Source organism: Polyodon spathula, chromosome 5 (genome assembly GCF_017654505.1).
Source record: "Polyodon spathula isolate WHYD16114869_AA chromosome 5, ASM1765450v1, whole genome shotgun sequence".
In the NCBI taxonomy this organism is placed as follows: domain Eukaryota; kingdom Metazoa; phylum Chordata; class Actinopteri; order Acipenseriformes; family Polyodontidae; genus Polyodon; species Polyodon spathula.
Window position 1 is genome coordinate 16,792,286 of NC_054538.1, and position 72,089 is coordinate 16,864,374.

The 72,089-nt window shown below is 38.1% G+C and overlaps 2 protein-coding genes across 2 annotated transcripts; both read left to right on the forward strand.

The window, feature by feature from the left end:
* Positions 1–17,096: 17,096 nt before the first annotated feature.
* LOC121315632 (transcription factor Sox-7-like) lies at positions 17,097–22,780 on the forward strand. The gene is made up of 2 exons (XM_041249895.1): positions 17,097–17,640; positions 21,305–22,780. The coding sequence occupies exons 1-2, from the start codon at positions 17,409–17,411 to the stop codon at positions 22,174–22,176; spliced, it is 1,104 nt and encodes a 367-aa protein (XP_041105829.1). The 5' UTR covers positions 17,097–17,408; the 3' UTR covers positions 22,177–22,780.
* Positions 22,781–43,732: 20,952 nt separating this feature from the next.
* LOC121315427 (retinitis pigmentosa 1-like 1 protein) lies at positions 43,733–56,843 on the forward strand. Its single transcript, XM_041249513.1, has 3 exons — positions 43,733–44,359; positions 49,693–49,870; positions 50,596–56,843. The coding sequence occupies exons 1-3, from the start codon at positions 43,733–43,735 to the stop codon at positions 56,223–56,225; spliced, it is 6,435 nt and encodes a 2,144-aa protein (XP_041105447.1). The 3' UTR covers positions 56,226–56,843.
* The last annotated feature ends 15,246 nt before the right edge of the window (positions 56,844–72,089 follow it).

Below are 72,089 nucleotides of genomic sequence, written 5' to 3' on the forward strand. Positions count from 1 at the left end.
TTATTGTGTATTTTTGTATGCAGAGATGGTTCATGGTTGTAAGGTTATGTCTGAGTATTGGGTGGATTCTGCTAGTTTTCACACATTGTTTCTATGAAAATTTTAGTAGATAAGTACAGAAATGTGATTTCACTTTATGCAGACCACAAAGTTTATTGTGTCCTTTAGCCTAGCTGATACCCTTTTAGCAATATCTCTAGTTCTCTGTTTGTAGAAATGGCGTGTCAGTAGAATTCCAGGGTGATCGCTGATGTCTTAACCCTGTAGCAGCGCCTCTTCCTAGACACACGCAGCTGCAGTGTTGGGGTAATGGGAGCACTTTCAGGCTATCCTCAGGCAGAATTGGAATCTGTGGCTTTCCAACCCAGAGCCAAAACCATCCACACTGCTTGGATACCACAACGTTATTCTAGATACAAAACAAAATTCACCACAGTTACCAATAGATAAAAAAAATTATAAATCACTGATTTGCGTTACCACTGCATGTTGTCAAGTCTTTATAATTTCAGGGTTGTACTGTAACTTACCTTTTATTCATGTACCATGTTTGTTAGATAAAGATGGCATTTAACTGCTAAGGTCTACTTATTGCATTGTACTGTGTTATACTACATAGCAGTTTTCCGTTTCTTGAAACTTGTTATGATATTTGGAACAGGAAGAGTTGTGTTGCAGCCTGTTTTCTATTTAAATATTCTTCATAAAATGCAATTTATTCCTTGTTGTAAAATTAATAAAAGGCCACATGTGCATTTCCTAAAAATGTTTACAGGAATTAAACCCACTGGACTGCCACTCCACCAGTAAGGTTGGGAGACAGGTTCATATATATAAAATTATCATTGTTATTATATTTTGTTGATATCGCTTTACAATACTACATGCTAGATATTTGTGAAAACTCTGCAGTTATAGTCTAAAGACACCCTTCACTTTGACTGGTGACCTAAGATGACCACCCTATTGGGGTCAAGTGACCCATTGGTTTCCCTAACGATAAAGACAGAACGCTTTATTCTCAGTAAAGTTTTATTCTGCGATTCTCTAGTCCAAGTTCGATCGGGTTTTCTTTCTTGAGTTCCATTACCAGTGTTGTTCAGTAAACAAATAACTGGGGATGCAGCGGTTAGGATTTCCCTAAAACTGACACTTTCAGAAAATTCTACACCAAACAATACCAACATTGTTGAACAATGAAAATCTATTGAGAGTCTCAGCATGAAGCCAGCAGCAGCTCATCACACGCTTTTCTGCATGTACACGGTTCATATTAGCATCCCTCAGGAATTTTAATATAGTAACATAAATCAAAAGTTATAACAAGACATGCCAAGACTTAGTCTGGGTGTTCAGATGTCTAGGGATGCATTCTTTTTAGAAACTGTTTGTTGATGAAAGTTGCTGTGCTTGTACTACCAGGCGTATGCAAAAACTAAGCTGGCATACTGTAACTTAAACCTTTGTTTTTTTTAAAAAAAAACATCCTAGGAGTGAAGAAAAAAAAATCTGTTGTGTCTGTTAAATTACTCTCTAGACCTAATGTAGACCTAATGTAAAATGTAATAATGATGCTAAACTGACTAAAACAGCCAAATACAAAGGTGCCAGTCTACTGTGAAACTAGAACGCGCAGTAAACTGGGCAAAGCTGCAAAACAAGAGAAAGGGATAATTTTATGGAAGAACTTGCTGACTCAGCTCCTGGATTCGCAGTGGTGTTGTAACTTACCGATTGGTCTTGGTGTAAATATCTGGAAGCTGCTTTAAACTAGATGCTTCTGTGAGGAGGCCAGTTTATTTTTATTAAGGTAGCTTCATTTACTGTGCCTGTGTTGAAATGAGTTCAGTTTGATAACTTTGTTGCTGCATTCTATCCGCATACTGATTGAATTTGAGTGTATGTATAAAAACCAAGATACTAAACATTAACTTTGCGTACGTTTTTTGAGGGGCCAGTGGTGGGCCTGATTTCTAGCTTTAGTTTTTTTGCTGACATAAATCTAGATTACATTTTAAATTTAGAAGTGTTTCCTCATCAGAAGCTATTTTAAAATGCTGCCAAGTAATTTCAATTTCGAAACCCCTGATCTGCTGTTCTACTCGGATTTGCCACCGATCCAACTGATCGCAGCAACAAGAGGAAGGATGTCAGGAAAGTAATATATAAAAAGGTTTGGTGCCTTGACAGGGATGTCCTGTAGTCTGCAGCAGATTCCTTACAGAAGAGTGCCGGTGAAAGATTTGTGTTAACCCACTATGTCATATAACCTCACTTGGTGTTTTCATTTGTAACACATGCATTTTTTTTTGCTTCGCTAAGTATTGCAAAATATTTTATAACAAAGTCTGGAAGGCAGTGAATTCCCATATGAATTATTAGGGGTGTGCTGATGCTTGTATTTTCCGAGTAATTAACTTTAAGAGTTATTTGTTGGCAGGTATTAAATAATTCAAAACACACCTATTGATTAATGTTTTGATTTCAAAACAAGAAAATACAAGACAAAAAAGCAATTGCTTATAAAATATATATTAATTTTAGTTTAGTTAGATCACAATTTAAGTAATACTTTCAGATTATTATTAATCTATATTCTATAATTGTGTAGACAAGGGAAACTGAGGGGCGGCATTGTTTTCTGTTGAGTAATTAAAATGTTTTACTCCATTGTATTAATACCTAACAACTTCACGTTTCATTAAAGTAACTATTTCGGGGGAGCATAAGAGATTCTGCACACCACTATTCATTACTAGATTATCTTACATTTGATTTAGGTGTAGCAGAACAAGTGTCTAATGACTGGAGGGTGGGGAATAACCCCCTTGAAATGTCTCATGTGTCCTCTTTACTAGCACCACAGGGCTGTAGCTTCCAGGAGAGCAAGGCAGGAAGAGTTGAAAACCATGAGGCCTTCTCTCTGAAAGAGCCTTATCTCTTCGACGTCGTATATATAGGGGGAGGGGAAGGGGGACCCCCCCCCCACAGACCGAGAACAGCCGTCCCTGAAGTTTTCCGTCGGCCTCAAAGACACACAAACACTGTTGACGACCTTAAGTGGTGTCTCGGTCGTTACCACCCCACAGGGTCATAAGCGAACCACACGCAACCCCGGTTGGGGGCCACCATCTTGAGAAAGCACCTCATACTCTTCAATCAAAAAAAAAAAAAAAAAGTTAAGAAGCAGTTCTAAAATAGAATATTATTGTTTATATTTAGATGATAAGATTTACTTTGTTTCTAAAATGGAAACTATGGAAACTACACAGATCTCAATAAAAATGCAAGATCTCATAGAATGATTCATTAATAAAAGTTAGCGTTACTTCAGAAGTAGTACTTCACGTGTAATGACCTGTAAACTTTCCCAATGCAGGTGAACGAGCTGGTGTGGAGGGAAGTATTTCTCTGCCACCAACAAAGATGTTTTCCTGCTCTACTCTTCTCAGCAATTTCAAACATGTCTTTACAGACACGCCTTAAGCTACTCAATGCCTTTCACATTATATCTTATTCTCATCTCTTGTAGGAGTTGTATGGTAGATCATAGTTGCTAGTAAAGGTAGGGCTGTGCCTGTACCTTTCTTTGATTCATAGAAAAGTTTTTAGTTTTATTTTTATTTTTTTTAAAATATAGAACTTTCAACCCCCAAGCAAGTGGTTGTGTTTCTTATCTGAAGACCACTTAAGATTTAGATAGATGGTATCCATAAAAGTAATGCTGGTCACCTCTCTACCTGTGTGTACTTTTTAAAACCAGGGTGTTGGATAACATAAAAAAAAATATGGTAGAAAATGCAATATAGCAGTAATAATCAACAATGAATGCTTGAACAACTTTTAAACCATCCCCTGCAGTGGCTTTAAAGAGGGCTGGCTTATAAAGTTTAAGGACGTTCTTTTACCAGTGTTCTTATAAAAAGTGCTTTGGAAATGGAAAATAATAATAACTGGAACCAGTGAGAACATTTTTTAAAAATCCCTAGTGTATAATATTTGCAATTTGTGGTTTTGTTATATATTATGTGACCCGCTAAACCTATACAAGCTATGTGAAAGTTGTGTGCAACTATTCAGCAACAATAATGGTTACACAACAGGCATCAAAGTCGTTCCTCAACCCAGTTTGAATTGATCGAATGTGTCCATGGAGACAGGGTGTTTCTATAATGATGTCATCCAACACCACCACTATTGATTGAGTGTGCAGACCTGTGCAACAAATCACAAGGTTTCATCAAACATATCTCCTGAATGTGACAGTATACCCAGAACAAGGATTCATGGACAAAAAAACGCCCGTTTACACCCTGGTGCTATGGGCATTGTGGGCTTTCAAGGCAGTTCTGAAAAAGTCGGTGTTTGTACGGCACCGGTGTACTTGTGGAATGTATTGTTCATAAAAAAATGAGCATTTATACAAAGAAGATTTGCAATAGGCTTCTGAAAGTAAGCATGGTTTTAGATAGATTTCAGCACCTGGCCAATGCACATTAAAGGTTTACTCAACAATCATATTTGTTTCTAGCAATGCAGAGAGCTGAATTATTTTAGCTATGGGTGATAAGGAGGTTTTGTTTAAAATACAAGATTTGTCATTGTGTGATCGCAACTGCAGAGCACTTCAACGTCTTATGCTTCTGATCTCCCAGCTGTTAATTATAATGAGTATAAACAGGACACAACTGGAAAGGAGATATGACGACTTGTTTGGTCTATTGAGGAGTAAATACACAGATGAACTCCAAGCTGACCCTATTGCTGCTCCTAAACATATATCAAGGCTTGTGTGAGTTCAATGTTGTCTGGCTCCTGCCCATACTGTCATTCATCTCAGGCATTTTATTTCATTGGATGATGAGATAACCTTAAAGACTAAGGAAGCGGAGTTCTGAAAAATAAAGCATGACACGTCCCCACGTGTTGCTACAGCTGTTTAAATAACCTACCTGTCATTTTTTCTTTTCATTAACATCCTGACAGATTTTTTTCACATAACTTTAAAGTCTGTTTCGAAGCTCTTTTTAAAATTTTTAATTCCACTGAGACCTGTGGAAAGTTTGAGTTTATTGAAAGAGCATATTACTGCTTGACACTGTAAGGCGTTCTTCCCCACTCCTGTTTTGATTTTTGGAACAGGTAAGTATTCCATGCTACTAGTTTCTCTCTGTGCTACTAGTAATTTGCCAGTTTTTCATGTAAATCCCTCTAGATGTTGACATGAAATGTCAAGTAATGGATTTTGACAAAATACTGATACTGATTCCTAAAACAGGGAAGCAGATCCCTTTAGATATTGTTTTTCGAGCTGTGTTTTTAATACCTTTTTTTTCTATTTCAGGACAGCAGCAGTGCAGATTCCCAGGGAGAGGGGAAGGTGAAGGAAAGGAAACCCAATGTTACCACAGATTTTGGGAACAGCACAAACACTATGACCAGCACACTGACCATGCAGAAGTACTTTGCCCAGAGAATGGCACGGCGAAAACAGAACCAGGGAGAAACACAACCAGAATCAGCCAGCAGCGGCTCCTGAGCTCACCTGCCTTCTGAAGTTATAAAAGTGAAATCCAAGAATAGTAAAAGAGAATACTCGAAATTGGAGCAGCAGGACTGTGGGGATATAGCAGTGACAGAGAATGGTGTAGAGCAGGATTGGAACAGTGCAGACAATGACAGCAATGCAGCCAAAAATAAAAATAAATCAAAACTCAGAGAGATCCCTGTAGAAGCAGAAGAGTTAAATGGACACGAAGAGAAAGAATATGTCATGGAGAAGAAAAAAGGGGGGAAGAGGCGGTGGCAGCACAGGAAGAGAGTCTCATACCACCAGCCGAAAAAAGAAAAAGCAGAAGTTTTACCCTCCTGGACCCCTCGGATTTGTAGTCAGAGTTGACCCAGAGCACAACTAAAGATGAACTATGGAAAAAGTGAATCGGCTATTAAATATGTTACCCCAATTACACTTGCAGGTGTGTTCTGGGTAAAATAAAGTTGTTATTTTCTGTTGAAGATGTACCTTATTATTAGAGATTAACTTTTCCAAAGCCATTAAAATTATTTATTTATTTATTTATTTTGTTAGTGGGTTCAGTGCCAGAAATACTCCAGAAATTGCTTTTTTGATTATAAACAGAAGGTTAAGACACTTGTTAAGTACTGTATTGCTAAGCAAAGTATAGAAAAACAAGAGCCTGTCTTCCATTTATGCCATTCTCACTTTAACAGGTCCAGGTAATTATATTAAATGACAGCCTCTTAGAAGCACATGACCAAGATTATATGTGAGTTGCTATGGAGAGCAAATAGAATTACCAGATTTTGCTTCTCAAAGGCTTTCTATTGTGGATTTGGTTTCCGTTAGCACTGATACTTTTTGAAAGGAATTATTAATTTAATCAGTGTATTTAATTGCATATGAAATACTTTTTACAAGTTAGGTGTGTATAAAATGTGTAACATTATCAATAGCAGACATGAACACAATAACCTGAAAACGCTGCAATAATTATTTACCTTAAAATTGAATTATTTTTTGTTTGTTTGTTTGTTTGTTTTTAATTAATTTATCTATTGGAATATGTCAGGCAGCTAATATTTAGTATTTTGTAGAATTTTAAGTTTTTTGTAATGGAAATGTTTTCAACCGACGGTATCCACATATAATATAATAATAATCTTTATTTTTATATAACGCCTTTCATAGCGGACCACCATCACAAAGCACTTTACAGAGGTAGGCTGTGAACTGTGCATTATATGCAGAGTCACTTACAATGGGACATTGATTTAACATCTTATCTGCAGGATGGACCACATGGAGGTTAAGTGGCTTGCTCAGGGTCACACAGTGAGTCAGTCAGTGGCAAAGGTAGGATTTGAATCGGTGACCTTCTGGTTACAAGCCCTGCACTTTAACCACACTTCCTCCTTTTATATACCCACTATAAAAACTCTCATTGGAAAGATTTGAGCAGGAATTTTAAATATGTACAGAAACGTCATGCCAGAATGCATTGGGCCTCTATTTTTATTATTACTTGAAAACTTGTGACTTAATTTTCTGTCCAAAAAATGAATGCCTTGGAAACCACTTGGTGGCTCTGATTGATAGTATGTTTATTCTTACCTGTAGATTGTTTGCAGGTCCATCAGCAAGATTCATAGTTTCATTTGTCTAGAAAAATCCAGTGTTCATTTGTTCAACTCCATAACCCACAACAGCCAAATGGGAAAAGGTGGAAGAGACTCCTATAAACATAGTTTCCTTGAAACAACTGTACAGATTGCCAGATTGTTGTAGGTATTGGGAAATCATTATTGTAATAAACGCATGTTTTGTTGTTTCTCTTAAATTGGTCAAAGTTTATGTAAAGTCTATTCCAAGCACCAGTTAACAATTCCATGTTAAGGGTTAATCTTGAATAACAATAGTTAATACCTTTCTCCTGTTCACAGATCTCTTTACAAAATTCTGTATGTTGTTGTTATGCTGCATGTGCTGTGAATTCCATATCTGGTTGCTAGGCTCTGTACTGTAGGTACAAAAAGATCAAAAATAGGGGTGTAACAATCATCAAGGTATATGGTCTTTTTTTCCAAGTGATTATACTTGGTACACTGGTAATTCGCTGCAGTTGATGCTTCTACAAGGGACTGTTGGTTCATCAATTCAGTTGTTCCATCATTGCAGCCTGTATCTTATTTTATGTACCTTCCTCTTTTTTTTTTTTTTTTTTTGGATGGTAAAAAATATATTATATTTGATACATATGTACAGTGCCTAAAGAAAGTCTACACCCCCTTTCAAAATGTTCACCTCTCAAAAAGTTTTGTGGTCTGACAAAACTAAAATGGAAGTTTTTGGCCTAAATGCAAAGTGTTTTGTTTGGCGCAAAGCCAACACAGCGTATCACTCAAAGAACACCATCCCTACTGTGAAGTATGGTGGTGGCAGCATCACGTTATGGGGATGCTTCTCATCGGCAGGGACTGGGGCACTTGTCAGGATAGAAGAGAAAATGAATGGAGCAAAGTACAGAGAAGTCTTTGAGGAAAACCTGATGCCCTCTGCAAGAAAGCTGAAATTAGGATGGAAGTTCACCTTTCAGCATGACAACAACCCAAAGCACACAGACAAAGCTACACCAGAGTGGCTAAGGAACAAAAAGGTAAATGTCCTTGAGTGGCCCAGTCAGAGCCCCGACCTAAATCTAATCAAAAATGTGTGGCATGACTTAAAGATTGCTGTCCATCAATGGTCCCCAAGGAACTTGACAGAGCTTGAACAGTTTTGTAAAGAAGAATGGTCAAATATTGTCAAATCTAGATGTGCAAAGTTGGTAGAGACCTATCCCAACAGACTTACAGCTGTAATTGCTGCCAAAGGTGCTTCCACCAATTATTAACTCAGGGGGGTGGAGACATATCCAATTATGATCTTTCAGTTTTGTATTTTTAATATATAATTTTTTTTCTCAATAGTAACTTTTTTCTAACTGTGTGGAGTATGGTGTGTAGACCAAAATGTGAAAAAAGTTCAAGGGGTTGTAGATTTTCTATAGGCACTGTATAAGAATACAGTAAGCATGCACTTAACGAATACACACTCTTGACTTTGTAGCCTTTTTTTTTCAATCATGAATTATATAGCTGCTGTGAATAACCACCTGCTCCCCTGTCTTTGAAATAAACAAAATTAGCTGCCAACTGTAAGGTTCCTTTTCTGAACAATAAAATAGTCTGGACAAAGACTGTCAAAACAATCAACATATGTATTGTGAAAATAGCAGAGAACCGATTAATATTGGATACAGCAACGGAGAGTCATTCAGACTTCAGCAGCCATGGCTTGAGAGTAGATGTTTCTCTGCACTGGCTGAAGATGGTATTTTTGCCTGCATCAGTCTACGAGCTTGCTTGATGGTGTTCTGAGCCCTCATGGCATGTATTGCAATCAGTGTAGATGTTTCATGCCAGCTTTAAAACCACATTTCAAACCTACGTGCAGAAAATCACATAAAACCATACCAACTAAAAAAAAAAAAGTTCTTCTGTGGCAGCTCTATCAAAAAGACACATTTAAATTACTTTTACTCTGCTCCCCTCCTCCACTGTCTCCTCCTCTTCACTATCTTCTTTACAAGGTGAGTGTCACATAATTCAACCAGTCAACTACCCCCTTTTACACACACAACCCAATGTTATGACCTGTAATGCATTCCAGGGCATGTGCTGAATGCATGTCGATTAGAACTAGCTATGTGCAAGCCTTGTCTGAGAGTTCATTCAAAACTTACACAACCTATCGTGATGGCAAAATGGTATTGAAAAGTCACCAGCAATACTCTGTTTTCACATATTGATATGCATTTAATTTAGCAAGCACCTGGTGTACACTGCATGGTACGACTAGCGCAGAAATGGTAATAACATTTTAGCTTACCGTGGGTTTCATTTTTTCTGGATGTAATCATTTATAGTATTGCTTGAGGTCCATGGAGTTCTGGTTTTGAGATCATTTATTTTGAAGAGATTTTTGTTTTAATGTGTACTGTATAACAAAAACTGCTCTGGTGGACCCTGAAGTAAATCAGAAGATAGTAGGATTTGGTGTGTACATGTTTTGTTTCTTTACCCCAAATATTTGACTGTATACAAAGTTATTTGCGGAGTACTCATGCCACAAATATGTTATGCAACAGGCTCAACGAGTATGCAATATTTTGAGTTGAATCATACCATGAATTCAAGAGCAAAATCCAACTTAACTATTTTGTTGTGTTGTTCTGGTAAGCACATTTGTTAAACTTTTAATCTTCAGCTCCATATCTTGGCAATCATCCTTATCTAAATGTAAAATCTACAGTGGTTTTGCTACTGTAGCCATCACTTCCTCCATAGAAATTAATGGCCCTATTCAAAAAGCTTCAATTCATGAGTTATTGAGGTTTTTATGAATTGTAATTTAATTTTTAAAAAAACCCTCCATGACTAGGACCCTGCATCTCATTGTTGTACCCTTTGAAAGCTACTGTATCTTAGCAGGCAGGCAGGCAGGCAGGCAGGCAGCCAGCGTTGCAGATCTGCCAGAAATCCATTCTACAGGTGTTTAAACTACAGCATTTGCAAAGGGCAAAGTTTGTTTAGTTTTCTTTTTTTTTACTTTCAGGGTACTGATTTAATACCAGACAAGTTCAATAATGAAGAGAAGCAATTGACAGTTGTTAACTGTAAATGGGTAAGTCTGTGGTAGTTCAAAGTGGAAAGGTGAACGTAACTAAAAAAATAAAAAAAAACATTACAAATGTCTCTGGGACTCCAGAGTCAAACAAAAAATGGAGGCATGGTGTGAAAGTATACACAATGCACTTGACTGTTTTAAGGAGGGTCAGCTCCTATCAAGAGGCCTTCCATTATAAACTACAAGGTCCAATCACCTTCCAGTGTGCAGTGCTGTACAATAGTACAATAGTCTCATAGTCTTTCTTGTTTTTCAGGTAAGGAGACGTCAACAGTTTTATCCATAGTCTCCAAACAGGAATTGCAAGTTTGTCTCCTCATTTACTGGGTTTCATGAAGGAAATGCAAACATCTCCATATGCCCTGACTAAAACCTGAACCTCAACTACTCATGAAAACCTCAACCATTCACTACCACACAGTTTCTAAACAATCCAACTCATCTGAAAGAAACAACTTCTGTGTAAACTCTGTAGTTTAGCAGGGGAACCAAACCAATGAAAGCTAATGCCACTGTACAGTGTCAGTTTTTCTCTTACATAACAGCTGCAGGCTGTCGGGAGGAGAGACGTGAACGTGGGAAAAGGAATCTGAGAGATTAGTAGCCTTACAGGGCAGGCCAACACACATCATTAAAACCTGGAGAGATTGTCTGGGTGTGGATCAAACATAAGACCTCTCATAACACTGCAGTTAAATGCATGACGTCTGTTCAACTAAAATTTGGATTTTTCTGTGATTTTTTATTTTTTCTTTTTTTTGTCTATTAGACAGTTATATAACAAGATAATTTCACTCGGAATCGATAGCATAGGATTACAATCTGAAGTATCCAGGTGGTATCATTACTTTCAGGAGCACGGTATACACTACCAGCTGGCTTGTCAATTGCTATGCAGACTTCATTTTAAATATATTTGATAATACATGCCAATAAAGATAACTATTGTTGATAAGACAATTTACCTTTTGTACTAAAACATGCAACCAGAAGAAACATAATAGAGCTTTGTGTTACAAGAACAAGAACAGTAATAATATATAGTTCAGTGCAGTATTAATGTTACTTGCCACAATTGTCATCAGTTATGAACCAGTGTAAGATTTTTTTATTATTATTTTTGTCTTGGCTATTACTAAGTTGACAAACTTGGTGGCTAAAATTGTGTAGTGCTGTGTTTAATGTATATAGTGTGTTTTACCATATTTTTGTGTATAATTAGAAAAGGTGGTAACTGGTTCATTCCCAGTTAATGATTGCTTCTCAGCCAATCAGAGACATGGTTGCATTTCCAATACAGATTATCAGCTGTTTTTTGGCCAACCGAATTTCACTTTTTCAGACGACTGACAATAGGTCTGACCTCGTTTTCCTTGTGACATGGATATTGCGTTTAACATAAACTTAGCAAAAGCAAAAAAGTAACCAGGAAATCTCAACACATGTTTCATTCGCCCCTTTTGACAACCTGAGACAAGAGATAGTGTTTCCTGTTACTAAGATATAAGTCATGGAAATGGCTGACAATACTCCAAAATATGAAAAGAGCAGTAATTGGTCTGGTTACAGTCCTGTGTTCTTGCACAATTCTTGGAAGGTTTTTTTTGTAATGTCTTGTACATGGGAATAAAGCCTCTTGACTTCTTTGTGTCTCAGCCACACTTAGGAGTAACCTGGGTAGAAGCAAGATCCCTCACTGAGTTACTGATATAAAGACACCTGTGTATCTTCACAATGACTCCTGCAATGTGACGGGACTGCACAAGATCCTTTGTTAAAAGGTATTATTGTGCTGCACATGTTTTGGTCATGGGTGATGACCTAGTTTAACATACTGAGACCTGTACTTATTTATTATTTGGTATCCTTGACTTGGGGTATGTTAAGTGGACAGCAATTTACATTCAAGATTGAACCCTTTTGTACAGCCCTACCTTTTTGCTATGACTTGTTAAAGAGCAATGGTTTAATTAAGCAATGAAAGCTCCCACTCATTCTGGCTTAGCCCGTCCCGAACAGGCTTTGTTCATTAGTATGGAGGTTGTTTTTTAAGGGTGACATTGAAAGAAAGTTTTTTTGTATGTCAACTGTTTTGTCAACACCTGCTCTATACCACTGTGTAAACTAGGTTGGGAATGTTAGGGCATCAGTAGACCATATTTGCAGGTTAAAGCTTGCCATATTTCTAATTATTTGATGAATAAGGCATGATCTGTTGATTTGAAAACTTGAATCTGTACTAAAATGAATTCCATGTTAACGGTGTTTACCATTAGCGCAGTTTGAGAAATAACCTCTTTAAAAATAGACTGATTGATTTTGACAAGACAAGTCCACTGAGACTGACTAACCACACCCTGTTCATCTGGCTCTGCATTTTAAAGAAATGTATACTTTAAATAGTAATTAACACCATTTCCTTTCTGTAAACGTATCGTCCTGGAATTAAACACTTCTTTTAAACATGCAATGAACTAATTCAAAGAATACTGCAGTATTAATCCTTGTAAATCTAAAATCACAAAGCAGCAATTCTAAGTGTTGCTTGAAAACAATATATTAATGAAGTGCTGAAATTGAAAATAAAATCCAACATTTAATAGGTTTTGTTCTTGCATTTTTTCCATTGTTTGTAATGAAAGTTATTTTATCTTGCACATCATTCAGTAAAAATGCGAGGTTGTTTTATAGTCCATTACCTTTTCTTTAGTTTTGGTTAAATGCTGCAGTTCAGAGTTTGTTTGAAAGATAATGAAATGAACGTGCCCGTGAGCGAGAGTCTGTGTTTGTGTAGCGAGTGTTTTGGCTGAGCTTAAATATGGATTGGTCCAAGATATTTGAGAAAAGCTAAAATATAGCATTTTTAGTTTGTTTGTTTATTAGTTTGATTTGTGTTTGCACTATGTTTCAGTAGATTTTGGTACGTTCACTTCAGTGACAATTTTTGTTTGCATGGCCTTATATGTGCTGGAGACCGGGGCTGGTTGTCACACTTTTTACTCATTCTTATATTTCTCTGGTCCCATATATCATATACCGTTGTTTTCAATTCCACATGAAAGAATAATATCTCATGTACAAATGGAAATTGTTTAGATCCTCACTTCTCACTTCAATATGAATTTATATATGGTTAAATAGATTTGTGACATCCAGCCCCGTCACAGGGTTGTTTGTCACATGATTGGTAATGTCACATGATATGGGATTGGATGCCACAATTTTATCCATTGCCTTTTTAACAAACAATAACACAACAAATATATTCTGAACACAATATTAATATTTATTTCATTGAACATTTATTGAACATCCATGCATTCATTTTTGTACCCGCTTTATTCTTTTACAGGGTCACAGTGAGCCGGAGCTAAACCCGGCAGATACTGGGCGTAAGGCGGGATAACACTCTGCACAGGATGCCTGTCTATCGCAGGGTACCACACATACACACAAACACACACACACACACAGAGGGAAATTTAGAGTGAGCAATTAACCAGTCTTTGGACTGAGGGAGGAAACTTGAGTACCAGGAGAAAACCGATGCGAACACGGGGAGAACATGAAAACTCCACAAAGAGCCCTAGGCCGGATTTAAACCTATGACCCTGGCACTGTGAGTGCTAACCACCACACCACTGTGCCACCCATTTATTGACCATGTTTATTTAATTTAACATTTAAAGGTAAAATTTGTAACTTTGGTGGTTCAACCCACACCAGAACATAAACAATGCCTTGCTGCAGGCAGGTTACACATTGTTTTGGTTTGATAATGTAAGAAAGATAAATAAATCAAGAAATTAGTAGTAAATATATGTAAATTTACCTTTTTCAATTGTGTTTTTTGTAAAGAAAAGTAACCCTATCATTAACCCCATCCCTTCATGTAAAAAAAAATTACAAATTAAAAAGGACTGTATCTTTAACCCTTTGCAATTGTTAGGCCTACAGCTGAAATGGGAGGGTGATCGGCCAAAAAAAAAAAAATCAGGTGCACAACTTAATCTGTGTCAGAATCACGAGTCACAGTTTTGGCAAAGATAAACAGGAAATCCTGGGGTACAAGCTTCGTGAGTCCATTTTTGGCAGCAGGAACACTGTACCCATACTTCCTAAGAGCAACTGTTGGAAAACGGCTCTATGCATTCAAGGCAAAAGCATTCCTCATCATCTGAAGAAGTATTTTTTCTTTTCTTAAATGCAGTCTTCTTTGTCTTCAAAGGGCCAGTTTTTTCACCTGGGAACAACCTCTTCCTTCCAGTTTTCACAGTTTTTGCCTTTTGTTGTTCTAATTGTTCCTTGACCGGTGTGTTCGACAATATCGACGTTTTTCTCTTCCTTCTGACTTTCTTCACAGCTTTTCTTGGACCACCTTTTGGAAATGGTCTCAGATCCTCTGAGGTAGGAAAAGCAAGCACAGCGCTGTCTTCACTGGTGGACAGAGGCCTGCTGCTGCTCGGCACGGTGCTGTGTTCATTGATGGACAGAGGCCTGATGGTGCTAGGAACGGTGCTGTGTTCATTGATGGACAGAGGCCTGCTGGTACTTGGTGCGGTGTTGTCTTCACTGTTGTCTGGGTTGGAACGATTTGTTACAAATGAAGGAGCAAATTCTGTCTCCAAGAAGATATCCTGGTTATAGGGCTGAATTCCAGATACTCTAAAACCAGCCTGATGTTTAGAGGGGTTGTAGCCATTGGATATGATGAGGCAATGATCCCAGGCATGTTGTAAACGGTCATGGTTTTCTCTGGGTTGTTGCGCATCCAGGAGTTGCAGGCTGTATTAATGTGCTTTTTCAGCATCCGATAAACGGTCCTGTCCAGGGGCTGAAGCCAATGTGAGCAGTGTGGAGGGAATGATAACATGACTAGCCATGTTCTTTAGGATAATTAAGGCCATCAATGGATAAATGAGACTCGTCCAAAAGCAGTAAAGAAGGCTGCAGCTTGGATTTCCTTGTGTGCTCCACAAAATGCTTCAGGAAGTCTGTAAAGTAGATCTCTTTCATCCATCCAGATGGATTCACTGCTCCTTTGCACTCCGGTGGTCCACTGGCAAGAAAATGGTCGCAGAAATGTACCCGAGGGAACACAAAGTAAGGTGGGATACTGTTTCCTGTGGCAGAGACAGCACAAGCAAGTGTGACAAGTGTCCCCCTTTCTGCTGAGGTCAGAGAGCCAATTTATTTAAAGCCTCGTCTAGCCACCACCTTATCTGGTTTATGAACAGTCGTCACACCAGTTTCATCCATGTTCCAGATGTCCCCTGGTCCAAACTTGTGTCTCTGAATAACCTCTGCCAAGTTGTCAAAAAAAGCACCCACATTCTCTCTGTTAAAACTACTGGCACAAGCAAGGCTAATTGCCTCTGGTTTCCTTATTGACAGTGTTGGGTGGTGTTTAAGGTGCCTGTAAACCAACCTGAGTTGGCTTGCTCCTTATCTGTCCAGTTTCCATACTTCTTTTGGAGAAAGACCAAAATAAATATCAGATGCCTTGGATATGTATTCCACAAGGTGCATCTCCAACTCAAAAGGAAAGATCTGTCTGTTCTTAATGTATCCAACTGATGCTGTTGGCACTGTCTTTCTTCCCTGTATGTCCTCTATACTGATCTTCTTGCAATATCGACTTAAAGTGCAATAGTTTATCGCAAAATCCCTAGCTGTGCTTCTTCTGGTTTTGTTTTGAAGCTTCACCTGCCTCACTGCACTGAGCATTACATCTGGTGGTGTATTCCCTCTATCTGTCTTTGGTTCATACTTTCATACCATCTTCCTGCCTACAAAGATGTAAAAAAAAATACATCTGTAATACCTGTGTAATTACCAGCTTATACTGTCGTTAGTTGTCACATGTGACAACCATCCTCAAATTCCATGGGACAACCTGCCCCAACCAGACTGTTATGCTAACTTTACACTGACTACTTGACATGATGAACCATAGCTTTCCAGATAAAGTATCAAAACCTAAATGAGTCCTTTCTTTATTCAATACAATTTATATTTTTGGAATACCCCAATGTAACAAAGTTTTATCACAAAAGTATTAGGGCACCATTTTTTTTTTTTTCGTGGTAAAAAATATGAAAATTGTGCTCACCTCAATGTTTTGTGACTTTCAGATGAATTAACAAAATGGTTGATCTCAGGTGAAGACGACGCACATTTTGATGTTACATTTTTGTGTCAGCTCCCTCTAGAGTGGTGGATATGAGCTGTGTGACAACCACCCATGTGACAACGAGCCCCAGCCTCCATCCATATCCAAAACATATAAGTATTGTAAATAATTTACAGCACAGTAGCTATTTATAACTTATTTGACCAAATAAAAACACTATTCGAACTAAATCTAAAATACATTATATATTTAATTAATTGTTCCTATATAACTGACAGGAAAAAGTAAGTGACAGTTGAATAGTGCGATATGTTTTAGCCAGCAACGCAGTGTCTTGACATTGTTATAAATGAACGATTATACCAGTGTTAAAATTACATGTTTGTTATATATATATATATATATATATATATATAATATATATATATATATTATATATATATATATATATATATATAACATATATATATATATATAAAACAACATACATACAAATAGAAGGTTAACTTTTACAAGTAAGGAAACGCATCGTGTATAGAGATAAAAACAAATTAACGTATTGACTAATAACAGGTTTGTTCAGGTGGCTTATGTATTTTTGTTTTGTGGCTCAGGTTGAGTTACAGACTGTAGGAGGAGCTGTAAGTCCCATGGGTACTGGAAAAACCCGTACCATAAATAGAGGAGAGGCTTCTCAAACTCAGAGCCGGGCTTTAAGGAGCGCACAACTGCACACAATCATCGAGCCTGCTGATGAATCATCTTAATATCACCTGCAAAGCAGTAAGCATAAGAGAGACGAATTCGGGATTGCTTGAGAACGTAAGAGGCAGGAAAGAAGACAACACACTATTTAAAATTCACTTTTTAAAGTGCAATATTCTATTAAGAACACGTTTTTCATCTTTAAAAAGTAATTGATGAAAAAATAAGTTTAAAAAAAATGATAGTGGTCAACTTAAAACAGAGCAAATAAACCAAAGCAAATTCCTAAGTCCCGGAAAGCATAAAGTACAAATCAAAACGTAAATGTCTGCTCTAATCAGTGCATGCTCCTTGTGGCCGGAGAGCTTTGAGCGCTCGCCCGGAGAAGAGGACCCTTCAGATGGACTCACCTCTCAAAGATCCACGGCGGATAAGGGTTCGGAACCCCGCATCAGGAGACCCATGAACGCGTTTATGGTTTGGGCTAAAGATGAGAGGAAAAGACTGGCAATCCAGAATCCAGACCTCCATAATGCTGAACTCAGCAAAATGTTGGGTAAGTTTATCATCTATAATAGTTCCGCGATCTTTGTCGGACATGCAATTTTACGAAAGAGACTTAAATAAGGTATATTTTAAAATACAAGGAAAGCCCATTTGTATGAGTTATTTAATCATTTATACGCGTGTACTTAAACTTACCCATACAGTATAAGAACTAAATTACCAATAAACTTACAAAAACAAAAAAACATGTTTGAATTTTTGTAATTTGGTAGCTTATATAATACTAGAATTTGATTTTTGAATAGAAATTACAAAGAAATTAGATTTGAGAACTATTTCACCATCCTTAACTGGAGTTATGAGTAGAGGGGGGCAATAGAAAAGGACAGAGAACTTTATCACATCATCCTAAGTAGACTTGACAGTTAAAATCAATGATGTAAATAATTAGAGAAATCAGCTTAAATTAATTATTTAGATGTGTTACAGTAGCCTATTTGAACGATTACCAAAGAAGGGGGTGACAAGTATCAGTACAAATGTACTTTTTTTTTTTCTACTTTCATCTGAAGAAGAGACCTTTGAGGTCTTGAAAGCTTGTGATTATATTTTGCTTAGTTAGCCCAGTAAACGGTGTCACCTCTCCTCTTTGTTTATCATCTATGGACTGATAGTGATACGGCTACAATTCCATCCATCAGAACATGGAAACTTAACGTGTAAATCTCTGCACTACTTGCAAAACTATTAATTTGATGTTAGCCTGTCTTACCTCATGCTGCGTAAAAGTCTAACTTGGTGGTTAGTTATGTTCATTTTAATAGAAGGTGGGTATATCAAAATAAGGAACATGCTATGTTGACATGAAGCGTGTAAAACAGAGGATATGTTCTTAAGGTTACGTTTTTAAACTTATAGGGCTTTTGACCATGTTAAAATGTTAAAGGAAGCTCAACTAATTTGTTTCACAGCACCTGCTGATCAGTTTTGCAGGACCAGCAAAAAAAATATTATGATTTGATTGTTTTTATTGTGGCTTTGCGCAATACATAGCTTACTGCTGCGCCCGCAAGCTACTAGCCCAGCACAGGCATGTCTAGTCGTCTGATCATATTATTATTATTATTATTATTATTATTATTATTATTATTATTATTATTATTATTATTATTGATAATAAGTGTTATTATTGATAATAAGTGGATTATTTTTTGTTAGCTACATATTTCTCGTTTTGGTATAGGATTTTTTCTCAAAAGAGCATATGGAAATGCGTGCTGTTTACTCAAATTACACACAGATCGCAAAATGTGTAGCCATTCAATAACAATAAAAGTAGCAAAAAAATGGCAAAACAATACATTTGTATTGCTTGTTTTGAAAGTCATGTATGATTCCTTAAAACCTTGTACGCATAAATCCTATTTCACATGTGTGAATGTAGGCCTATATGTTTTGTAAAGCTTAATTAAACAAATTGAAGGATACCATTTTAAAATATATGTTTTCAACTAAATATATTTATTGATCCATGTGATAATGATAAAAATGTATATTTATATAGGAAAGACCGGGAGATTGTAACATTTGTTACCTTTTTCTCCCTTATATGCACAGGTGATTTGAGCTAGTTTGACCAGCCTTTGAAACAAACAGTTTACGTCTTTGACTCTACCAATCCCTACAAGGTGTCCGATGTTACAATTGACCCCGGGGTCAGTTGTAACGGGGGTGGGGTCGGGTGTAACATTCTGTGAAGAATAATTAAATAAACAACACATTTAATTTAGCTCAAGAACTGAATGTTTTATTAAGTACGATCAATTTTCACATGAAGCAAATATGTTTGTTTTTATTAACTCAAAAACGGAATATCTGTATTGAAAAATAAAAATGTTCACATAAGGCCATTTTTTTTTTTGTTGCCCTACTTTTAAAACGTTTTACCATCCCTAAAATTATAGGCCTTATCAACCAAGAATATGTCATTCTGAGTAACAATTGTGATATATGCACATTTAGTTTCCTTCAGTACAAGATTAATGTGCCCAAATGTAGTTCAATTAATGCTGTATGGGGTCAGTTGTAACACGTGTTACAATTGGCACCAACCCAGGGAGCCATTACTAAATCTCATGTTCCAGCAAGAAACAACAAAACTAAGAGCAATCAATTGTGTCAATTATAAGATGCTAAAAGCCTGGATCCATAAAATGGATAAAACAGGTTTATATCAAAAAAGAACATTGGGGGAACAATGTACTCTACTAGGTCAAACATCGATTTTTGTAGATAAAATCTCAGGGCAATAGCACAGACAGCTCCTCTTCCACAGGCAGACAGAGACTTGAACTGAGCATGTGCCAAGTGAGTGATGGCACTCTAGCTTGCTTCTGATTGGAGAAATTCAAGGTGTTACAACCCTCTCCTGTTACAACTATCCCCGGTCTCCCCTACACTTGTAGAGCTGTTTTTTTATACATTTTAAAATGTATAAAAATAAGAACTGTTTATTAAATACTTGACATGTTTGTAGACAGATAATTCAAAATAATAATAATAATAATAATAATAATAATAATAATAATAATAATAATAATAATAATAATACACAAGTAATCTTAATGTTCACTATTTGATCTCCCAACAAGTCTATTACATCTGTGATGGTCGTGTTAAACTACACAGGCCCTGAGCATGGGGACATTCCATCAGCTGTTGTTGCTAAGGGAAGCTTCTTTCTGTTGTAGGAGTTTTGTTAGGTAATAAGGCTGGGCTTATTCATTGACAAAAGGAAATTGATACTTACAGTACATGAATGGCAGGTGGTTTTTAAGGAGCTAATACTTTCAGTTGTAATTGGGAGTTTTGCCAGTCGGCCCTGTTAATCGTGATCCAGCAGGCAGACAGCTTGTACCATTTAAGGGCTAATTGAAACTAAATCAGCATTATCCTGCCAACTGCCCTCAATACAAATGGCGGTTTGAGTAGCCCCTTTTGTTTTTAATTCAGCAGTGCACTCCCCTTCTACAATAACTGATTGTCTACAATGCAATGAAGTTGAATGTAATTACATTTTATTTAAACACACATCTGAAAACACCAGTTATTATGTGATAACCAATGTGTTGGCAAAGACACACAAACCTTGAGAAACTGTATGTGAGCTACACAACACAATTATGCTGACCTTGCACAATTTGAATGGGTCTTTACTGCGCATGTTTTTTTCCCAATGTAAAAAGTTAATGCAAAGAATGTAAGATTAACAGTTTAGTTTTAACTTTTAATTGTCACTAGTCCACCTGTTACAGTAAATTCAGGTGGTGAAGAATTGTGTAGCTTATTGAACAGTTGTGTCTATTCTTAATTTGTTTTTTGCTGATCCAAGCATATTTACAAGACTAGTTAGCTTACATATTTTGTCAAACTTGTAATCAAATGCAAGTATCTTATCTGAAGCCATGCCTGCCTGATCTGGTTTTATGTGTATACATTTGTATGCAAAAAAAAAAGGTTAATTTATTTCTTAATATATATATTTACATTTTTGGGAGGAACATTTAAACTTAAGTGCTTAACAAACATAAATAACACCTAAACAATATTCTTTTAAAATTTTGTATAAGGGTAAATCAGATCGGTGAAAGAGACTTTAATTTTTATTTACTGCCAGAGATTGACATTGCTGATCATCTTTTGTTTTGTTTTAGGCAAGTCTTGGAAAGCCCTGAACCCTTCCCAAAAGAGACCATATGTGGAGGAAGCTGAAAGGCTGAGGGTGCAGCACATGCAGGACTACCCCAACTACAAGTACAGGCCACGGAGGAAGAAGCAGCTTAAGGGTATCTGCAAGCGAGCCGATCCCAGTTTCCTACTTAACAACCTTTCTCCGGATCAGAACTCCATCCCGGACAACCGTAGACCAGGCCTGGACAAGAAGGAGGAAAGTGGCTACTCCTCCAGTCCAGGTCTCCCCATCATCAGAAGTTTTAGGGAGCCTCCAAGCTCTAATGCCAGCTCTGGTACTTACCCGTATGGGCTGCCCACCCCACCTGAGATGTCACCGTTGGACCATATAGACCATGATCTGTCCTTCTACTCCTCTTCCTGCCCTGAAGAAGCTCGTCCCCATGGGAACAGACATACCTACCATCCCGAATACACCCAAAGCAACAACCAGTGTGATGGCCACCTGGGTCAAATGCCCATGTCTCAAGCAGGGTCTACTATGATTGTCTCTGCTTCCAGCTGCCCACCCCCGCTCTTTTACTACACCCCACCTTATAACTCCATGCAGCACCACATCCTAACCCACCGGGGTCAACTGTCCCCACCTCCAGAGCAACAAAATCTGGAGACCTTAAATCAGATCAGCCAAGCAGAACTCTTAGGAGAGATGGACAGGAATGAGTTTGACCAGTATTTAAACTCCACAGGCCACCCAGATCACAATGGGGTGACCATCACTGGGCACATCCAGGTCACTCCAGCAGCTTGTACCAACAGTTCTTCAGAAACCAGTCTCATCTCCGTGCTGGCTGATGCTACAGCAGCTTACTACAACAACTACGGCATTTCCTAAACCATAAAAGGACTACTAAGACATAAACATTTTGATCCATCTGAACGGTTCAGTATTTCTACCACAGGCAGAGAATGAGAGCTATGAGAGACCTACAGTAGTGAATTGACATCTCAGGGTTGCACGGACAAAAAACAATAAAATGTATAATTTATTTTATATTCATGTTGTTGATAAACTCTCCACTGTACTAAACAAGTTTATGGAACTGGCTGGTGTTGACTGTCATTGTTTCCTGTATAGATGCTGTTAACCCTATTTAATGTGTTTACATAACAATTGCATTTTGGTTGTCTTGAATTTACTTTTTTTGCTATTGCTGTTGTTGCTTTCCTTGGAGTTTGGGCTTATGTCTGTATTACGTAACTGACTTCCTCTCTTTTTTTTTGAATGACATGTCTTATGTAAATCTTCCTACTACATGTAAGAATATGTCCATGCTGCATTCATTTTGGTGTAATATGAAGAAAACACTTACTGTCGTTCTGATAGCCTGTTGTTACTGGGCTTCTAAATATTTACTCGTTAAAAAAAAAAAAAAAGGTTGTTAATTTAGGCTTGAGAAATTGATTACCTTTAAATAAAATATAAACTTTTATTCACACCCAACTGTCATTTTTCATTTTTTTAAAGCTTATTTACAAACCCAAATTTCAAACCCAGGATTTCATGTTCGATAAAAAATGTTGTCAGTTTTTTGTTAAGTAAATGGAAAACTACAAAGCGGTATATAATTCAGTATGTTAACGTAACATTATTTAGCATGTTTCATTTGACTTCATCAAGCACAAAACTTAATTCTATAGGGAGATGCAAAACTTCTGGCCATAGCTGTAGGTATTTGAAGGGCTGAAAAACAGACAAGTCGAATAACAAGCTATAAATGTTGCCCTCTGACACACACAGATTTAAAGGAATATTAATATCTGAGGCTAACATCAGCCCAGTATTTTGCAACTGCAATGCCTTCATAGTTTAATAAATACATGCAATTAAATAAATAAACTATGCATGTGTATCAAGACAAAGGCTTTTTTCACAATCCCATGAATTATGTATACCAATCATTTACCTAGCAGTATAGCCCAAACAAAAGGCAACAACTCTTTTTTTATTCCTAATGGTTCCTGTTGCTACCAACACAATATAGCTGAAAGGAATTACAAAGAGGTTTTAGGTGTCCACCAGCTCACAGTGAGTTAATGGCTGAGCTGGCATTCAAACCGAGGATTTCAAAGCTCATAGTCATATTGTCTTGCACCTGAATTAGAAACACTGATTTGGCCCCAGTTATTTTCGGGTCGATTTTATTAACTCTCTCCATGTGGATAACCTCAGATCCTACAAAATTGTAATACAGCCCAACACTCAGAGTCACATTGTAATACAGCCCAAGACTCTGAGTCACATTGTAATACAGCCCAAGACTCTTGAGTCACATTGTAATGCAGTCCAACACTCTGAGTCACATTGTAATACAGCCCAACACTCGGGTCGCATTGTAATACAGCCCAAGACTCTGAGTCACATTGTAATACAGCCCAACACTCGGGTTCAACCTGTTTTTTCTTTGTTTGTTTTAGCAAATCAAAACCATTATGCCAATCAAGCTACTACAGCCTTGTGTAATATGAGAAATCCTGTATGTTGACTGGTTTACGTGCCACACACATAACCTCACACACACACACACACACATATATATATATATATATAATATATATATATATATATATATATATATATATATATATATATATAATAGTTTTTTTTACAAAATATAAAAGAAATTCTGGTGCTCTGACAAATCCTGGTGTCTGGTTGGTTTTCCTGCATTTTTGGGAAATAGTTGAGTCGTGTTTCTTGTAGAGGATGTGCCCAGAGTGCAGTGTTTCCTGCCTGATAAGACCAACTACTTCATCAGGATGTTTGGGGCCTACTCACCATTTACAAAGCCAGGGCTGAGGAAAGGAACTTGCTGTTCATTATGAGAGGAAAAATAGCTTCACTAATGAACATCTCACAGACCTGTTCTCTCTGACTGGGGGTCTCATTTACATTCTTACTTTATTTTCTGTCTATAAAGACAGGGATTTTTTTTTTGTTTACACAAAAAAGTCTTGATGGTATTGAATAATTGTAAAAGTTAGCATGTGTGTGTGTCTAGATTCCCTTGTAATTCATATGAGAAATGCTCATGGAATACTATAGTTAATCTAGTAAATAAACACAAAATGAAATTAAACACAATACTCCATGTACACTTGTATAAAACTGATTAAAAAATCATATTTTATTATGTACAAATCTGTCTGAATTCCATTTTATGCTGCTTGTTTAGTACTTATGAATAGGCTTGTACCTTTTCAACATTTATTTTTCAGGGGCTAACAAAATACAATAATAAATCACTCACTATTTTGAGTAATATATTAATTTATTTTATTTCGTTTTGTGTCGACTCATGTTCTTTATTGAAACATCATGAAACCTGTTAATTTGTGCAACGGGTTGCAGGGGCTGTGAAATGTGATCATTTTCAATGTATTCTATACTTAAAACTGACATCTGACCAAATGTAGCCAGGGCAGAGATATCCAAGAGAAGGAAAATCCCAGCAAATGAAACAGGTGTTAATCATACTTGACTTTTTCACAGACTTCCCTCACATGCCTTCATGCTAAAAAGTTAAGAATAATATAATGTGACAGGAACTCTAGCGATTTAAAAATATGTAGCTATCAACTGCTGCAGAATAGTTTAGGAAATTAAGCCACTAGGAGCAAATCATTTGTGTTATAGCCATAAGTTAAAGAGAGGATTCATACAAATACAAAATCAATTGTTTGGGTGCAGAGGAGGTTCTGGAAGAGGAGTTGGCGGTTGTCTTTGTTTTGGTTGAGGTAAGGGGGTTTATTAGGGTAAGGGGGTGTGTTTGGACTTGGTAAAGTCTTCTGTTGCAATTCCAGTTCCAGGATCTCCAGGGACAATTGTACTTCCTTGAGGAGAATTTCCTCCGACCTCAACCTGAGACCTCACTGCATCTCGCCCCACTTTTTCCAATACCTGGTAACAAAACACACTCAAAATATTAAGAAACCTGGCTGTCAGAATCTAGTATGACTCATAAAGGCTAGCTAGATCAATGAGAGGGTATGTAAAGTGGTCAAAGTTAGCGAATGGCTTGTATTCCTTTAATCTTAAATGTGTTACCCTTACCACTGTTGGAAGAGACTTTGTTTATCTTAATATGTCGTGAGTAGGGAGTCTCATTGTTATAAGATGTCATCTTAATTCTCTAACTAATCATTGTGGGACACAGATTATTCAACAGCACATATCTGCCTGATGCAGTTTTCCTGTTGTACCAAACTATGTTTATACACATAAAGCACTGCCATATTAAATACATAGAATATGTTTCCAAAATAACAGCAGCCCAATAAGCAAAGACTAGCAAAAAATAGGAGCCAAAGAATGGACCAGATTCTGAGTAGGGATTTTTGCCACATGGCATAAGATACCCACAGATGCAGACAGAGCTGCAGTATGGGACAACAAATAAAGCCCATGGCCAAGCTCCAATATTTCAGAATACAGCAGGTTCATAGTGGTCATCTGTTATGAGGAGATAGGATGAATATTCAGTGAAAAAAGCACAGTTTTGGTCACAGTTACTTATTTACAGTATTAATTTAAATATTGTTAAAAACAATTAAATAAAAATGTTTTAAAAAAAACCCATCAAATAATATAAAAAATAAATATATAAAATGTGTACCTGTTTGTAACATGTGCCAATCCAATAAATAATACTTAGTTTTAGTGACTTGTGGATACAGTTTGGAGGGTGTGCTGTTCATGATGTAGGCCTATACATTATTATCTCACTTCACCACACACACTGCATACCTCATTGCTTAAGTATTCTACTTTTTTCATTAAAAGAAAGCTATGTAGGTAAAATCATGCACACAAAGTTAACTATATTAGTCTCTATTCACAGAGCTTTATCTACAGGAAAAAAAAAAGTCTATTTTTATAAATAAAACAGAGTTTAATATAACTGTTTTAGACTTTAGCTGGCTTATTTAAAAAAAAGCCAAGAACATATTAAAACTTAATTTTATTCATTAAAATTATATTCCTAAATAACTTTGTGAATACAGGCCAATATATATTATATCTCAATTTTAAACTTTAAACATCAAATGAAAACATTAAAAGTTTGTATAACATTCTTTTAAAAATCTTAATTTAGAATTTTAATTATTCCAATCAGTTTACTTCTGGTTCAATATGGGGTCATAAACAGTTTGATAGTGAAATTCTATATTTGCTTCTTCAACAACAATCTAGAACAGTTTCATGGATACTAAATGTAATTGTGAATTTCATAAAAACAAACTTCAATAAAACATTATAAATAACTCATGCGTTACAGTTTTTTAAATAGGGCCCATGATTTAAATTATTATTGTCATGGAAATTTTGCCAAAGAAACAGAGAAGATTGCCCTGTGTTTGTTTCTTACTACATACTCCCAGGAGTGGTGTAATTCATCTCTTGGAGCTTTGTTAAGAAGGGTGTGTGTATTGTATTTCCTAATTGCAATATGTTTTTGTAATTTCCTTCTCTAATGTTATTTTCCCTCTCCCCCAGGTGCACACTTTGAATCCCCCTTGTTACCCTTGAACATATTGTAACTTTATTTTATAACAGCAGTGATAGTATATCAATATTGTTACTTAAAACTAACCCTTACCCTTTACGACTGTGTTTTTATTCATTTATTCCTGTGTTGTTATTGTCCAATTAATATGAAACTGACCTTGTCCTATCAGATTAATTTGCAGAGCCAAATCATTTTCCAGTATAACATGTGCTGTGTTCTTGTGCATAGATTTGCAATAACTTCCTCTCTGTTTTACAAATCACCTTTACATCAACTACAAAAGCACAAGAATATCAGTCAAGGTAACCTGCAAGCTTCACGTTTCATATAGGGCATCATCACTACAGGTGGAAAAGGGGACATTGTAAATTGTAGGCATAAATTCAGCATGGTATGAAATAAGAAACCTGTACTGAGCTTCCTGTTTTGTTTTTGTTTTTTGTCAACTGTTGATATCATTTGAAGTGAGACTCACTCGATTTTGGCATCAATTTGAACAGTGCCACTCCTATAAGAAAGTTAATGACAATGCATTGCAATGCATTCACAAATCCCACTCCTTACTATTTCAAATATTTTCTAATCTAGGCTTCGCTGCTGTGTTTGCAATAATCAAACATGTGGAGACTATCTGTAAAATTGACAGTGAAACTCCTAACTGAATGACCCTGCCCATACCTTTCTCCTTCCAAAACCCATTGATGCATTAACAAAGAGAATATATTAGAAAACATATATATTCTATTATAGAGCACAAAAAGTAAACGTGACTGTACTTGTAAGCTTGTTTAGACTCTCTTACAAGTTTATATCTAACACACATTTTGTCGTAACGCCAATTCCTTTTTCAAGATCAAACGTTTAACTGTAAGAGCTGTACTGAGCGTGCTCAGAACCAAAATTTCAAATCCCTATAACTCAGGAACAGATCAATATTCACCAAACCAGAAAAAGGCCACGATTCTTGTACCCTAAAATTGTCAAATAAAAATTCCAAACCGTTTTGGAGCTGGAGACTGACAAAAAAAATTGCAAAAAACAGACTTTTAATTTTTTTTCAGTATCTGGGTCTCAGAACAAAATGACCCACATCAAGATGTCTAACCAAAGGGACCACACATGCAAATTTTCGTGCAAATGCATTGAACAGGGTCAAAGTTATTAAAGTACACATAGTATTTAACTATTTTGTTTTACAATGTTTTACTATAAATACCATCAGGCTCTTAAGAAAAATAAAACACAAATAATTATTAATGTATTTAAACTAAAAGGGTGTAATATATTGAATGTACACCTCATGCAGTGGGTTGGCATTGCTATTTAATGAAAACTGGCACAGGCATCCAATGACTCCACTGTACTCGGGGCGATGTCTGAGTGTGTTAACTGGGATTTAGTACAGGACATGGCATCAAATCCAAGCTCGGCACCTTCTTTATAAAGCAAAGCTGGTTTCTTCAGGTTGCAGTTTGCACCCTCACACCACTAATATAACAAAATTAGTAAGAAACAACTTAGATGGAGTTCTTATGGGTTTTTTCTTCTTTTCTTTTACTACACATTATTCAAATTGTACACTGGAGTAAAAAGATGAAACAGTGCCCAGTTACAGACATTCACTTCTATGGTGCAAGTCATGTCAGTAGTTACCTAACACACCTATACCCAGGCCTCCAAAGGTGATAGGCCAATTCACTACACCACTATACCAGCCTCCCTCAAACAACAAAAACACCAAATCAAAACAAATAAATTTAACGTCTTAGGTTTAGCAGAGAAAAAAAAATGCAACTGTACAACAGTATGGTTGTTATTTTGTGTTTGTACTGTAGGTTACAGTGCCCTCAAAAGCTGTGATCGAGTGTAGTGTTTTGAACACCTCTTATGTGGTTTGCAAATGCAATGACTACTCAGTTAGCACCTGAGCTATATCTTCCCAAAGTGTTGCTGTAAATTAAACTGTAAAACTCCTCTTTTCTTTGCATTCAGTGATCTAACAGTTAATTCCTGCAGCTGCAGATGGCTCAGTGAAGGTAATCCTCTTTCAAATCAATCCCATTCAAACCTCTACACACATCTATTCAAGGGAAAATTAGCCTAATGCAATTATTAGTTTTACTGTCTTCTACATGGGCAGAACAATACTGGTAAGTCTGTGGGATGTTTTGAACCTGAATCCCAATAGAGTCAGTAGAAAACAAGAACAAAAAGAAAGAAAAAGAGATATCAGGTGTAACGGGTGCTGTCTATGTTTACCTGCATGGATAACGAAGCTTTGATGTGCTGTCACAGTCTCCCTGCTGCGCGAATCAATGGCTGAGGGGTGAGAAAAAAGAAATCTCAGCTTGGCCTGGATTTTTCTACAGCTGCCACAAGCAGGGAAGGACATTGCAGGGGACAAGGGACACAGGGATCAGCCTAGAATGATTTTCTGTCCAGCAAGGTAAGCAAAGGAGCTTTCAAAACATACAGGTGTTGTTAGTTTTAACTCGGAAGATTGATGCAGCCCAAAAAAACGGGTCAGAGAAAGAGCTTTGAAAAACCTTGATTTTTAACATTTCACTGTTAAGCAGACAAGTGGAAGAGGATACAGGTGTTAAAACTCCCACTCCACTTTTTAAAATGTATTGATAATATATGTATTTTGATTATGATTATCTTAATTTGTAGAATTATTATTTAGTTAAGAGTGTTGGTTCTTCTTATTAATTACAGCCTTATATGTATGTATTAATTTATTGAAATACCATTAATTCCTTTAAAATGTGTGTATACTTGGGTATCTACTTCCCATTACATGGAAGGACTATTTCCAAAAAGATAAAGGACTCTATTGTCTCTTTCTGTCTGACAGTGTAGAAACATTATTGTAATACATGCAAGCATTCATATAAAGACTACTCAAGGCAGTTATGGAAATTGTCTTTATAACAGGTGGTCCCTCTATACACATACATGTGTAAAAAAAAAAAATTGAAACAAAAATATTAGTATGTCTTACTCTGAAAATATACATGTATACATTATACAGCTGACTGTGAAAATGATGTTGTGTCCTGGAAGACCAATGTAATTTAAATTACATTCTGATAACAATTACTCATTATGTTACTCATAATGTTTGTGTATTCCAACTTTTAATTGCATGCCTTGTTTTGGCTCTTGTGAGGAAAGCTTGTGAGGAAAGTGGGATGGATCATGAGACTGCAGGTTGATTGTCTCCTTTGCAGATCGTGATAATCTGAGGGATATCTTCTCACAATGCAAGTCATTAAGACGCCAGATCTCACTAATGTGATTTGTCAGCACATCAAGTTCTTTTTCTAATTGTATACTGGCAACCCAAACAATAGCACAGTGTATTTAAGAGCTTCATTTAAAAATGTGTTGCTTAAGTTAGTGTTTTTAAAAATCACGTGGAAAAGTTTTTTGCACCCAGAAACATTTCACAAACAACCAGCAGCTGCATTGAGATTAGCTCTGCAATTTAAATTCTACCCTGCAATTGTTCCCCTAAAACAGTGGTTCTCAGCTTTTTCCAAAGGAGAGACGACGAAGTACTTCTCCACAAAACTCAGAACAATATTTATTAAAGCTTAGACAACAAATACTACGTTATTCATATTTTCATTACATCTTTGTTCTTTGGCCTCGCCCTTCAAGGTACCCCAGGCTGACTATAGGGAAGCCATGGGCAGGGAACAGGATAGCTGCCCTCTGCTTTAGGCAAAGCCGAAAAACACGCGGAGGTTGGGGAGGAGGATTGCAGTCATATATAAAAATCCCATTCTATCTGATCATTGGACGTGTTGTTTATCGAATGACGGGTGTTCAGGAAATGAGGGTGCCTAATATGCTTGATGTTTATGATTTTTATATATCTTAAAGGCGAATTCAAACCTGCAACCCTTCTTTAAGGCTCAGTTCTCTACCCCCTCATTCCCAGGGCTGCAAGAGCAGCCCATACTGCAGGAGGAGTGCAATTGCTGCCACTGCTAGGGAGTAGTTCAAGCAGTGATGGAAGATTTTTTTGTGGCTGAAAAAGTAAAGAATCCTAAAATGCTAAATAAATGCAATTAAATGAAGGCATGTCCAAAATGTTGAACAGGTCAAAAAATTACAATATATACAGGAAATTTAATAATTGTCAGAATCAATAGATTAATTGCAAGCAGATTTTACTTATTAATATTCTGTGTTTTCTGCTGATTTGCAGATTTGGGGTTTGGGATTGTGATAGGTGCAGTTGCATTATGTAGGGATCGTTTCATGGTATTCCATTTTGCCCCAACACCCAATTTAGTCTCCCCAAGCTTTTTAAGGTGTTCTTTTGTGATTTGGCTGGTGTCTGTTTGTTGTTCCAGCATTTCAGGTTTGCTTTCACAAGGTCTAGCTGGAGATGCTAAGGACTGCTTTGATGTCGGCCATGTTTTGTTTGTACTGCAACATTTCTTTTCTCTAAACAACTTGCATAGTCAAGATTAAAATATATTTTAATGTTGAAACTTCTCTCTCGGGCCCTGATTATTCTCAGCACATAAGATCTATGAAACAATGTTATAAATAGACCCAGTAGTTTGAACTGATATTGTTTATAGTCACATTGAAACGACCCCACCAGGTGATTTTTTTAAGCCACTTGGTCCAATAAAAAATGTAAAATAAGACACCAAATTGTTCAAGGTTATAAGTTAATGCGTTAGTCTCTAACTGTTTGGGCTGTTCAAAATGCAAAATTATGTCCTTTATAATAACAGACATCTAACACATGACTAGTAGCTTATAGCAAATTGGAAAAACAGATATTGTATTCAGGAACTATTCATTAAATATAAACTGTATTGCTGTTTTTTGTTTGTTTTTTTACTTGAATTGTGCAGAATGTTCTATGCAGGGGGTGGCATCTGTAAACAGAATAACAGGTAATTGAATTTTGACAAATACTTAATTTGACAAATACTTCATGATTATAATTGTTTAAAATTGCACCCGTGCATAGAAACACAAGGAAGCATTTCTCTAAAAACCTTGTGAAGCCATCAAGACCCTTGTGTATTATATTATTACTGGGACACCATGCACTGACAACTGTTTTAGCAACAGTTAGCAGCTTTCTCTTTTTTATATATATAAATTGCAGAGATTGAATCACATCTAATTATAAAGAATACAGTGTAACTGGTTGGGCTGGCTGTGCACAAGTTATTGTGTCTCACCTACAGCGGTCAGCGTTCTCTATGACAATATAACACACCTTGTCTAGGAACATCTGATTCATGGGACAAATGTGACTGGTGGAGGATGGGAACAAACTGACACCTGAAGGGCCTAGACAAGTGTCACTGTATGTTATACCCCTTTTTTGCACAGGCAGCTGTTTATATGATTATAACGTCAAATCTGCAGGGGTCAGAATTCTGCCTAATAAAAATCTATTATCTGCCTAAGCCTCTATAACCTGCTGCAATAGCAAGGTGATAAACTCATTGGCATGGCAAAACAAAGACAGTCACTGTAGCCCATTGTTGAAATATACACTAACTTTCAAACAACCTTTAGTAAGTTTCAGAAAATCAGTTCTGAACTGTTTCACATTTTTAAATCACCTGCCACAATGTAATAACATCAGAAGAATGTTAGAATTATGAGTTTTACCTTTTCATAGAAGCTTTACTTCTAGCTTGTCAGTTTGCTTACATGTGAAATGCTTTTGGACAGATACCATGCACTGTACCAGAAGATTTGTGTTCAGATTATATCACACAGTAGCACCTGCTAAGAAAATCTTGGATTTGTCAAACATGTGAGGTTCCTTCACCAAGAGCTAGTGCTATCAGCAGCACCCAGCCATCCTGCACTGTGCTTCTCCCCCAGCAGAGGGAGCAAGGACCTCCCCTTTACCGCATTGTTTGGGCAGTTAGGATCTTTAGGATACAGAGTATACTTCTGTCTATGAATGAGATCTCATCCCAACTTTCCGAGCAAAGACAATAGCAGCGGGATCAGAAAATCTGTTGAGGGCTGCTGTAGATGTTTCAAAAGTGAAACATTGTAATTATAGATTGATAAGGGACAGTGAAAATGGTACTGAAGCTAATTTAGTAGGATAATTTTTCAAATCATAAGAACATAAGAACATAAGAAAGTTTACAAACGAGAGGAGGCCATTCGGCCCATCTTGCTCGTTTGGTTGTTAGTAGCTTATTGATCCCAAAATCTCATCAAGCAGCTTCTTGAAGGATCCCAGGGTGTCAGCTTCAACAACATTACTGGGGAGTTGATTCCAGACCCTCACAATTCTCTGTGTAAAAAAGTGTCTCCTATTTTCTGTTCTGAATGCCCCTTTGTCTAAACTCCATTTGTGACCCCTGGTCCTTGTTTCTTTTTTCAGGCTGAAAAAGTCCCTTGGGTCGACACTGTCAATACCTTTTAGAATTTTGAATGCTTGAATTAGGTCGCCACGTAGTCTTCTTTGTTCAAGACTGAACAGATTCAATTCTTTTAGCCTGTCTGCATATGACATGCCTTTTAAGCCCAGAATAATTCTGGTCGCTCTTCTTTGCACTCTTTCTAGAGCAGCAATATCTTTTTTATAGCGAGGTGACCAGAACTGAACACAATATTCAAGATGAGGTCTTACTAGTGCATTGTACAGTTTTAACATTACTTCCCTTGATTTAAATTCAACACTTTTCACAATGTATCCAAGCATCTTGTTAGCCTTTTTTATAGCTTCCCCACATTGTCTAGATGAAGACATTTCTGAGTCAACAAAAACTCCTAGGTCTTTTTCATAGATTCCTTCTCCAATTTCAATATCTCCCATATGATATTTATAATGTACATTTTTATTTCCTGCGTGCAGTACCTTACACTTTTCTCTATTAAATGTCATTTGCCATGTGTCTGCCCAGTTCTGAATCTTGTCTAGATCATTTTGAATGACCTTTGCTGCTGCAACAGTGTTTGCCACTCCTCCTACTTTTGTGTCGTCTGCAAATTTAACAAGTTTGCTTACTATACCAGAATCTAAATCATTAATGTAGATTAGGAATAGCAGAGGACCTAATACTGATCCCTGTGGTACACCACTGGTTACCACACTCCATTCTGAGGTTTTTCCTCTAATCAGTACTTTCTGTTTTCTACATGTTAACCACTCCCTAATCCATGTACATGTGTTTCCTTGAATCCCAACTGCGTTCAGTTTGAGAATTAATCTTTTGTGCGGGACTTTGTCAAAAGCTTTCTTGAAATCTAAATAAACCATGTCATATGCTTTGCAATTATCCATTATCGATGTTGCATCCTCAAAAAAATCAAGCAAGTTAGTTAGACACGATCTCCCTTTCCTAAAACCATGTTGACTGTCTCCCAGTACCCTGTTACCATATAGGTAATTTTCCATTTTGGATCTTATTATAGTTTCCATAAGTTTGCATATAATAGAAGTCAGGCTTACTGGTCTGTAGTTACCTGGTTCAGTTTTGTTTCCCTTTTTGTGGATCGGTATTACGTTTGCAATTTTCCAGTCTGTCGGTACCACCCCTGTGTCAAGAGACTGCTGCATGATCTTGGTTAGCGGTTTGTAAATAACTTCTTTCATTTCTTTGAGTACTATTGGGAGGATCTCATCCGGCCCAGGGGATTTGTTTATTTTAAGAGCTCCTAGTCCCTTTAACACTTCTGCCTCAGTTATGCTAAAGTTATTTAAAACTGGATAGGAACTGGATGACATGTGGGGCATGTTGTCAGTATCTTCCTTTGTAAAAACTTGTGAAAAGTAATCATTTAACATATTTGCTATTTTTTTTTTCTTCCTCTACGATTTTGCCATTTGTATCTCTTAAACATTTAATCTCCTCTTTGAATGTTCTCTTGCTGTTGTAATATTGGAAAAACATTTTGGAATTGGTTTTAGCTCCCTTAGCAATGTTTATTTCTATTTCTCTCTTGGCCTTTCTAACTTCCTTTTTGACTTGCGTTTGCAGTTCTGTGTACTCTTTCTGCGTACTTTCTTTTTGGTCCTTTTTTAATGCTCTGTAAAGTGCCTTTTTTCGCTGAATATTTTTTTTTAATTGATCTATTAAACCATTTTGGCAATTTAGTTTTACATTTAGATTTGTCTACTTTAGGGATATAATTGTTTTGCGCCTCTAGTACTACATTTTTGAAGAACAACCATCCTTCTTCTGTGGGTGTTTTCTCTATTTTACTCCAATCTACTTCTGTTAGTCTCCGTTTCATACCTTCATAGTTTGCTTTTCTAAAATTGTAAACCTTAGCTTTAGTCATTACTTTTGGGGATTTAAAAAACACTTCAAATGAGACCATGTTGTGGTCTGAGTTTGCCAGTGGTTCTCTGACCTCTGTTTTAGTTATTCTATCTTCGTTATTTGAAAAGACTAAATCAAGGCATGCCTCCCCTCTAGTGGGTGCCTTCACAAATTGTGTTAGGAAGCAGTCATTTGTCATTTCCACCATTTCTATTTCATCCTTCGCGCTACCCACCGGGTTTTCCCATTTTATTTGGGGGAAGTTGAAATCCCCCATTAGTATGGCTTCTCCTTTGCTACACACATTTCTAATGTCATTGTATAACAGATTATTTTGCTCACCGTCTGAATCTGGCGGTCTATAGCATGCTCCTATTATTATGCCTTTTGAATTTTTGTCTGTTATTCTGACCCATATTGATTCGGTTTTATTTTCTTTGTCCAGGTTTAACACCTGGGCTTCAAGACTGTTTCTTATGTATAGCGCTACCCCTCCTCCTCTTCTGTCCTGCCTGTCTTTCCTATACAGTGTATACCCACAAATATTATATTCGTCCCCATCACTCTCAGATAAACAAGTTTCTGTAACACCTATCACATCATAGTTACCTGTTAGTGCAGTAGCTTCAAGTTCTAGAATTTTGTTTCTGATACTTCTAGCATTTAGATAAATACATTTAATGGTTGTCTTACCTGAGTTGTTGTTCTTGTTTTGATGCGGTCTCCCTTCTGTTTTTTTGTTGATTTCTCCCCCCTTCCTTTCTAGTTTAAATGCTTCCGAACCTGCTCGAGGATCTTTTCTCCGAGTAGACTAGTTCCCTTGTTATTTAAATGCAGTCCATCCCATCTATACAGATAGTCCTCGTTGTAGAATGTGGTCCAATGATCAAGATAGGTGAAGCCTTCCCGTGTGCATCACGTCTTCAGCCATGCGTTTTGATTAATTATTTCCAGCTGTCCATATGGTCCTTTGCAAGGTGCCGGTAGTATACCAGAAAATACCACAGTTTTGGTTTTCTCTTTTAATTTCCTTCCTAGCTCTCTGAATTTGTTTTGCAGGGATTTTGGTCTGTCTCTTCCAATGTTGTTTGTACCGATGTGGACGACTACTACCGGGTCGTCTCCTGTTCGTTCTAGGAGCCTGTCCACGTTTTCAGTGATGTGCTTGACCGAGGCTCCCGGAAGGCAGCACACTGTTGTAGTAAGGGGGTCCAAACTGCGAATTGAACTTGCTGTGTTTCTCAATATGGAGTCCCCAACAATCATGACCTCCCTTCTTTTTGCTGTCTGGTCACCACTGTCAATAGGGTCCTGGATGTTGTTCCTTTCATTCTCTTGTTGTTGGTTCTGCTCATCAAAATTCTGAAGTGACTCAAATCTGTTGGTTGTTTTGATTTCTGGTGGTTGTGTTTGACGAAGTTTCTTTTTTTCCCTGCTTCTGCCTACCTGAACCCAGCTGTTCTGACCTTCTATCTCCCTGGTGGCTTTCAGTCTGTTAGGGGTGATGCAGACTTCCATGAATTGTGGGTGTGCCAGTTCCTCAAGATCCTGTTGCTGTCTCACTTCTTCCAGCTCCATTTCTAGCATACTTACTAGTTTATGCAAATCCTGGATCGCGCGGCACTTTAGGCACACTTGGTTTAGCTCCGCTGGGTTTTCTCGGATTTCCCACATCAAGCTGGTGTCACAGATTACTGGCTTGAAGACCATGTTGAGTTTTTTTTTTTTGAAGTTTAGTTTCTTCTGCAGCGGTCAACCTGCTTCGAAACTGCTCTGTACTTTTCCACGCCTGTACTTCTCCCACTCGCTGTCGCTTCCACTCGCTGTCGCTGTCGCTGTCATACATACCTTGCTACTCATAAAAAGGCGGTAATATTTACATTGGATTGTCATAGTTCAGATGGGTAAAATAATGTAACAGTGTCTTTATTCTTTAAAGGTGTATAGTGGCTTGCTGCTCACACCTCAAAACTGGAGGAGCAAAAGATGGAGCGTAGCAAGGATTTCCAAGTAAATAGAGTGTAGATTTGTTAGATCGAGGCCAATTCAAGCACCTCTATTATATTCTGCTGGCAGGTTTAAAACTCAGTGTTGTCAATTTGATTTATGACGTATGTTTCTGTTCTTAAGAGGTCTGCTTTGTATGTCTGTGAGAAGAGTCAACATTCTAATATTTCATGTTTCCTCCAGCCACATTTCAAACTAAGAGGTAAAGAAGGAAGAGCTATAAAACATGACAGTAATTTAAATAGTTAGCAAACAAGGATGCTTAGCTGTTTTCTCTGATAAATCTGCTTGGTGCAATAAACTGTACTCACCAGTCCTTAAAAAGTTAAGAAACAAAAAAGGAACCATAATTAATTTCTACCTCACCCATCATTGAAAAAAAATGTAAAATAAAGCCTAACCCCCTGTATCAATGTCTTCAAATAAGAGTGTGGCAGGCTGGCGAGTGGATAGAGGCCCAGAGACAGACTGCAGTTCAAAAAAAATAACTATTTTATTATAAATAAACAAAAATAAAGTGCACAAGGGCAAAATAACAGATACTCAAACACAAATAAAGCAAAAACAAAACTCACAAAAATAAAGTTTCCAGGCTGGGCAATGCCTTCACTGGATTTAGAAAATTCAAAAAAACCACAAAACAAACACCAACCTGCTTCCTCAGCTCCCTCTCCCCCAATGAGAAGCAGAGGCCTCCTTTTATATCAGGTGGCTGGGCGCTGATTGATCGTTAATCAACCTAATCAACTAATCAACCCCAGCCACCTGAACATAATAAACCCAGGCAGGCAGGGGAAGTTAACCCCATCCCTGCCAATTTAAAAGGGCAGAGCTTTGCTCTGCCACACACCTCCCCCCATGTACAACGTACACCGGCCGCAATCGGCCAACTCCCCCCTTCCCCCCCCCCCCCCCCTCCTCCCCCCAAGAGTCCAATTATGTCCCTTGGGTGGGCTGTTATGGTGGGTGGTGGTGGGCGGGGTTGATGTCGGAGCCCCCAAGCCTTCTTTGGTTGAGGGGGCCCCGAATCTCCAAGGTAGCATGGCGACGGCGGCCCGGCTCCCTCTGGTGGCGGAGGCGGCGGGCGGCGGACCGGCTCCCTCTGGTGGCGGAGGCGGCGACGCGGCGGACCGGCTCCCTCTGGTGGCGGAGGCGGCGGCGACGGCGGCCCGGCTCCCTCTGGTGGCGGAGGCGGCGACGGCGGCCCGGCTCCCTCTGGTGGCGGAGGCGGCGACGGCGGCCCGGCTCCCTCTGGTGGCGGAGGCGGCGGCGGCGGCCCGGCTCCCTCTGGTGGCGGAGGCGGCCGGCCCGGCTCCCTCTGGTGGCGGAGGCGGCGGCGGCGGCCCGGCTCCCTCTGGTGAGGAGGCGGCGGCGGCTCCTCCCTCTCGGGCTCTGAGAGCGGCGGCGGCTCCTCCCTCTCTGGCTCTGGGAGCGACGGCAGCTCCTCCTCCCTCTCTGGCTCTGGGAGCGACGGCAGCTCCTCACCCCTCTCTGGCTCTGGGAGCGACGGCGGCTCCTCACTCCTCTCTGGCTCTGGGAGCGACGGCAGATCCTCCTCCCTCTCTGGCTCTGGGAGCGACAGCAGATCCTCCTCCCTCTCTGGCTCTGGGAGCGACAGCAGATCCTCCTCCCTCTCTCTCTCTGGGAGCGACAGCAGATCCTCCTCCCTCTCTGGCTCTGGGAGCGACGGCAGATCCTCCTCCCTCTCTGGCTCTGGGAGCGACGGCAGATCCTCCTCCCTCTCTGGCTCTGGGAGCGACAGCAGATCCTCCTCCCTCTCTGGCTCTGGGAGCGACAGCAGATCCTCCTCCCTCTCTGGCTCTGGGAGCGACAGCAGATCCTCACCCCTCTCTGGCTCTGGGAGCGACGGCAGCTCCTCACCCCTCTCTGGCTCTGGGAACGACGGCAGCTCCTCACCCCTCTCTGGCTCTGGGAGACGACGGCAGCTCCTCACCCCTCTCTGGCTCTGGGAGACGACGGCTCTGGGAGCGACGGCTCCTCACCCCTCTCTGGCTCTGGGGACGACGGCAGCTCCTCACCCCTCTCTGGCTCTGGGGACGACGGCAGCTCCTCACCCCTCTCTGGCTCTGGGGACGACGGCAGCTCCTCACCCCTCTCTGGCTCCCGGGAAGGCGGCTCACCCCTCTCTGGCTCTCGGGAAGGCGGCTCACCTCTCTTTATTGGAGTGACCGGTGGATCTCCCATGTCTACCGCCAGGTAATTAACCACCATGAGGGCAACCTCTGGGAAGGAGGCCGGGTGGTGCTGTTCCTCCCACTGTTCCCACCTCTCCCCATCTCGACGCCACAGCGTGTTGATAACTATGGGGAGATCGTGGACGAGGTCTGCCTCAGGGTGCATCAACCAGTCCCAGATCTCCTGGGACGGTGGTGAAGGTGGTGGTGCTGGAGGTAGTGGGGTGGCCCCTGATGCCCGGGGTGAACACTGCACCTCTTCCTGGGCCTGGTTGTAGGGGCATCCTGCCCAGTTGTGGCCGTCCTCCTCACACCGGCCACACCAGTTTGCCGGTGGCACATCTGGGCAGGACCGCCAACGATGGTCCTCCTTCCCACACCAGGAACACCAGGGGAAGAGGCTGGCCGGGTCCTCCAGCGGTGGCTGCAGCAGCTTACATTTCTTCAGCTGCTGCTTGTCCTGCCTTTTCCACTGTCTGCTCTTCTTTCCCATTTTTTTTTTTCTCAAAAAAAAAAAAAATACTGCTCTGAGCCTCTAGGTGGCGCTATCCCACTTCTGACACCAAATGTGGCAGGCTGGCGAGTGGATAGAGGCCCAGAGACAGACTGCAGTTCAAAAAAAATAACTATTTTATTATAAATAAACAAAAATAAAGTGCACAAGGGCAAAATAACAGATACTCAAACACAAATAAAGCAAAAACAAAACTCACAAAAATAAAGTTTCCAGGCTGGGCAATGCCTTCACTGGATTTAGAAAATTCAAAAAAACCACAAAACAAACACCAACCTGCTTCCTCAGCTCCCTCTCCCCCAATGAGAAGCAGAGGCCTCCTTTTATATCAGGTGGCTGGGCGCTGATTGATCGTTAATCAACCTAATCAACTAATCAACCCCAGCCACCTGAACATAATAAACCCAGGCAGGCAGGGGAAGTTAACCCCATCCCTGCCAATTTAAAAGGGCAGAGCTTTGCTCTGCCACAAAGAGCAATCAGCTTGAAGAAAGATGTTCACTAGCCTCTTCGTTATTTATTCATTCATGCTTGAATACACTTTCTTAGGAGTCTGCCACTAATAGGCACAGAGACCCATTGAAGCAGTCCCAGCAAGTCTTTGTACGTAGTTATAAATAAAGCTGAGCAAGGGGGGGGGGGGGGGGGGTGACTGGTTTTATAACTGTTCAGAGTACACAACCCAACCTCACTTAAAAAGAAATGCCACTGATGTCTTTATGCAATGTTGAAGTCCTTGCTCCGTGTTTAATTCTCCAACAGAATGTAGAGCATTTAGAAGGTGATTAAGAAGGCTTTTTGTTCTATCCTTAGTATCTAAAGGATCTGATTAGCCTATGGGCCATTTTAATAGGACATGTAGCTGTGATGCCAGGCTGTTCAGTCCACAGTGGTTCCAGTCATATATAAATAAATACTTTTGTTGCTGTTCATTACCTAATTAGTCTATTTCAATTAATTTGGGGGTTTACTTGAAAAGTACAGAAGAATCATGTACAAAGACAGAGTAAGTAAAATGCTTGTTTTCTTAAAATGTAATGTTCATTGTTTTTACTTTGATGTATCAACAAATGTTTAATGAAATTAAAAAGATAAGAGTATAGAGACATTCTAAAAGTTTGCTGTAAAACAAGTGGGCTATGGTTTCTAATTCCTAGAACAGACAGGTTTTTGAATATTCATTGCTTGTTTTAGAAAATGTGTATTTGTGTAGGGCTTAATTAGCACATCATTTATGGAAATTGCATTTTAGATTACTGGATAGTCTTAAGTAAGGTAGTTTAGGCTCTTTACTTAAAATATACTTACTTGAGAAATCCAACTGTATTCCCAATATAAGTTCAGTTAGCATTTCTGTAATTTGCCAATGAATATATGATAGTGCCCAAATTCAATTTTAGCTGAGTACATTATTATTAAGAGGAAAAGTCATACAAATTGGGTAAATGTGGTACATTCAATCATGTGTACCAAGAAAACTAGGAAAATAAATATCCAGTGATAGATGGATCAAAGAATGAATGGCTGGAATATTTTCTATTGATGTTCACATTTGAAAGAGAGACATAAATTGGCTCAGAGCTGGCAGACATGAAAAGAACTAAAATAACAGACAGGGGTGTTGAAATGACCTTTAATGACATTAATATCTTTGGCCAAGTTCCTTTTGTAAGTCAAGTGTATTGTGATAGATTCTCGGGGGGGTGGGGGGCGGGGATCATTCCCTACTTTTGGGGAACCTGAAAATTTAGGAAGACAGCAGCTTGTTGAATTTAGTGTGACAATAAATATATGCAAAATGGTGGTGTGAATTGAAAGTTCACAATCTTCTTAGATTTCGCTTAGACTTTAACATAATTGGAAAATGATTGACACGGTGGAGAGCTTATAGTTCAGGTGAGAACCGCTATAACAGTGTGCCTGTTTCTCAAACGGCTGCATAACAAAGTCCTCTTCATTGGAAGACTCCTGTACTTACTGGTCAATATATTTGTTGAATCCAAATATAAGAGCTATACACAACCTTAGTACATTCAGTGCACCAGGCAGAGAGAGAACTAAAAAAATAGAATGTATATTTTGGTATCAATATGAAGTAATAAAAGGAAGCTCTTCAAAAGTGAACTGAAACAGCCAACACATCCAATACTCTGTGCGCGCTCTGCTTGCTTGTTAAAACCAAATCCCTGTGCCTCCTGTTGTGGGAAGCGTTTGCTGAGAATTTCAGAGCTGTTTAAAAAAAAAATACTGTTCTCTCTAGGAAGTTGACAGTTAGGTCTCTAATTTATGTTTATAAGTGGCTACCTTTAATCAAGTTGAGTGTCTTTCTCGCGCACTCTTTACTGTGTAATGCAAGTCATTAAATCTAAATTTAAAAAAAAAAAAAAACGTTGTACTTAATCTCTTGTGGTAGAAACGTTTAGAATCTGTTGCGGTAGAAAAGTTTAGAATCCTTTGTCATTGACATTCTGAGTGTGAGAACTACACCCTCAGTGAAATTATAAGAGTATATGCTACTAATAGGCTCCAAAGAGGACATAATGAACAAAAAACAATCCACAATTCTGTCTAAATCAGAAATTGATTTATTTATACCATAAAAGTATAGAAATCAGCTGATCAACAACTGGTTTATTTAGGCCAGAAATGGTAAGACTCTTGCCCAGGGATTAGCCTTGATAAATGCATAATAATGTGTAGAAAAGCATAGTAAAAGAATAGTGAAAACAAGATGAAGCACAAAGACTGCAAGTATAGTAAAAACCATGGTAGAGCACAATAAATAAATGCAGTAAGTTTTGAGGGAATAAAATAGACTAACAGTGCACTGAAGCTAAAGAATTTAGAAAATAGACACGAAGGAATATTTTATATCATGGGTCACTGCAGCTTTAGGGATCAGTGGTGTTGTCATTGTACTTCCCCCAAAGATTCTGATAATTCTTAGCCTCTCAGGGGATTTAGTTTCAGCAACCAATCAGAGCTGTGCACATAGCTTCCAAAACGTGTTCTGTAATCAGCATGTGTGCACGGTTATGCCTGTAACTCAGCAGCATGTCATCCTCGGTAACTCCGAATATGTGGCCCTCCAGTGAATGAACTGGTGGATGTGTTTCTTTTACTCGTTCATGGTTCCTGAAACATCAACACAAACTGTTTAAAGTACCTGCTCCGTGAGCATCCATGCGTCTCAATACATCTGCAGTGCTCCTACACATACACTCATCACAACCTCCAATAACAGAGCTTTCCCATGGTGCTACTAGGATATTCATTTAACCAATATTATTGTAATAAATGTATAGGATTCTCCTTGAATAACTGCCCATTGCTCTTTCTCTAGATCTAATGCCAATAAAATATGAACATTTTAATTTCACCCTCCCTGTTTTTTACTTGAAAGGTAATTATAATTAAACAGCAAATTAACCAACAAATAAATAAATATTCCTAGCTTGGACATGAACCCTTCTGACACAGTGCCCAGGATGCCCAGGATTCCACCTGTACCATTCACAGGCTTACAGCAACAATGAAACATCAACCAAGCCAAAACCCTTTTTCTTGCAAAGTTTATGTGTAGATATTCCAAGAGTCATGGATGTTCCCTGAACCTTTCTACTTGAAAATGGCATGAGAGACAAGCTCTGGACACAACATTGACCCCTGTGCATTCCAAAATGGTTGCCAGCAACCACTCACCATGGTCCTAAAACCCCCCAGTTGTGGTAGCACAGGCACACCCCATAACTATTATTGTAAATGTTATACGCGGTATCATATTATATTATAATACAATGCAGTTTACAGTTACATATGTGGACACTTAACCTCTATTATAATCCCTGTTTCTTTTTGCTCTGACAGTGTTATCTGAGTGAGCAGAATGCAGAGTGTTTCATTGGGCTATCCAGCCCTCACTATCCCATTTAACAATGACCAGCCTCTGCCACCGGTGAGCAGGACGGCCATCAAAGTGACCGAGTCCACCCCGGCCAAGAAAATCACCTTCTTCAAGAGCGGAGACCCTCAGTTCAGTGGGGTCAGGATGGCCATCCACAAGCGTAGTTTCAAGTGCTTTGATGCTCTGCTCGACGACCTCTCCCACAAAGTGTCACTGCCGTTTGGGGTGCGCACCATCACCACCCCTCGCGGCACCCATTGCATCAACAGGCTGGAGCAGCTGGAGGATGGAGGCTGCTATCTTTGCTCGGACCGCTGGCAGGTCAAACCCATCAGTGTGGAGGCTTTTGAGAGGAAGCAAGCTCCGTGGCAAAGCAGCCACCCAGCCAGCAGCCGCAGGCACCTCTCACGACTAAAGGAGCTCCCAGGGAAACAGGCAGCTCACAGGCACCCCAAGAGGATTACGCTGGTGAAGAACAGTGACCCAGCAGTGAGGAGGACCATAATCCTCAACAAGATAACTGCCCGCAATCTGAAGGTCTTCTTGGAGGAGATATCTCAACTCCTGCAGTGCACCATTAGGAGACTTTACACTCTGGATGGGAGGAAGGTGAGCATTTCAACAAGTTACTTTTATAAAGAAAATGACCAGTAATATTAATGCTTGCCTGTGTGGCAATGGATTGAATATGTGGAGTAAGTTTGTTAGGCTGCAACTAAATACTGTACTCCACAATCAATATGAACTCTCTTGACTGATTCGAAATTATATTTTCAGTGGAAATTATAAGTAAAAATCTTTTAGAGGTAAAAACAAAATATTACAAAAAAATATACTTTTTCGCTTGTTGGTCTTCAATACAGCAAACTATTATTAAATAGCCTACAAAGTGTGATATGTTTTAATTCCATAGAAAACATGCATTTTCACACCAATCAAATTTACTAATTAAAATACTAACAGATAGTTTTAATTCTGCATTTCATTCCATGATATCATTATAGCACCAACCAAGTGAATTGAAACACAATCAATGTGGGTGTTGTTTTGACACTTTTGTTTAGAGATCCATATAAGTTTAATATGAATCACACAATATCCTTTGAATATGTTGACGCAAAAAAACAATTAAAATGTGTTTTGCCAGTCAGCATTATTATTTCTATTCATGGTATATCACTGCTAATAGCATAATTAATAACATGCTTAGAGTATTTTATCTAAACAATTCTAATGTATTCCTAAACTAGAGTGCTAACAATTTTGTTTGGTGCAGGTGGATAGTCAGTTGAACTATATTCACTGGAAATGATCTAGGCCTGCGTAGAAGAAGAGACCTCTGGAATTGCTAATAGAATATATGCGCTTATAACTTAGAGAAGAGTAAGGAGATTCCCCTTGGCTCACGGAGAGCTGCCCTCGCAGAGGTGAGACCGAACTGTTTGGTCTCCAAGGCTGGAAAGCAACCGATACTTCCCCCTAGGGGAAGCTAGAGGAGAGAAATGGGAAGATGACAGTGATAGTTAAAATTGGCCTGGGGTCCATCTTGACTCGCGGAGAACCTTCTTCGAGGAGGACAAATTTAGCATTGGCTGGAATTCTAAGTGAGCGTCACTTACTCCAAAGAGGGAGACCGTTGCAGAGGAGGGCGCAGTTGCAGAGGTGGAGTAGCCAAATAGAAGAGGAAGCATAGTGGGGGAGGAGTGGAGGATGGTGGAAACAAAAAATGCAAGACAGAGAGCAAACTCAAGGCTTGGGGTTGAAATAGAGGATTAGCAGATGTTATTGGTAGGAAGAAAGAAGAGCGAGAAGCCCTCGTTCATGCCCCCGCCTCCCCCCGAATAACACACCAGTTTACAATAATACCTTTCTGCTTCACCTCATTTGGAGTTAAGCAGCTAACATGCTTCACGTGGCCCAGGTCTGGAGAGGCAAGAGCTCTGTGATAAGATCCAAAGCTGTAACAAGAAACAACGTCCTATCTCTAATAAGAGGAAAGAATTAAGAGTGGGTTTGTGTTCAAAGGCAAAGCAGAACATAAAATGGTTTTCCAGTAGTTCAAGCATTTGGGTGTGGCATATAAATATACTGGGGACTTTAATATTATCTCAAAGACTGAGCACCTGTGATGAGCAATTAAATTAACACCCCTTGGTTAACTGGTTGTACAAAGTGTTTCAGATTCTGACTTCATATTACCTTGTTTGATTCATAAGTGTCTTCCACTTAATAACCACTAAAACATTTTTGCCCTCCATTTTACTCTAAAAAGGATTTTTAAAATAATTGTATGTGTAGTTTGCCTAGGTGGGTTCTTCTCTTTAGAAAGGCCAAGAGAGAAATAGAAATGAACATTGCTAAGGGGCTAAAACCAATTCCAAAATGTTTTTCCAATATTACAACAGCAAACATTCAAAGAGGAGGTTCAATGTTTAAGAGATACAAATGGCAAAATCGTACATGAAGAAAAAAAAATAGCAAATATATTAAATTATTACTTTTCACAAGTTTTTACAAAGGAAGATATGGACAACATGCTCTACATGTCATCCAGTTCCTATCCAGTTTTAAATAACTTTAGCATATCCGAGGCAGAAGTGTTAAAGGGACTAGGAGCTCTTAAAATAAACAAATCCCCTGGGCCGGATGAAATCCTCCCAATAGTACTCAAAGAAATGAAAGAAGTTATTTACAAACCGCTAACCAAGATCATGCAGCAATCTCTTGACACAGGGGTGGTACCGACAGACTGGAAAATTGCAAACGTAATACCGATCCACAAAAAGGGAAACAAAACTGAACCAGGTAACTATAGACCAGTAAGCCTGACTTCTATTATATGCAAACTTATGGAAACTATAATAAGATCCAAAATGGAAAATTACCTATATGGTAACAGGGTCCTGGGAGACAGTCAACATGGTTTTTGGAAAGGGAAATCGTGTAACTTGCTTGATTTTTTTGAGGATGCAACATCGACAATGGATAACTGCAAAGCATATGACATGGTTTATTTAGATTTCCAGAAAGCTTTTGACAAAGTCCTGCATAAAAGATTAATTCTCAAACTGAACGCAGTAAGGATTCAAAGAAATGCATGTACATGGATTAGGGAGTAGTTAACATGTAGAAAACAGAAAGTACTGATTAGAGGAGAAGCCTCAGAATGGAGTGAGGTAACCAGTGAAGTACCACAAGGATCAGTATTAGTTCCTCCGTTCTTCCTAATCTACATTAATGACTTTGATTCTGGCATAGTAAGCAAACTTGTTAAATTTGTAGAAGACACAAAAATTGGAGGAGTGGCAAACAATGTTGCAGCAGCATTCAGAACTGGGCAGACACATGGCAAATGACATTTAATAGAGAAAAGTAGTGCATGCAGGAAATAAAAATGTACATTATAAATATCATATGGGAGATACTGAAATTGGAGAAGGAATCTATGAAAAAGACCTAGGAGTTTTTGTTGACTCAAGACAATGTGGGGAAGCTATAAAAAAGGCTAACAAGATGCTCGGATACATTGTGAAAAGTGTTGAATTTAAATCAAGGGAAGTAATGTTAAAACTGTACAATGCACTAGTAAGACCTCATCTTGAATATTGTGTTCAGTTCTGGTCACCTCGCTATAAAAAAGATATTGCTGCTCTAGAAAGAGTGCAAAAAAGAGCGACCAGAATTATTCCGGGCTTAAAGGCATGTCATATGCAGACAGGCTAAAAGAATTGAATCTGTTCAGTCTTGAACAAAGAAGACTATGTGGCGACCTAATTCAAGCATTTAAAATTCTAAAAGGTATTGACAATGTCGACCCAAGGGACTTTTTCAGCCTGAAAAAAGAAACAAGGACCAGGGGTCACAAATGGAGATTAGACAAAGGGGCATTCAGAACAGAAAATAGGAGGCACTTTTTTACACAGAGAATTGTGAGGGTCTGGAATCAACTCCCCAGTAATGTTGTTGAAGCTGACACCCTGGGATCCTTCAAGAAGCTGCTTGATGAGATTCTGGGATCAATAAGCTACTAACAACCAAACAAGCAATCCCACACCTGCCAGACTTGCCCAGAGGTGAAGAGACAACAAGGTTGAAGCCTATTGCAAGCTTATGGATCTATTTGATAGAGAGTGACATTTATGGGTGAATATAATATATGTTTTAATCATTTGATAGGTAGTGAGAGTGGCTTTCTTTTTTTCCAGGTATAACAAAATGTAATTGACATAATGCTTAACATGGGTTCCAGGATAAGGTAGTTGAAATACATTTAATGCAAGACAGGCAGCAAAAAATAGTAACATAAACACATGCGTGTGCACATAGACATCGATAACTATGGATATACATCTTCAACAGGTGATAATTACAATTACTTATATACCACTTCCTCATCCTCTAAGAATGCATTATCCTCCCTTGGTATGCATATCCCTGCCAGAGATATACTGGAGGCAGGCATTAAGACTTGCGCATGTATGTTACACTAAACTGTTTGCATACATTTATCTAGAGAAGCATTTGATATATTGTGATGAAACCTGCTAAGGCCCGTCTTAAGTTATTGAGTGTATCATAAACAGGCTATATAGAAGCTCGCTGTCTGTTCATCCAAATGCCGGTATGTCACACTTGTTGAACCTCTTATACAATTGTGATGAAAGTTGCTAAAGGCATTCTTTACCAGAGGATATTAGGTGTTCTGGTGGTGTATGGAGGCTGTCTGTTCCACTGTCTGTATGCTGCATTTACCAGTTAACATGTATATAGTCCTAGTTAGTTATAAAGGTAAATTGTTTAGAACAATTTGATCCTCAGACCCCCACACAGTTAAGTCTCAAATAGAGGCTAAGGGTGGGTATGGATACAAAATGGCTCCCTTAGGAGTGTGGTCCCGTGCAGCACAACCCTCAGGTGTTTGCAGGGGTAAGGAGGCTATGTGGTCCAGTGGTTAAAGAAAAGGTCCCCGGTTCACATCCTGGCTCAGCCACTGTGTGTCCCTGAGCAAGTTACTTGTGCTTCATCTTTCAGGTGAGATGTTGTTGTAAGTGACTCTGCAGCTGATGTATAGTTCACACGCCCTAGTCTCAGTAAGTTACCCTGAACAAAGGCATCTGCTAAATAAAATATATAATAATAATTTAAGTCACCAATCCAGCACTAAAAATATAATATCAAGCATATACATATTTTTATTTTTGGTGCCTCTCCCCCTGCCCTGCAGATAAATGTTTCATGTTGTATTTCATTATAAAAGCAAATGTCTTTGTGAACGTAAAAATCATGATAGAGCAAGTCTGCAGAATATTCACTCTGAGCAAAAGAAAAGATGGGTAAACGTTTGGGCGAATGTTATTGTTAGGTAATGAGCTTGCACACTGTGCTCACCAAAAATTAGCAACAGTATTTAAAAAGGTTGAAAACAGCATACTCAGAGAGTTATTTAGTCTTAATTCACATGGTAAGACAAGGTGAAAAAGTGCTAGTGCAGTATTCGAAAGTCTCATTGTAAAAATGTCTGTATTCTGTGCTACATACTCATTCATTACATTAACATTTTAAATTAGTGATATGAATAAAAAGTACTTCATGAGCCTGTTGTACTATATAGCTACGGTATAAGCATAAAGAAAGTTATCTGCTTTTATGTATATGTTCAGAGTATACCTGTTCATTTTACAAAACTATAATCAAACCATGTGGCATTATGAAGAAAAGCTGTCTTTTTATTTAGGTGATTCAACATTCACACACATAACATCAAGGTGTTAGCAATAGACAGGTGGTTCTTCTTTAAATGTTATTCTCTGAATACATACTTTAGACTAAATCAAGGCATTTGAAAAAATAAAGTTTTTATGAAACATTTTTTGTAATAATCTGCTTGACTACTTTCATGAGAGCAATGGCCCTTTCATTTACTTGTCATTTGTTAATTTCAGATCGACTGCATCCAGGCTCTTATGCAGTGCCCCAGCGTTGTGGTTTGTGTTGGCCGGGAACCATTTAAACCTTTCCTGGCAGAAAGCTTAAGACAAAATTCTGAGGAGAAACTTCCAGGATTGGATGCAAGATCCTGGACAAGCATTTGCAGTGAATTTCACGAAAGCAAGAAGAATGGTTGGCATTTTTCTTTCTTATTTTTTATAAACTGTACCTTTAATATGTCTTAGTGTCATTTTGTAATACTTCTATCCTGCTGAAATAAGCTATCAGCTATCATTTTGTTAACATTTTACTGTGCTGGGAAATACCCTAGATTGCTTTGAGTTACTATCCCTTATCCCTGACAAATGGGGAAAAGGTTTGCTAACCCCAGGATTTTATAAAAATGTCTGCTCTTAGGCACGTCATACAGACTGTGATGTTAAACAGGGGAATCCTACATAGCATAGGGTTGATATCAACATATAGTAAAATATCTTATTGCTTCCTGAACGAAGAACAGCCCCAGGATTAAGATACCTATATATTTGAATATAGAAAATGCTCTGATCTTTGTAGACTTTAAAACCTGTTCCATACAAACAGGTAACACAAGACCTACATGCATTGTTTAACTATTCACCTAGCACCAAAATTGTGTATGTTTCTGTTCAGATCACTGGATGCCAAATTTATTTAGTTAATTACACTGCATAAATATATGGGTTGCTGTAATTAAACAAGTTAAAATATACAGTACAGTAAGTAGAACTAAAGTTGTTTAAGCCTCCTTACACTATATAAAAAAACAATATAATAAATAAAACGTACATTGTTTTAATGTTAGTGTAAACTGCATCATTTCTATTATACATTCATTTTTGCCAACCAATTATTATCCCTTTTCTTATGCTTTGCAGTCAACTTTGGGCTAGAAACAAAAAAAAGCATCATACACCCAAGGTCTGATTCAAGCAACAGATCCATGAGATTTTCTTTACCATCTGAGAAGTCTTTGCCCAACATGTCTCCGAGAAACAGCGGATATACTTCTTATGAGGACACTTTCCCTCATTCAAAAGAGTCCATGATGGATGAGGACATAGAAAAGAGAGTGCTTGTAAACAAAGATGGCAGCCTTTCAGTGGAGATGAAGGTGCGTTTTCGCTTATTGAACGATGAGACTCTTCAATGGTCAACCCTGATCAAGAAGTCTTCATTCACTAACAAAGATTCCTGCTTAGAGAAAGAGGATGAGATGAGCCCAGTAAAAGAAACCAATTCAGAAGCCTGCTCAGGAGTACAAGCATTCTGTCACTGTGACACAGAGTCTTACTGTCAAAACTGTTGCAGTCACTGTCACTACGATATTTGGAAAAATCCCATGCATGCTGCCCACAGCAGACAAGAAGGCATTGGTGCCTTAAGGCACATTACATCTTCCAGTTCAAGCGCGTCATCTCATGGAAGAATCATCCACAAAAAGTCATCAATGGATAGTTTCCACACCACATCTAGTGAAGAGTACACAGAGCATGTGGTAGAGCAGGCCATGTGCTATGCAGAGACTGTTGAGGAAAAGGACACTAGAGTTGAGTACTGCAGCCACGGTGAATCCTGCTCAACTTCTTCACACAAGGCAGCAAGACCAGAAGGCAGGACAACTTCAGTCAACAGCCAGTGCATACCCTGCCCTAGTCCTGTTGAAAATTGTGAGACTACTGCTGTCACACTGATTTCAGACAATGAGGAAAAAAGACCCAGTAGCATCTCATCTACTTCGTCCAAAGGATCAGGAAATGAGACAATAAGTGTCCAAATCACAGAAGTTACAGAGGAGGTTGAATGGCCGAATTCAACATCAAGTACTTCCTCAAATGTTTTGGAAGCACTAAAAGAAGAAAAAGATGACAATGGGGATGATAGGCCACCAAGCAGTATTTCCAGAGATTCTTCACAGTCGAAAAACTGTAAGAAGGTAAAAAATGAATCAAATGATGAGGCGCGATCCAGAAGTGTGGCTTCTAGTTGTTCCACTATCAGCTGTGAGAAGTCACCTTTCCCAATGCACCATTTGTCCCCCAGACCAATAAGCAAGGCATCAAGCTCTTCCACTTGCTCTAATAGGTCAAGAAATAAAAAATTATGTGTAGATCATTCTGATGATGACAGGTGCCTTTCAATTGTTTCCAGTTTGCCCAATTGCTCTACTAAGGAGCCAACAGAGGAGGTAGAACATCAATCAGCAGGAAGCTCATTCTCCACTTCATCCAAACGATCCAAACCAAATAAGTCTAGCAAGGTGTTTCTCAGTGAATCTGACAAAGTAACTACACCAGGGTCATCTGTATCTGAGATACCTGCTGGCCAGGACACAGCCCAAGCAGAAGATGAGAATGATGAAAGGCCAATAAGTAATATGTCTGTTAGTACCAAAGCTTCTGGAAAATCCAAAAAGTCCAACAAGTTCCTCTGCAGTGGATCTGAAAGAGCAACAACACCAGCGTCATCTTCTTCAGAGGTGCCTGCTGGTCAAGAGACAGTACAAGAGGCAAAAGATGCAAGCAGTGGAAGGCGGGTGAGCAATATATCTGTAAGTACCAGAACTTCTGGTAAATCCAAAAAGTCCAACAAGTTCCTCTGTAGTGGATCTGAAAGAGCAACAACACCAGGGTCATCTGCTTCAGAGGTGCCTGCTGGTCAAGGGATGCCACAAGAGGCAGAAGATGCAAGCAGTGAAAGGCCAGTGAGCAATATGTCTGTTAGTACCAAAGCTTCTGAGAAATATCAAAAGTCCAACAAGCTGCTCTGCAGTGGATCTGAAAGAGCGACAACACCAGGGTCATCCGTTTCAGTGGGAGCTGCTTGCGAGGAGATTGGAAGCAATGGAAGGCCAATGAGTGGTATGTCTGTTAGTACAAAAGCTTCTGGAAAAAGCAAAGCATGCAAAATATGTCAGGAGGATTGTAGTGAAAAGGTACCATCTGCTATTTCTAGCTCATCGAAAGGGTCAACCCATATGAAAAAAGGAACTTCCTCACACGTTTCCTCTTATTTGCAAGTCAAATGTAATGGAATTAAATCAACAAACCCCAAATCTGATGATGAGGGAGCTAACTCTGTCATGTCTAGATCAACAAGGTACAGTAATAAAGGATCCAAGAAACACATGGAAGAGAAAGACCCAAGTAGAATCTCAGCTTCTTTGTCTGTTTCGTCACAAAGTTTGCATTCTCCTTGCCCACCAAAAGGGAAACCTTCTAAGAAAAATGTGAGGCAAAAAATATTGCCGGGCTTTTCAAAAGAAAGTGTTACCACAGAATCCATCTCAGCTGCTGAGTTATTGAGAGAAAATTCTGGAAACTCTCGACCAACAACAGAATCTGTTTCAGAGAAATTAAAATGCAGCAGAAATAGCAAAGGGTGTAAAAACAAAAAAAGCAATATTCTAAGAAAGAACAAAGAGGAAGACTCTGAACAAATATTAGATGCTAAAGAATTAGTCCCCTCTGCATTACCAAATGCAACGTCAACAGAGGTTGTCCATGAATGGCTGAGAAAGATACCAGCCGACACTTCCATATATGAGTTGGGCGATAATTTCCTGGAAGAGTGTGAAGAACCAGTAACAAAACAACATCAAGGTCAAATTAGTACAGAGCCGACTTTGGCAACATCAGCTGCCAAAGAATTGATCCCTGAAGAAGAGGAACCAAAGAAAGAACTAGAAAAATTAGAAGTAAAGAATACCCAAGATGAAGAAAATGTTGATGTTGCGCAATGTGCAGAAGACCAAGCAACTGCCAATGAATCTCTTTCCAGTACAGTTCCTACTTTCCCCAATAAAGAAGCCTTACCAAACAGCTGGCAAACTTCAGTGCACGTAATGAAGGTATTGCTGAATCCCAGTCAAGGAACCAAGCTAGATAGATGCAACAGCTTGCCTGAGGTATCGGCAACTTATGGAAGAAAACTTAACAATTCAGCCAAAGAATTACTGGACTGCTTTGTTAATCTTCAATTGAGTGAAGAGCCTGTACACTCAAAAGCCAAAGCAAGCAGTGCAAGATATAAAGAGCTCATGAACATTCTTCAGTCTCTCTGGTTTGGTGATACTTCTGAAGATGGTCAACAGAAGAAACTAGAAAAGACATTTAAAGACCATCAATCTACAGAAGATGAATTCAACCTGAGGTCCTCCTCGGGGGTGGATGTTAGTAGTGGTTCTGCAGGCTCTGGAAAGAGCAGCATTACTGGTGGAGTGGAAGTTATTCAATCAGAGAGAAAATTTGAAATGAATGTGGAGGGGAGTGTAACGCCAACTAGACATGATTCATTGCATGGAATGCTGGAGGAAAACAAAATGAATGAAGATGATCAGCACTCAGGACACTCCACACCCAGGTCAAAGCTAAATGAAAGGTGGGCAGCAGCATTTTCTAACTCTGCCACGCCAGACATAGCAAGTCGAGTTCAGTGGAGCCATGAAAGTGAGGGCATAGGCTCTGAAGAAGATAAAGAGCAGAAACATATTAGTGAAGAGGACACTAAGAGCAGTGAAACAGCTGAAATTACTAAGGAAGAAAAAGAAGAGCCAAATAAGAATGTGGATGAAAGCAGAAGTGTAACGGCACCTCAGGAAACAGAAACACGTATCCAAGAAGAAGACACAAATATAAGTGAGAAGGTAGCCATATTACCAAAAGGAAATTCTTCAGATCCAGATCCAGTTTGGGTCTTAAATTTACTTAAGAAACTAGAGAAACAGTTCATGACACATTATATGAATGCAGTGTCAGACTTCAAGGTCAAGTGGAATTTAGACAGCAGTGAACAGCTTGATATAATGATAAATGACTTGAAAGAAGAGGTTTGCATGAGAATCCAAACAACCATTGATAGAGAGCTTAAGAAGATCCAAGGAAGAGCTGGCAGGATGCCACACCCTCCTCCAAACACAATTATACGGGAGTCAACAGCAAGAACTGAACAAATGAGACTGCGGTGGAAGGTCATGAACAGACGATCAGTCAAAGGATCCATTGAAAGAAGTGATAAGAATTACACTTTCAGTGGTATAGAGTTTAGTGAACAACACAGTGAAGATGAATATTGCCCTTGTGACTCCTGTATGAAGAAGAAAATGATTGACAGGCCAGCACAGCCTGTAGTTTCAACAAGTGTTTACATTCGGAAGGAGTATGATCTGAGGCAAATTCTTTGTATGAGGAAGAATAATGCTGAGAATGACAGTGATGAAGCCCAAGCGCAGGAAAAAGATGACGAGGCAGAAAAACTAGAGGTTGATGATGATGAAAGTGAAGAAGAAATAGATGGTGCTCTTGAAAAACAGGTAGTTGAAGAAGTGACACTTGAAGAAGAAAGTGAGCAAAGGGATAAAGAATCATCAGCAGAGGAAGAAAATGGTGACATAGATGTAGAAAACCAAGAAGTAGAATTAGAAAAAACTGAAGTAACAGATACAAAAGATAATGAAGAAGCTCTGGCTGAAGAAGATGAGGATGCAGTAGATGAAGAAAAACAAGATTTGGAAAATGACGTGGGTGGAGATGAAAAAGCCACAGCTGAAGTAAATAATGAAAAGCACAATGAAGACAAAGAAGTTTGTGAAGCAGATGCAGAAAACCAAGAGACTGAGGAGGAAATCCGAGAAGATAGTGTTGAAAAAGGACAAGAAACTGAAAAAAACGAGGAGACACAGGAAAATGAAGCTCAAGCAGATGAAGATGGTGGTGATGTAGATGCTGAGGATTCAGATGAGACTGAAGTTCAAAATGATAATAATAAAGAGGATGCATACAAGGATGAAGAGGTGGAGGATAAAGATGAGAAAGAAGAGGAGCAGGAAGACAAAAAGGAGGAAAATGAAGTCACCGATCAAGCAGAACCTGGTGAGCAAGCAGAAGCTTATGATGAGGGAAATGTAGCATCAGAAAAAGACAATGTTGTGACAAAGGAATGTGACCAGCAGCAAGATGAAGATGAGACTCAAGGCACTGAAGAATATAATGAAATTGAAGACAATCCACAAAATGAGAATAAAGAGTCTCAAGAGAGTGAGGAAGAAGAGGCTTTTGAAAAAAATCATAAAAGCAGTGAGAAAAATGAAAACAACAGTGCTGAAGAGGAAGAAGAGAATGCAGACACAGAAGGAAATGAGACAAGTCAGAATAAAGAAACTGTTGTGAACAAAAGCCTATTTAATCAGATGACAAAATCATCTATTGAATCCCAACAAGGATCGATGGAGAACTCCATAGATAAAGAAATGGTGAGCGATAATAAGAACAAAAATACTGCCAGCAGAAGCTCAGGGAGTTCAGGTGCCAAGCCCAGCCAGATGTATCCTGAGTCATCCTCAGAAGAGGAGAAAAGGGAATCTGGGTGCAATAGCCCTGAAGGGAACCAAAATAATGCAGTTTCTGCTAGTGAAAAAGAAGAAAAGACTGTGACTTCTGATAAAAGCAAATCTACCAACACAGAAAAGCCAAAAGAAAGTAGCATTGATCAAGATGAGTTTGACTTCTAAGAAGAAGAAAAAAACAGTTAATATTACAATATAGTGTTACATTAAGCACTTTATATTCCCAGTGTTTATGTGAATTAAATGTATACATAGAAATTTGAAAAATGTTGTATGCATATCACAGGGTTAAATGTTTTTACACTTTTTTGTGTGTATAAAACAAGGGATAATGGCAATGTTAACAGAACAGAACACTTTTTTTCTAATAAGTTGATTTTAAAGAAAATACGTTTAGTTATTTTAATTTCTGTAGAGAAATACCATCTTTGGACTGGAAATAGACATGTTATTACATTTGATAAGCCTTAGCCATTGTGAATCAGAGTTGCAGTCAGATAAAGTCCAACATTTTTGGCAACAGTCATAACGCATTAGTCTAGTATTGCATTTATGTTCTAATGCTTTTGAAGTACTGCCCTATGTTTGGTACCACTTCTATTAAAGTCAGTGACTCGTACAGGACAGATGTAAAGCAAGGTAGATAAAATGTGCAGCACGTGCAGTGAGAACCTTGCTGCATCATTATAAACATTTTACTTAGGATTTCTCCTCATCATCATCTTTACAAACCTGATTTAGTTTTTAACATGGCTCTCTTATCATTTCTTATTACTAATACTATGATGGACTTGTGTGTGTGTATATAGTGAACTTTATATTACAGTATTACAAAACCTATACCATTATTATAAAAACGGTATTTATATAACTGTAAGTTTGTATTTTAATAACCTAATAGGTAGAACATATATTTTAATTTACAATTAGTAAATAAATAATGTGAAAAGTATGTGCAATACTGTAGCAAAAAAATATAAAATAATGTGCAAATGCTCATTAATGTATTAGTGCATTTATTCCTGTACTTATTTACCTGCATTTAAATTTATTTTAAAAACATATTTGTTGACCATAACTATCGTGTCAGATGTAAATGTGTATTGCTGTAAAAAAAAGGAATAAATCCTAAAAACAATCGGCTGTAGAGAAAAATCTAATTGAATGTATAAAACAAATAGTAAACTGAGATCCATTTCTAAATCCATAGGGTTTGCTTCATGCATCTTAGAAAATCAGTCTCTAAATTGGAGAAACAACATTCATACAATAACATCAAACCCATAGCAACTTGTTTGTACCTGATATAATTGAAACAACTACAACATTAATTCAGGCATTTATTTTTTCCCGTATCGGTGTAATATTATGTTAGGGAATGTGGAAACGTTTTTTCCCGTATCGGTGTAATATTATGTTAGGGAATGGGGAAACGTTTTTTCCCGTATCGGTGTAATATTATTTTAGGGAATGGGGAAACGTTTTTTCCCGTATCGGTGTAATATTATTTTAGGGAATGGGGAAACGTTTTTTCCCGTATCGGTGTAATATTATTTTAGGGAATGGGGAAACGTTTTTTCCCGTATCGGTGTAATATTATTTTAGGGAATGGGGAAACGTTTTTTCCCGTATCGGTGTAATATTATGTTAGGGAATATGGAAACGTTTTTTCCCGTATCGGTGTAATATTATTTTAGGGAATGGGGAAACGTTTTTTCCCGTATCGGTGTAATATTATGTTAGGGAATGGGGAAATGTTTATGCGTTCATAGAGAGAGAACAGGTTGTCTATTCCAGGTAAATGCTACATTTTTCTTAGAGGAATCATTAAGATACCTATTGCTCAGTGTGTACTTTCACAGGGTTTGGGTGTATGACCCTAGTCCTATATTCTTATAATAGGACTTTCTGTAGGAAATATAGCTGTTACTTATATAATTTGCTATTGCTAAAGGATTTATAATTTTACTTTCCATTTAGAATCAATTCTATATAATGAGTTACTGTATATATAATCCCAAAAGGTTCTACACAGAACTATTAGGGTTGTGTGATTTTGAACATGAATTTTGTCAACTCCACTAGTAATGGTCTTTTATTTGCTACAGTATATACTATGAATGAGATCAAATATAACCCCTGCATCTGCAAGTTAATGTAGAACAGGTCCCATGTTTTCCCAAGTACAAAGGGTGGATTTGTTTGTCATATATATATATATATATATATATATATATATAGCGTTTTTTAGAGTGGGTTCTTTGTAAGGCGGGGTTTACACATAAAGCCACACAACACAAGTCCAAGTAAAGGTTAAAACCTGTTTATTATTTTCAGGCTTTGACAGCGTTCTTGATAAATAAAAATCAAAACAACCAAAGTAAATAATCCGCTGCCAGTGGGAGGTCCTTCAAGCATAGTCTTTTCAAGCCGGGGTTTGTTACCGAGGGTCGTTTTCATACAGAAGGTGGGTCCAAGTGCTGTTCGAGTTCTCCAGTCCAGTCCTAGTTTGTCGTTGAGTGTTCAATCCTTGTTGTAATTATCTCTGTAAAACCTCCTCCTCCACAGTACACGTTCTGGAGACAGGTGTGGCTATTCTGCTGCAGTCTAGAAGTTTCCACTGAGCTGTCCGTGGTCCTGCCTCTGTGGAATACTTCACATTGCTGTCCGTGGTCCTGGCAGCCAAAAAACAAAGAAACCTCGCAGGCATATAACGTCCATCCATAACACAACCCCTGAAACATATATATAACATATATATATATATAACTGTAGAAAATGCAGATGCCGGTGCTACAAAAGTGTTCACGAACAGTTTATAAAATCCAGGATACCTTGTCCTTGACTTCTATTTAGATTATATACAGCTCTGGAAAAAATTAAGAGACCACTGCAAAATTATCAGTTTCTCTGGTTTTACTATTTATAGGTATGTGTTTGGGTAAAATGAACATTTTTGTTTTATTCTATAAACTACTGACAACATTTCTTCCAAATTCCAAATATAAATATTGTCATTTAGAGCATTTATTTGCAGAAAATGACAACTGGTCAAAATAACAAAAAAGATGCAGTGTTGTCAGACCTCGAATAATGCAAAGAAAATAAGTTCATATTCAAGGTTGTCCTGGAAGAAAACGTGCTTCCTTCTGCTCTGACAATGTTCCCCAACTCTGAGGATTGGTTTTTCCAGCAGGACAATGCTCCATGCCACACAGTCAGGTCAATCAAGGTGTGGATGGAGGACCACCAGATCAAGACCCTGTCATGGCCAGCCCAATCTTTAGACCTGAACCCCATTGAAAACCTCTGGAATGTGATCAAGAGGAAGATGGATGGTCAAAAGCCATCAAACAAAGCCGAGCTGCTTGAATTTCTGCTTGAAGTCACCCAACATCAATGTGAAAGACAGGTGGAGAGCATGCCAAGACGCATGAAAGCTGTACTTGAAAATCAGGGTTATTCCACCAAATATTGATTTCTGAACTCTTCCTAAGTTAAAACATTAGTATTGTGTTGTTTAAAAATGAATATGAACTTATTTTCTTTGCATTATTCGAGGTCTAACAACACTGCATCTTTTTGTTATTTTGACCAGTTGTCTTTTTCTGCAAATAAATGCTCTAAATGACAATATTTTTATTTGGAATTTGGGAGAAATGTTGTCAGTAGTTTATAGAATAAAACAAAAATGTTCATTTTACCCAAACACATACCTATAAATAGTAAAACCAGAGAAACTGATAATTTTGCAGTGGTCTCTTAATTTTTTCCAGAGCTGTATATATATATATATATATATATATATATATATATATCTATATATATATATATATATAGATAAATATATATGTTATTAAAATCTATTTCGCTGTCAATATAATTTCTCGAGATGCTGTAACAAAGGTGTAAAAGCCAAGACTTGTAGGGTTGTAGCAAGATATTTAAACAGAGACTTCTCATAATCTTCAGGAGGTACGCCACATTTTAAGCAACAGCTTCAATATGTCTTCTCAAAACTGAAAAGAGCAGACAGGTGTAACCAAGCTTTAAAAAATAATTCTTGCCTGTCATTAGCACAAATTTTACTGCAAAACCTTATCATTTTGCTACACAGACATATTGTTTGAGTGAACACACACACATGTAGTTTCTGTCATTTGGCCATTGTAGTACATCTGTTGCTTGTCACAATACTCTGCGCACGTCTGCGGGCTCAAAATGCCATGCCCTGCTTGTGGTGGTTGCCATTCCAGAGACATCCTGTATTTGCATATATGTTAGTCAATGACATGCAGCCACTGTGATGAGGGAAGAACTGGATGCATGTGCTCCCTCGATCCTGATCCTGAGATGATATCCTTCTGCTTTACCATGAATATAATTACTTGTGAAGTACTGTTCATTTGTAATCAAATAGCCTTTAATGTTGTGAGCACCTTGTTTCAAAATACTGATGCTAATGTTCTGTTTGGAGCACGGAAGAGTTATTACATGCTTGTTTCATCTCATCTGCACAAAGGACTTGTAGTTTCTACCCTCACCCTCTTTCACTTCTGTAACAACCAACAGCCCAACATTGGTCCAATAAACTAATACAATTAATATATACTAAATATATGCTTGATTTCATTATTTTTGTAATTAAAGGTGCATTAGACTTTCTTATTTTTATATCTTACTAGCATTAGCAACTTTTTCACTGGTTGTTTTTCATATTTATGGTTTACTGATAGCATCCTATTATCACCAAAACAATTCAAAATTAGGGTTACATTTTTTTAATCTTGAGCGTGCCCGGAGAACCCTAGGTTGCCATCCCACCTACTCTATATTGATATAGACATAGTGTAACTCAGTCCATCCCACCTACTCTATATTGATATAGACATAGTGTAACTCAGTCCATCCCACCTACTCTACATTGATATAGACATAGTGTAACTCAGTCCATCCCACCTACTCTATATTGATATAGACATAGAGTAGCTCAGTCCATCACACCTAATCTACATTGATATAGCCATAGAGTAAGTCCATCTCGCTGTGTAAAGGGAACAGTGTGCCTCAGACTGAATGGTTTGGCAATTCATTCCAGGGAAAGGTAGAAGTCGGCCATCCAGAAAGAGAGCAGAACCACATCACACCAAGTCAACGCCCCAGACGGGAGGCAATGTGGTAATCGTGGATTGGAGAAAAGCAATTGTACTCGTTAACTAAGGGTGTGTGGCTGAAGGTACAAAAGGGGATGTGGCCAAGCAAACTGTTCCTTTGTTATGGTTGTGAGAGAACCGCTGAAGGACCATAGAGTAACCGTGAGTGTTTCGTGTTTGTTTGTTTGCCATTCTAATTGTACACAGCTAATACATACCGGGAGCTGTCTCTAAAGGCCAGCACTAACCTGGACAGCACTGCACTACTGTTCACTAGTAAATTGTATTTCACCACTTGCACGTTAGCCCTCTCTCTAGATTTGGTCAGTAGTCCTACCAAAATCTCTCCAAGAAGAAACCGGAAAATCATCAAGGATCTGCAGGCCACTAATGTGAGTGTTCATGACTCAACTATCAGAAAACAACTGAACAAGAATGGTGTTCATGGCAGGATAGCCAGGAGGAAACCACTGCTCTCTAAAAAGAACATTGCTGCCCATCTGAAGTTTGCCAAAGAGCACATAGATAATCCACAAGGTTTCTGGAACTATGTTCTCTGGACAGACAAGTCAAAGGTAGAATTTTTTGACCTCAATGAGAAACGTTATGTTTGGCAAAAACCAAACACTGGGTTCGAACAGAACAACTTCATTCCAACCGTCAAACTTGGTGGTGAGAGTGTGATCGTTTTGGGGCTGCTTTGCTGCCTCAGGACCTGGACAGTTTGCCATCATTGACACAACCTTGAATTCTGCATTGTATCAGAAGATTCTAAAGGAGAATGCCAGGCCATCTGTCCAAGAGCTGAAGCTGATTCGAAAGTGGATCATGCAGCAAGACAATGATCTTAAACATACAAGCAGATCTACAAAACAATGACTGCAGAATAAGAAATTCCATGTTTTAGAATGGCCTAGTCAAAGTCTGGACCTAAACCCCTTCGAAATGTCGTGTTAGGTCCTGAAGCGAGCTGTCCATGCAAGGAAGCCCTCAAATGTCATCGAGTTGAAGCAGTTCTGTAAGGAGGAACAGGGCCAACATTCCTCAAAACCGACTTCAGAGACTGACCAACAGTTACAGGAAATGTTTAGTTGAAGTCATTGCTGCTCAAGGGGGTGCCAGAATTTACTGAATCTAAAGGTTCACATACTTTTTCACACATGGATATTGAATGTTGAATCATTTGTGGAAAAATAAATGTTGAAAAAGTATCATGTTTTTGTGTCGTTTGTTTAATCTATCTGTAATTATGTCATTAATTATCTATTATTAGGGGTTCACAAACTTTATCTTGGCACTAATATATATATATATATATATATATATATATATATATATATATATATATATATATATATATATATATACACACACACACACATACACACACACATGATTTTGGTGATCCCGAGTTTGGGAGCATTACAGGATGCCCAGAGAGACACTGTTCACTCAGTGTTGTGTCAAAGCCCCATTGGAAAGGACTGATGGATGGTTTTCTAACAAGATTTCATATGTCTCCCTCTTCCAGGGGGGACGTGACAGAAATAATTGGTGTCACTTCTATTGATCATGTGCCAAATGGTTGCACAGCCAAACAGCTGACAAAACACTTCATAATGACGAAGATCTAACTCCATACCCGACTGCAGCTGGCTGCGTTTAGTAGGAGCCCGAGCATGCATTGCAGTCCAAGGAAAAATAGGCTTTCAATGAAAATTGGGCGTTTGATTGTGAAAATAATAATCACCTTCCAAGAACATGTACCCATGTTGAGGAAAAGTAATCGTTTGCACAATAAATCGATTGCATTTGGAAACATCATCACGACTAAAGAATTGGTATCTCATAAGTATTGCTTTACACCCAGAAAAGAATTCTGTTGAACGGACGACATCCTGGGGTGTAATTATTACATCATCAGATAATTTTATAAAACATCAATTATTAATAAAATAAAATAAACTGAAAGTTAGTTAAGAGCAGTTAACAGGAAATTCAAACAATGCAATACTAAAGTGTACAGGTAGCCTTCTAGCAGTAGTAATGTATATCATTTTAATTTTAGCTCCAACCCCAACCCTAGCTCCAGACCTAACGATAACCCTAACCCTAAACCTAACCCGATCCCTAAGGCTAACCATAGCACCAATACTTACTCAAGCTCCAACCATAACCATAATCCTAACCCTAGCTCCAACCCTAAACATAACTCCAACCCTAACCCTAACCCTAACCCTAACTCCAACCTTAACCCTATCCAACTCTAATGTTAGCCCTAAACCTAGCCCTAGCTCCAACCCTAACCTTAGCCCTAATTATAACCCTAGCTCCATAGTTACTCCATCTCCTGTAAGCAAGTTGTGACACCCTGATCTGGTTATAGGGTGTTGGTTACAGAGGAGACAAAAGAATAGTGGTGCACTACTCTCCCTGCTGGACAGAAATATAGTGTACAATACTTCCAGCTGTGTATCTAACTGCACTCATTCAGACAGGCATTTATACTGAACATTCAAAAATAATGTATGTCTTACCATTGTTTTATTCCTTGTACTGGCAACACATAAATCTTAATTTTTTAGGTTTTAAAATTTTTTTTTTAAAACCTAAAAGTTTTATAGTTTAGGTTTAAGTTTTGGAGGGAGGGTTAGGTTTAACATTGGAGCTAGGGTTAGGGTGGACTTTCTATATCCCTGCACTGATTTACATAAAAGGTAATACCTGCAGATACTGGAATACATGATTCTAGTTGATAATTTTGACCCCTCATGTCAACAGAAATATTATGCACATTAAAGTACTTTCTCAATTTACATTTAGGCATTTTATATGCTTATTTATTTTGTTCATTCAAATGTTTGAACTGAATAATTCAGGAAGGATTTTTTAAAATGTGAAAGGCAGGAAATAGCAGAGCTGCTCTGGAAGTTCAGCTCCGGCTCCATGCTCCGGAGCGCTCCAGTGACCCAGCTCCAGCTCCGCTCCGGCTCCAGGATCCCCAGGTCCAGCTCTACTCCGGCTCCAGAACCCTGAGCCTGAGCATGGCCAACCCTAGTACATATACAGTATATGTGGTTTAACAGCTGTTCAGTGCCAACTGAAGTGCAACTGTTATTTTTCTGAGGAACAGCAAAGTGACTTACTGATGACAACAGTGACCTCTAGTGGCATTACAAATTACATTCATACTTTCCAGCTAAAAACCCAATAAATGAAGCTTTTTCAGCACTAAGTATGCAAAACTATGGTTATATAGGCTGAAGATACGAAAGCATGCTAAAAGCTCTTTTAGCATGGTTTCAAACTTCCTGTAAGCAAATGTATCTACAGAATTTGAACTTTTGCACCATTATATCCACATTACCATTTATAAAGCATAGTTAAAATGGCTTGCATATTGCTTTAAAAATGAACTACTGTCAAGTCATGTATGAAAATGTGTTTCCTATGTAGTAAAAATAGCTGTCTCATATAAAGAGAGCTGGACATGTACAGTATAGTACAGTACATTTCAGTGGGATTGATGTTGTGCTTAAAAGCCACCATGTATTCTTTGCACCATCTATTGTTTCATTTCTGCTGGATCTTTGAAATTATGTTGGTGTTTGCTGTTTTTTAGGTAATGATGTTGAGTACCTATGAGGTACCTAACTGTGTCAGTCTGTATAGTGCACTACAGCAGGGGAACATGCTGGAAAGGAAGTGTAAGGAGAGGCGCCCTGCTGAAAGCCTTGTATAAACTGAGTGATATTGGCTCAGACCAGTTTATTTTACAGCAAGCCAAACTTACCCTGCCAGTAAGTTTGACTTCACATAAATCTGGACGTCCGGAGGTTTTTCATGAACGACATTGAAAATAAATCTTTCAGGAAGGATTTTACATATCTGGAATGCATTTGATAATTACATTTTTATATTTTTAAAACCAAAAAAGGAATTCATGATCTATTCTAGTGATAACTGCTGTTGTTTTGAGGTGTTCTGTATTTTATTAGTGCCAATGACGCTCCTTATTTTTCTAATAGAAGAACAAAACATGTGTAAAAAAATAAAATAAAAAGTGTTTTCGGAGGATTCCAGAAGGGGGTATTCTAACAGTATAAAATATACCTGTATCAGAAGGTCAAATTCCATTCATTTATGTCTGAGTTAGATACTATATCATATGCAGTTTTTCAGAAGTAAAAAATGGAAAATCCTTCTCAATGTATGCATGCTTATTTAAAAAAAAATCTGCAGAAGTGAGAACAATGATTTTCTCTTCAAAAATAATTGCATAACAGGTAAGATACATTGCTGTATAGCCTAGGCGTATTATACACACAAGGGTACCATATCCCAATTAAGAATGAAACCATTGACAGGATGACATAAGAATCATTAAAAGCCATAAAAGCTTCTCCTGCTGTTTTGATGGAGATACAGAGAGGTTCTTGTGGCTCACTGGTTGAAAACAAAGGTTTCATGAATACCCTTATTTTACACTGTGGAGAATGCATATCGCAAGAGACAGGGATTTGTGCTCATCCAGTATTTCATGTGTACATTTAAGATTCAGTTATGTTATTGGTTACTCTAAGAAACAGAAGTGAGACTACATCAAAACAAGGGAAACAACTCAGGTAAGATAGCCATAGTACTTTTACCTAAATACTAAAAGTCTCAAAAACGATGTGTTAGAATTTGAAGCTACTGCACTAACAAGTAACAACGATGTGCCAGGTGTTACAGAAACGTGGTTATCCGAGAGTGATGAAGAGAATGTAATATTAGTGGATATACACTGTATAGGAAAGACAGGCAGGACAGAAGAGGCAGAGGGGTAGCGTTCATACATCAAAAATAATCTCGAAGCCCAGTTGTTAAATCTGGAATAAAAAAAGAACATTGAATCAATATTTGTCAGAATAATGGACAAATATTCAAAGGGCATAATAATAAGGGCATATAGACCACCAAATTCAGTTACAGAGCAAAATAATGTGTTATACAATGACATTAGAAATGTGTGTAGCAAAAGAGAAGCCATATTAATGGGGGATTTCAACTTCCCCAATATAAAATGGAAAAAACCCAGATGGGGAGCACGACAGCCAAAATTGAAATGGTAGAAATGACAAATAACCAAATGACTGCTTCCTTCTTGATTTAGTCTTTCTAAATAACAAAGACAGAATAACTAAAACAGAAGTAAGACAACCATTGGCAAACTCAGATCACAAAATGGTCTCATTTGAAGTGCTTTTTAAAACCCAAAAAGTAAGAACTAAAGCTAAGGTTTACAATTTTTTAAAAGCAAACTATGAAGGAATGAAAAAGAGACTAACAGAAGCAGATTGGAGTAAAATAGAGAAAACATCCACAGAGAAAGGATGGCTATTTTTAATAAATGAGTACTAGATGGGCAAAACAAATACATCCCAAAAGTAGACAAATCAAAATCTAAAGCAAAGTGGCCATAATGGTTTAACAGATCAGTTAAAATGGTTTCAAAGGGACCAAGAACAACATACACAGAAAGAGTACTTGAAACTTTAAGCACAAGTCAAAAAGGAAGTTAGAAAGGCCAAGAGATAGAAATGAACATTGCCAAGGCGGCTAAAACCAATTCCCAAAAATTTTCCAGTATTATAACAGCAAAAGAACATTCAAGGAGGAAGTAAAATTTGTATCTAAGAGATACACATGGTAACATCATAAATGAAGAGAAAAAAATAGCAAATATATCAAATGACTACTTTTACAAAGGAGGATACAGACGGCATGCCTCACATTTAAATAACTTTAGTGTAACAGAGGCAGAAGTGTTAAAGGGACTGGAGCTCTTAAAATAAACAAATCCCCTGGGCCGGATGAAGTCCTCCCAATAGTACTCAAAGAAATGAAATGTTATTTACAAACCGCTAACTAAGATCATAAAACAGTCTCTTGAGACAGGGCTTGTACCAACAGACTGGAGAATTGCAAACAGAATACCGATCCACAGGGAGAAAAAACCAAACCAGGTAACAAGAGACTAATAAGCCTAACTTCTATTATATGTAAACTATAATAAGATCCAAAATGGAAAATTACCTATATGGTAACAGTATTCTGGGAGACAGTCAGCATGGTTTTAGAAAAGGGAGATCATGTCTAACTAACCTGCTTGATTTTTTTTGAGGCTGCAACATCGACAATGGACAATTGCAAAGCATATGACATGGTTTATTTAGATTTCCAGAAAGCTTTTTACAAAGTCCCGCATAAAAGATTAATTTCTCAAACTAAACACTGTAGGGATTCAAGGAAATGCATACATGGATTAGGGAATGGTTAACATGTAGAAAACAAAAAATACTGATTAGAGGAGAAACCTCAGAATGGAGTGAAGTAACCAGTGGAATATCACATGGATCAGTTTTAGGTCCTCTGCTGTTCCAAATCTACATTATTGACTTAGATTCTGGTATAGTTACTAAACTTATTATATTTGCCGACGACGCAAAAATAGGCGCGGCAAACACTGTTGCCACAGCAAAGGTCATAAAAAATTATCTAGACAGTTCCATCTTAAAATGAAACACTTTTCTGCTGTTTTCTGACAGGTGGAATGGGTGCAATTTACATGAAGGTGGCAGTGGAATACCTATTCAATATTTAAATGAGAAAGCTGTATGTTAATGACGCAAATTGTTTTTTTATACGTCATTTCAGATGGGGCGGGGAAAACAAAACAGTTGTGTGTTCCAGGAGAAACATGAGAAGATAGGGACCTACATTTAATAGTTCTAGTAAGTCAGGAGAGAGAGAATGAAAAAAAAAAGAAATTAAAGAGCTCATGTTAATGTAGTCTAATTTTGTAACTGTATGCTCTGTATTAATTCAATTAAAGATTCATGTCCCTGGTTATGGCAGCTGTTTTATGCCAAAATGAAAAATAAATAAATGAATACATAAATAGATATAGAAATACATAAATACGTGTATAGACATTTGTTCATTTATTTGTTTATTTAATTTTTTTATTTTTTTATTTTGGCATAAAATATCCTCCACACCTGGTTGCGCTTTATGAAAATGAATAACATGTCCATGAATAATAGGAAATCATACAAACAGCTGGTGGTTAAGAATAACAGGGCTGTGAGGGATACTGGCATTGCATGAGCCCTCAGAGTGTGGGGGGGGTTGATCAGTTGTAGAGTAAAATGATTAGAAATGCATACAATATTTGTGAGCTAGTTTTTCTTTTAAGACTGCATTTCAAATAGGTTTATTTGTAGTTTGTATTGTTGGCTGTCACTGTAGTCGCTGTTCTGTCTCGATGGCAGCGCGCTGAGTTTATTATTAAAAAGGGAAACTCAGGAACGAACAGAAATGCAGCACTTTGACTGAAACACTGTACAGCATGTTGATGCAGAGCAGTGTGTTGCCAGGTCCGCGTTTTTCCCGAGGAACTGGGCTACTTCAAAAACACAGCCGCGGGAAATATTAAGGAGTCGCTGGTTGATAATGTAATTAGATTAGTGGTATAACTTTAAAAGATTGAACTGTTTTCATGTTTGCAATATTGTTTGCAATACAGTACCAGCATTATTATTTCAATAAAGGCATCACGCTGTAATTCGGTTGCAGGTCTGGTATGAATGTAGATTTGTCCCTTCAGAGCTTCCGTACGAATTTGTTGATAGTGATGTGAGGATGAGCTGTGTTGGGGCTTGTAGTTTTTATCAGATTTAAATTAGGTATCTTTTCTTATGAAAGCTTTTGATTGTTTGGGAGGGGGGGGGGCGGTATGCATAGGCCTACGTGTTAATAATAAGCTTGCTTTCAGTTAAAACGAATAATTGGGCTATTTATATAGTGAGTTTGGGCTATAAACCCAGCAGAAATCTGGCAACCTTGATAGTCGTTACCAGCATGCGATGAGATGTCGGTGTAGTTCAGTTGTGCGTACCATGTGAGAGATTTCTGGGAGCGCGCCTGGATATATACGTACTTATTTTTAAATGTTTTAGCCGGCGAGCGAGCGTCAGGTATTGCAAAATATTGCGGCAGGTGCGGTGCTATGATGCGCTATAAACATAAGCTATGGTTTGACTGGCGCTGAACTGTAAGATTGCACTGTGTCTACGAATTCAGAACAAATGTCGCCCCGGAGGCATTAAGCCACGGACCGGGATTTGAGCTTTACATTTCGGGATTAGGGACGGTGGTCACCTTTGTGTAAAATGAAAGTTTGGATCTGGGATTTTGTTTTGCCAAATACATGCTACACTTGCAAAATATTAGTATATTTGCCTAGTAAATATTAGCTGTGGCTTTTGACGTCAAAGGTGTACTATTGAAGAGTTTCTTTTGAAATAGGTCAATTTCAGGTGCTGTTTGTGCATTTGAAATCATTAAATTCCAAAACGCCCTTAAATACAAAGGACATAAATAAATAAACATTCAAATAAATATTTTCTTAATTGCAATTTCTTTAGAACCATACTTAATTCGATGTTTGTATGTGAACATGCCCAATTAATTATTGATTCACTTTATCTTATCAACTAGTTATGGTTTAACTTACCAAGCAGAGGTTTGGAAATCAGTCTTTCTAACATTATTTAGCGTATGTGCTTGATATCATGCCCAGTCTTGACTCTGCCCTTTTTCATATTAGCACCCAGTTAAAAAGCGCCCACGCTGTCCAAAGCATCAGGGATATTATTCTCTTTTAATGCTGAGGTAGCCTTTAAAAAGGCTGTTGGGTTTTAAGCATGTTAACTCCAGTGCTTCATTAGACTGTGGTGCTCTATCTTCATCAACCGGCATCTGCAATAAACTTGGAATGATGAAGAGGTTTGCTAATATTGCAATGAATATGTTCAACAGAGCACTTTCCTAATTAAAACATAGAGAAACATGTTAAACCTTTTCTATTTGCTGTGTGGTATCACTTTTGCATTGCAATTTTATGCTTATTGAGCATGAACTTACACTTTGAAAAACTGTATATATATATATATATATATATATATATATATATATATATATATATATATATATATATATATATATATATATATTTACCATGAATGTAACATGTACTTTGTAAAAACATTTAAAATCTGTATAGGTTGTTAATATGTTTTTGGTTGATTATTTCTTCTGCAGTAAGCTGTCTTCCTACAATGAATGTTGTGCTTCTCTGACTAACAGCTCAGGATGCTATCAGCTATTCTTGGCATTACTCAAAAAGCACCAGAAAAAAGCAGGTACATTTTGCCTCCCCCTTTGTAGTATTATAAGATCTTTACTTCTTATCCAGACATCATCTAAAGGTTCTGCAAAAAACACAAGAGTTTGACACTTCCTGTTTCTCATTTTCTAAGACATAATTTTTAATCTTGTTTATCTGTAGAATACATTGAACTGTTTCAAATTATTAGTGGCACTCATTCTGAAAGTAAATCACTTCTCAAAAGTATTCATATGATTAGCACTGTGTACTCTTTATATTACATCACTCCTAATATGATTATGTATTACACTCATTATTTACTTCCTTGTGACTGCTTTATTGTGGTAGATAGAAAAACATACTCATCATTAGAACAACTTATTGAAGATGAAGGATAATTGATTAACTCTCATTTCTAATAATTAGCAAAAACGTTTGGCTTCCACTGAGTATGGCATGAATGAAATGAAGCTAGGTATACATTTGTTTTCAAATTGGAATGCATGTGGTGTTTCAGATTTGTAGCCATAGCCAGCACAGATGCTTATTTTGCATTCTTCAGGGTCCTCGAAGAAAGCTCAGAGCATACCTCCAAATCAAGGTGCTACCTCGGATCAGGGTTAAAAAACCCTGCTGAGGAAAAATGAACATACTGGCATTTGAAAAATATTGAGCCACAAGCAGTCCCCAAGCAAAAACTTGTCATTTAAGTATCCTTCAAAGAAATTGTACAAGGGGTGGAGGGCTGATTGTACCATTATTCACGGTAACAGATTAAGGACAAAATTATTTTTCTTTGAAATGTAATAGCGGGACATTATGAAAATAGACATTTCATGCTATTCATAAAATGTTAAGTCTCCAACATTGGTTCATGTGGCTAAATCCATTCTACTAACCTTGAGTTGAAATCATAAATACATTTTTAAAAAATAAGCCAAAAAATAAACAAACAAACAAACAAACAAACAGTGTGTGGGATTTCCCCATATAGCCAAAACCATCACTCACGAGTTACATTCTAAAACAGTAAGCACATTAGAAAAGGGTAAAGTCAGCGTTTAGCAAAAGACAAACTGATGAAATATTTGTAAACGGAGGTTCATTCTGAGTTCACTCTCAGGGTTAGATGTACTATAGTGTTGCGGCACAATAGTCACAAACCAGTTGCAAACGATTCGGACGTCTAGGGTGAAATGTACCAAACAAGCGACTTTTTAGGCAATACCTTTGCAGCTGCAGTTTATCTTTGCGGTTCAGCCTTAGATGAATATGTAATTACGGGTGTCACCGCATGAAATCGCTAAAAGGGGGTGGAGATAGAGCAAATGTAAATATTATAATGAGATGTACTAAATCTTGCAGCAATTTCAACGCTTACAATTGCATCAATTTGTTAAGAACAAGTTTTACTACTGTACTGTACTGCCTAACACTATATAGATCTACATTGTTATATAATGTAATGTGTAGCCTACCTATAACACATTAGTGTTATTTTAGCATAGTGATTTAGGTTTAAAATACATTGAGCACTGTAAATGTATGTGTGTGCATTTTTATTGCATTGTTTTTAAACCCGACACCTCCTTATGTGGGACAAACGTGGCCAGTTCAGCAAGGGTATGATTATGAATAGCTTTTTGATAGAAACACGTTTTT

Bases quoted from the DNA above. Each gene is read 5' to 3' on its own strand.
- LOC121315632 (XM_041249895.1), top strand. From the start codon at position 17,409: ATGTCTGCTCTAATCAGTGCATGCTCCTTGTGGCCGGAGAGCTTTGAG. The intron at 17,641-21,304 runs GTAAGTTTATCA...GTTTTGTTTTAG, and splicing joins TGAACTCAGCAAAATGTTGG to GCAAGTCTTGGAAAGCCCTG.
- LOC121315427 (XM_041249513.1), top strand. From the start codon at position 43,733: ATGCAGAGTGTTTCATTGGGCTATCCAGCCCTCACTATCCCATTTAAC. The intron at 44,360-49,692 runs GTGAGCATTTCA...TGTTAATTTCAG, and splicing joins ACACTCTGGATGGGAGGAAG to ATCGACTGCATCCAGGCTCT. The intron at 49,871-50,595 runs GTTGGCATTTTT...TATGCTTTGCAG, and splicing joins TCACGAAAGCAAGAAGAATG to TCAACTTTGGGCTAGAAACA.